The sequence below is a fragment of the Thalia democratica genome, chromosome 9, assembly GCF_965202585.1.
Source record: "Thalia democratica chromosome 9, ktThaDemo2.hap1.1, whole genome shotgun sequence".
In the NCBI taxonomy this organism is placed as follows: domain Eukaryota; kingdom Metazoa; phylum Chordata; class Thaliacea; order Salpida; family Salpidae; genus Thalia; species Thalia democratica.
The window spans coordinates 26,577,246-26,649,334 of NC_139173.1; the positions used below are offsets into that span (position 1 = coordinate 26,577,246).

The following is a 72,089-nucleotide window of genomic DNA, read 5'->3' on the forward strand; positions in this document are numbered from 1 at the left end:
CTATAAACTTTGTGAAAAACTACTTAGCCTTAGTTATAATTGTATTTTTCTTAACTCATATCTATACTAGCCTATTGCCTAATAAATATGATACATTTTAAGAGTTGAGTTAAACTTTGTTAGATTAACACTTGTGTTGAACAAAAAAGTGCTCAATTTACTGAGTAAAATGCTAATATAAATAACAATAAAAGTGCGAATTTATAATACTGTTTATTACCAGGTTTCAGAGGTAAAAAATTTCGACGTTTTCATATATTAATAAAATAGTGCACTTTACAAAGTTACTATATAATCTATACAAACAACATTGAAAAGTGCAGTTAACTGTTTTATTAATATTTGACAAGGTCAAAATTTTTCCTATTGAAATGTGGTAACAAATAGAATAGTTTATTCGCACTTTTATTATTAGTTAAACTTATTATCAAGTTAATTATTTCATATTTGTTTATGTAAATCAGTAATTTTAAAAGGTTTAACAAACAATTGTAAAAAAGCTTAGGCCTTGAATTTTTTACACATTTGTTTAATGAGTAAGATGTAGTCCTAAGATACATTATCGAAACTAATATTTACAAAACTAAACATAAACTTACTTTTGATACTGTTTCAAATAAAAAAAAAAGTCAGCAAGCATTTTATTTAGGTATACTTATAAAAAAATTATCAACACAGCTACAATAACACTTTAACTAACCCACCAGTTTTTTTTATAATTATTATGTTACTGTTTTTTATTTAAGAAAGACTAAACTTTAAATTTGACAACATTTAAATTTTTGAATCAAATTTAAATACAAAATATTAACAATATATCTAAAATTTTGAAACGAAAAACTTATAATTATCTTACTATTAAGTTCATGTAGTTCAGTTGGAATGGCTGTTCTTCTTTGGTTTGGTTTCTTTTCCATTTTAGAATTTATTTTACAACAAACTAGTAAATAAATTGAATAACTATTTATTTTTTGGAGAAATTTTTATTTGACTTGAAATGAAAAAATTAAAGAACGTTTATAAAAGATTAATAATTTTAATCAAACCGAAAATTACAAACTTTTAGTTGTTTAGATTTTAACAAAATAAAAATAACTTATACTTGGATAAACTTTTAAAATACTTTTGATGAGTTCATATACATTTAATAAAAGGTGTTTATATTTACATCTTAACTTTTAAGTAGAAAAGTAGTAAATTTAAAGTAATATAAACTTTTGTAAGCTTCAAAGTTTTATTTAGCTTTGTTAATATTTAAAAAAAAATCGTATTCAAATTTTTTTTTTTAATAAATGAGTAAATAAAAAAATAAAAAGTTTTAAAAGCGTAAACAAAACTTTAAAATTTTTATTTCTACAGATTTTTAAATTTTTAATAGCTGATTCATACAAAAGTCGGGCACAAATGCATTTTATTACCATAAATGAGTAAAAAATAGCTTTTATCTATTGCACTCTTTAAGCAGCTATAAAAGTAAGTTATTAAAACTAGAGTTTTTACTATCTTTCTATTAAATTACTTACACTTTCTTACCTAGTTTGAAGTCAAATTTATGTTTGTCATTGGACAAATAAAAGTTATAAGTGTAAGTACGATAAAAGAAGATAAATAGTAATTTGTTTTGAAAATACTGAAATAGTATTGTCTTCTTTGATATTATTAAATCTATTAATAATTTATATAATAACTGTACTTTAAAAAATAAAACAATACCTAATTTTCTAGATACCAACATGTTACTTTTATAACATCTTAACTAATAAAAAAAAATTATAACCTTTACTTTAAAGCAATTAAAACTTTGTGATATATGGTAAAAAAATTACAATTTTGTTTTTAAGATGCTAGTTCATCATCTTAAATTGTAGTTTATGTTATGTTTTAAATTAAAAGTTTGTAGTACTAAGTTTTATTCATAACATATATGAAATAGTTTTAAAAAGATGTAAACAAAATTTAAAACAAAAGGTGTATATATACTATTAATAAAAGTTATTTACATTCTTTACTTTTAAACCTTTTTGTAAAAGACTGATAAATATTAAATTGAGAAAGCTTCTTAGTTTAATAAATTTAATTAATTTTATGTATACACAAAAGCACACTTTTTAGTAAAAAAATATCCAAGTAACTTTAATCATATTAGCGTCTAAACAAATCCTAGTACATATTAAATTAAAAACTATTTGACCCAAATAGATTTCTTTAAAATTCTACTAAAAAGTATTATGTCATATAAGTTTTGGTTAATTAAAAAACCACTTTTGTGTATTACTAAATCTGTGTATAAAAAAACTTCAGTTATTTTCAAAATAAAAAAATTACACTTTGTTATGAAATATATAATTTGGTCTATGTCAGGGGTCGGCAAACTGCGGCCCGCGGGCCAACTGCGACCTTCGAAGTATAAATCTGCGGCCCGCGAGCATGTTTTTATTTCATTGGAATGCGGCCCGCAAAAGAAAAAGCTCCGGCCCGCGAGCATGTAAATTTGGCTCGCTAAACAAAAGTATATTTTAAATTGACTTTTTGGAAAAAAATAAGTATTTTTATTAGTTTTGTTTTTTAGTTACTGGATATCATTTAGGAACGATTTATTATCTTCACTGCTTAAGCTTAAATAAGAGTTCTAGCAGTTTTTCTTTTATGTTTAGATTTAGCTTTTCCTTTCCAACAACAACATCTTGGAGTGTATACAAAAGCTTACGTACATGGATTGGAGTGTTTCTTAGATTCAGTAAGTTGACAATGCAATAAGTAATTTTCTTTAGTATAAAGATTATAATGTGTACAAACACTGTGCAAACATTACAGTGTTTTACTAGCATGTCAATTTTTTATAATTTGGGTCTCTGGTTTGACATGTAATTATAAAAATGCTTCTTTTACAATTGTTTTATCACTATACTAAAATTTGCAAACAAACATTTAAAAGAAATCAAAAACTATTTACTAAAACTAAAATACTTTTATAATTTGTAAATTATTTTGTTTAAACGGCAAAGTTTTTCAATCTTGGGTTTTTTACATTTTTAACTTTTAAAAACACTGACTCGTTTGATGTAACTGACTGTAACTTGTTGTTTTAAAAAGTTGCAACCAAGAAAACTTTAAATAGACTATTAAAATATTTAATGGTTTTAAAGAAAAACTTGCGCTGTTTAAAATAAAAACAATAACATATGTTGTGTTTACATATTTAGTTAACTAAAAAAAATATTTAAAACTTTAAATATGTGCTGTGCAATGTATTGAATATATAAAGATTATTTTTACCACTTAAAAGAAAATAATAACTTAATAAATAGAAGTTTATTATATAAAAAGTATACGAAGTGATCTACTTCTGTTTTTTGAGCTTAGTATTTTACAGGTGTCAGTGAGAGTTGCTTGTAAATGACTACGTGAAATAACTATCTACAAAATGCAAAAGACTTAAAGAAAGAGAAAAGAAAGCTTTATGAAACCGAACTAAAAGAGGAAATTGATATTAAACTTTATTAATTGTTTTATTGCATCACTTTGTATGTAGTTGATCTTTTATTGTTGTGTATCGTGTAAATTTTTTTTAAACATAAAACGTCTGATAGATTGCTTATTTCATTGTAAGATTTAGGTAGTAATAAAAGGAACAAAATTATTATTTTATTCAGATAAATTTGTAAATAATGATAGAAATAATATTAGGACATAAGTATTTTATTAAATATTAGTTTTAGACTCTAATCTAAACTAAAAAGACATTTCAAATTGGCCAGGCCAGACCCCTATAAGTAGCTAAATGTGATTAAAACAGAATATAAAACAATGACTAAAACTGCGGCCCGCAGAAAATTTTGAAACTTGAAATTTGGCCCGAGAGAACCAATTGCCTGCCGAGCCCTGGTCTATGTAATTATAAATCACTAAACAAAACTAAAACTTTATTACATTAATTTAAAAAAAGCTTCATACATCTCAATATTTATCGTACATAACTGTTCTACATAACTATCAACACCGAAAGCTTAGTAAAAATTCTAAACATGATACTTTGTTTTAGTCTTCAGCAAAAAGTTTTAGTTTTTTTAACTTGTTTTCCAACTGAAAAAATTGTTAACTAAACAAAAAAAAATCCTACTTGTTGAAGCATTTAAAACTTTTTAAGTAAGTCAACTCCAATTAGCTTAAGAAATGAAATTCACTGACTTTCCCAATATGCTTAATAAAACGAATATTAAAATTTTGATACCTAACTATATAAAAAGTTTTAGTTTAAATTAACTCATCATATTTTTTATATAGTTTAAGTCAGATAAAACTAAAGCTTGTTTAATCTTATCTATGAAAAAAACCTTAACTTGTCAGAACTATACAGTTTATACTTTACTTGTAAACTTTTAGTTTCTACTTTGCTTAAAAACTCTGTAGCTAACAACTAACAAATAACTTATTAAAAAAAAAGTCGTTAACCAAAAATAAAACCATTAGAGTGATTGTGCATTGTTTTACCAAACATTAATAGATTAAATAAAATGAATTGAAAAGTTTATTTTGGTCGTCATGGCTATAATGTTTGTTTAATTGTTGTAAATATTTGTTTTGATGACAATTCAACGGAGACTATAACGAACTTTACATAGTATTACTTATTTAAGAAGAGTTTACAAATTACTTTTTTACTTTGCCTTACGACAACAGAAATATGTTTGAAATAGTTAAACTCGATTTTATAAAGAATATATTATAGTAAACTTTATGTAAAACTCTCTTTTTATAAGAATTTTAGTCTAACAAATACATTAGGACAGTTTTTCTTTACAGTTTAATATTTAAACTTTTTACTAAATTTAAAATTTAAATTAAAACTGGTTTTCTTATGTTTATAATTTTGTTAAACTCAACATAAAATTTCAGAATTTATCCATAAACACTTTTTGGAAATAACTAATTTCATGTATTTAGTTAAAATAATCGTTGCATAATTCACATTTACAACAAGTATTTTTTTATCGTCGATGTACAGTTTCATAAGTTCCTTCAGGTTTACAGGGGTCATGCCAATCGTATTATTTTTATGAAGAAAATAACTTTCATTGAAAGTTGTAAAATATGTAGCTGTGTAGCGAAAATTATAACTCCTTGCTAAGCGAGTAGTGTTGTTTATTATATCACGATTCACAACTATAATGAATTAATTCAATCTCAAGACTACCATAGTTACCATATTTACAGTACCAGATTTTAAGCTGCTATAATTCACATGTATTTTACATACATGTGTCCAAACAAATTTAAAAGCCTAGTAACTTTTTATGCTACTGTAGTAGCATTCGTAGCGTTGAATCAAATTGTTATGTTTAAAGAACAAATAGAAAAATAGATATAAGAAAGTTTTTTGTGCTTAATAAACTCAACAAGTATTTGAAAATAAAATAGTATATAATATCTGGAGAAAGCAAATAAATAATATCGTAAGTAAAACATTAAATAATAATAAACCTGTTCAAATTCTAAACTTAGTACAAATTTCCAATTACTACTAAAACGTTTATAAATTTTTGAAAACTGAGGCTTAAACTAAGCATTTAAACAAAGTTACTAACTTATTAAGAAAAAAATAACATTTAAATTTTCTATGAATTACAATATAAAACTTTCTTAGCTGTTATTTTCTTTGTTAACTGAATATCAAGTAGCTATGAGCAGATTCATTTAAAAAAAGCCTATTTTCAGCTAAACCAAATGTCTTCATCATAAAAAAGCGGACTGTTTTGGTTCATAAAGATGCTAATATCGACTGAAATTACCGTGCACTGGATATAAACTTGTTGAGATTATAGTATAAGAAATCAAAACATATTTTTGTTCATAGTTAAACCAATGCTTTTCCAATGGGAAACAAACCATTTAAATATCTTTGTCTGAAATTTGTTTTTTAAATGAATGCTACAGCGTGAGTAGTTACATTGTATTCTAGAGATTAAAAAAAGAACAAGTGGTAATTGTAGTTAATTTTATACTGGTGACAAACAGAAGAAACAAAAGCTTACCGGTCGAAAACGTTAAGAAAAGATGGGTGATAACGAAGCATTGAATAAAAATTCTACTTTTGGAATTAAATATGAAGTTTCGGGGTAGCTGTCTAAATTGCGCGAGCGTACAAAATTGCACGAGGGGACAAAATTGCACGAAAACACAAAATTGCACGAAGATATTTTTGCACGAAGACTAATTTGCACGAGAGCACAAAATTGCACGAAGATAAAATTGCACTTAGACAAAACTGCACGAAGACACTTTTGCACGAGGGTATATTTTTGCTCGAGCAGACAATTTTGCACGCAGACACTTTTGCACGAAGTGTCATTTTTGCACAAGTGACAATTTAGCACGGAGAGTCAATTTTGCACGGGTTTAGTTTCCTTCCCAGGGACTGGTCAAAATTGCGCGTAAACATTTTTGCACGAGAAGACTCTTTTGCACGAAAAGTTTTATATAACATTTAAAAAAATAAAAATATCAAAATTAAAAAATTTAATAACTAAATAATATAAAAGTACGAAAAAAAAATTATATAATATTTGAAAAAATAAAAAATCTGAATTGTAAAATTTAATAACTAAATAGTAAAAAAAAAAAAAATAAAAAGTAAAAAATTTTAAGTAAAATATAACAAATTATTTAAAAATTAAAAAATAATAAATAAATATTAAGTATAATGTGACAAATAAATTAATAGTAAAAAAATAATAATTACCATATAAATTAAAAATATTCAACTATTTTTAAGTAAAAAAAAAGTTATTTCAAGCAAAAAAATATTAAATAGATTAAAATAGTAAATAAAAAAAGTCAGAATTTAAAAAATCAAATAAATAATAAATAAATTTCAAAAAAATCAAAAGAAAAATAAGACTTATAAAATTAATCTTAATAAATTAAATAATAACTACATTAAAAAAAGTCCAAAACAAAAGTTAATAAAGTTGATAAAAAAAGTCAAAATAAATGAAATAAATAATTAAATAAATTTAAAAGAAATAATGATAATTAAAAAAGTCAAAATGAACAAATTAAATAATAATCAAAAATTAATCAAAAGAAATTCATATAAATAAAATAAAAACTAGATTATAAAATTAGATTCTAACCGTTATTAAAATATAATTAGCAAAAAGAGTTTTGTTTATATTAATATTTTTTTGTTTGCTAAAAATAGAAATTAACTAATTGTAGCTGTTGTATTAATTTGTTTGTTGTATTTTAGTCAAAAACTTGTATCTCCTTTTTCTTTTATTAAAGTAAGAAGAAAATTGCTTCTGATAGTGCTTTCTCGCCAGTCTGGGTTAAATAAAGAGAAAAAAACAGAGCAGGAGAAACTTAAGAGCTAATTTGAGTAAAACGCGTGCAAATAGTGATGCAACTAAGATAAGATAGAGTTTAGACAAATAGAAAATAAGGATATACAAATTATGTTTAAAACTTTTTAATACAACAAAAATAAAATTAAGTATAATTTATGGAAGTACACAGCCATAACAGAACTTTCTGTACAATAAACAATAAAATTTTATCAGACGGATTTTCTCCTATCTAAATTTATTTAATTGTCTCACTATTTTGCATACTCGTTTTTTTCTGTGCGAAAGTATCATCGTGCAATTTTGTCCCCTCGTGCAATTTTGTACGCTCGTGCCATTTTAACACCTACCCATGTAAATTTTATTTATTTATTTTTATTTGTAATTTTGTTTTATTTCATATTGAAGTTTAGTATAATTTTAATTAAATTTAAGTTTACATCTCTACATATTTTTTTCTTGAATAAGGGATATTTTTATTAAAATAAAATTCTAGTTTAATTATTATTAAAAACTTTTTAAATTTGTTTTAGTTTTTAAACACAATAATTTAGTTTCAATTAAAAAAAGCTAAATAAATTTAACAAAAATAATAAATAAAATTATCATAAACCTAATTAAATTAAAATTATGTACACTAATACATGCTTATTATTTTTTTATATAAAATACAAAGATTTTAATATATTGTTTATTTAGTTATTTTAAGTTATTTTTTTTTTGTGCAAAATTGACCCTCCGTGCAAAACTGTCTGTCGTGCAAAATTGACCTTCCATGCAAAATAGTCTTCGTGTAATTTTCTCCCCTCGTGTAATTTTGAGCCCGCGTGCAAACTAGTCTTCGTGCAAAAGTATCTTCGTGCAATTTTGTCTTCTCGCAATTTAGACCCGTTCCCGAAGTTTCGAGGGTTAGTGTTTTGAATTAACAAAACTCAAAGCTATTAAAAAATACTCAAACAAATAAACTTGGTTGAGCTTTGTTGTATTTTAAGATAATTTTTATTTATAAGATTTACTGCGTTTGTTAAAGATTTTAGTTAATATATTGGTTAGAGGTAAATTCCGTTTTAATTTTATGAGAAAAACAGACTAGTTCTTGGAATTTTAAGTTAAACAAATGTAGTTTTTAAAGAAATCAGAATTAAACTAACCATGGATATCAGGGTTGATGACAGACATGTTAAAAAGCTCTGCTTTGTTTACTCGAGCGTGAAATTACTAACTTGAAAACAAACCAAAGTTTATACGCTTCATTGCTGAATTACCATAGTAACTATTAGCATTTTACCAACTCTGGTTGATGAGAACTTACAAAAAAAAACATTAATGAGTATCTATTTTAGTTGGATCATAAGTGAACTTTGAACGTGTTAATTATAAAAAACACAAAGTTAGTACAAATGTGTAGTTAACCTAGGTATAATTGATATAGGAATACAAGTAGAAGGTAAAAACAATAATTCATTTTATAATCTCCTTAATGTATATGCATGAAGATCCGTCAATGTTAATAGAATACTAATGAGTTTGCAAAGTTAAAAATGTTGTATAGCAGGGTTTTCCAACCAGGGATGCGAGGCAGTGTTCTAGGGAGTGCGAGATAAACACAACAAGTTATGGACTTCATAAAGGGTCTTTATATATATCTATTGTTTCTTTTGCAAAATAAAATATTTAAAAATGCGTTTGTGCAAAAACAAAAAATTAGCTTGTAGATAATGATAAGACATACATACTTGTTTTTTATATATACTTTATATTTTGAATTGTGGTCCTTATATTAAAATTGTCTGAAAATGAACAGTCGTGCACCCATAAGCATTTTACGTCTAAAATTAAACTTTAAAACATTAAAAAATTACTCTTTTAATCTAAGTTAACCTTTAATATGCAGTTGTATAAATATTTAATAGTTTTATTTGAAAATTTGCTGACAAATAATTCTATAACTTATCTTAAATAAGTTCAAGGTACATATGTAAATTCGCTTTTGAATACAAAATTATATTTTTTAGTTAAGTTTATAATCTATTACTTTTAATTAAATTTTTATTTATAATATTAAACCAAACTTTATAGTTCATTGGAAAGTAAATGTTCGGTTATAAACGTTTTATAAAGTTATGTACTCCAAGGTATTAATTTGTTATATTCCTAAATGCAAATAGTACATTTTTAAAAACCTATACTAACAAGTAAAAAAGTTCAAGTAACAATAAACAACACCAAAAATTCCTACGCTTTATTCATTAGTATAAATTAAAAATTTCTAAACGAAATGAACTAGAGTAAAGAAAAATTAAAAAGGCAACCTCAAAAACTAAAATAAGTCAAATATCTAGAATGTGTCTAATTATATTAACTCTAACTTCACGAATTTTACCTCTAAAATATTTAAATAAATGTTATTTGAATTTTAAAAAGTACATGAATAAAAAGTTTATAAAACTCGTTCCAAACTTGAACTCACAATCGACTGAAATTTTCAGTTATAATAAATCATTATATATATAAATATTTAGTTAGTAATTACAGAATCGTCAATTTCTTCACATTGTTGTGAATTGGCTGCCACCTTCTTGAGTTTTGATTGGTACAAATCTTGTAAGGCGCTACTTTCTTTTCCCTCGTATTCATCCGCGTATTCCTTTCGTTTACAAAAAATTTATTACTCATGTGAGTTACTAGTAAGGTTTTTTTGTTTAAAAAATCAACTTTAAAAAAATAATTTTAACTTTAAACAAACAATTTTTTTATTATTATGAAGTTAACCATGAAAGTTTTTGTTATAAACTATTAAAAAAAAAGCCATCAATTTTCATAAATAATAAAAACAACTTGATCTAATTTCATTTTTCCGATTTTTTTAAATTAAAAAATGTTAACATATTATGTTTCTTTTTAATGTTAACGAATGAATAAAGTTTTAAATATAAATATGTAATTTACTTTGAACACTGATAACTGTTGTGTGTGCATTGAAAACATGGTGACAATTGCTGTTTCGCAGGAACTTCTCAACATAATGTTCCTCTCACGACTCATTGGAAGCAGGTCGCTTAATAAATCCTTCATCAGTGAAAATGGAATCTCTGTTTTTTATTATTTGTTATATAGTTTTAGTTGGTATTTGTGAAACGGAAAAAGTTTAATGTATGTAAAATTTAGGCTTACAAAAAAATAAAAGTTAACAAAAGTAGGTTTATGTACTATAAAAAATAAAACTAAACCAAGTTTGGCAAAACTAAAATCAATGTTAAAAATAACACAACTTGAGTAAGATAATTCAAAAATAAAAAGTAACTAACAAAGTAAATATAACACATACTTTTATTTAAGCTATAAATTTGATGTGACATCCACGCTATCGCACGGCAACATTCAATTTTGACATCTCCTAACGCGTGTTGAAGTCCCTTTTATTATTTAACAAAATTAATTAATAATACACAAGCTAAAGTTATATACTTAATCAAATATATCATAAAATAAACTTTACTTAACACAATTTGTTTAGAAATTTTATGAGAAAGTTTATTATGAAATCTTCACTCGTGAATTACTATTTTAACTGTTAACATAAAGCTAAATAAATAAATCTTTATTTTTTTTAATAAAATCTTCTATTATTTATATTAAAATAAATATATTAACAAAAAAATTATCACAACAAATGAGTAATATTTTTGATTAATTAGCAGTAGTATCAATAAAATAAATTGCAAACCTTTTTAAGACAATCTACGAGCTGGTTATTTACAATTTGTTCGTCATCATTCGTTAATTGATGAAGGATCATGTAAACTGCAGCGCGAATTCCATTATTCACTATTTGCACCTGTTTTTAATTATTTACTATTAATTACTATAAATTGCACTCGGGGAAGAAAAAAACATAAAACTTGGAAAAATATAAAATGTTAAATAGCTTACTCTTAAAGAAACTTGGATTAAAATACGTTAAACTTTAATCTGAAAATAAATTTCAAAACGTACGCGATCAACAGAAGTGAGTTGTTGAATTATTTGAACAATTTCGTTTTGGTGGTTGAGACAAACTTGAGAGTAAGACTCCTTCATTGCAACTGCTACCAATGTGCTTCTCATCTGCAATACTTCCCACGACGCGTCGCTACAGTTCGCATCTGTAAAGTTTTATAATTATGTATAAGCATTCTTAATAAATAAAAACTAAATATTTTATCAGGAGGTAACATGTTACATACTTGGAAGCTTTATAAACCTTCTACAAACCATTTAATTTTAGTAATCAAATTATTTTAAACCTTAATTTTTAGAAAGTTATCTAACAATTATTAATTATTTTCTCATAAATAGAGTTATATACCAGCAAACAAAAAACAAAAAAATTATTTTAAATAAGCACAGTGAATGAAACTAATAGAACGAACTTTGCATGTGGTTTTGGAAGACTTGTTCCGACTGATCTTGTTCAACGTACTTCAGCAGAGACGCGAGGCATCCGGCGCTCAATGTCGCTATGACGTCACAATCGCTTGTCACGTGATCTTCGAGCATGTCGAGAAGCTGGTGAAATTATTTAACATAAAAAATAAATACTTATGTTTTTTAACTTAATTGAGTTATTTTACATTTACAAACACTAATAGTTTAATCAACAAGAAATTAATAATTAAATATCTCACTTCAGATTTAACGTTTGCCTTCATTTTTTTCCCGCCACTTTGTAAACACAATCGAAGTGCCAGCAAGTAAGTTTCTCTGTTGTTATCATTTATTATTTATATTTCAATGAAAATTATTTTATTATTCAAATAATAAATTTTATACTAATATTACCATCCTACATGTTTGTCTGTAATAGCTAAAAACTTTTTTAAAGCTTAATTTTTGTTTGTATTCTTAAGACATAAAAGAGCTAAATAAGTATTTAGATATAATATAATTAAACTTATTTCGTAAGTAGTTTTATAATTCTCTAAAGCATACCAAACCAGACAAAATCTTCAACCAAATAATTACCAAACAACCGACCTGTAGCTGTCGTCTTCGACTTGTCCGATGTTGTTTTTGAGATCGGTGAAAATGGAGTCGACTTTCGAGTGGACTTTGAGGAGGTTTTGGAGGGCGCGGGCCGCGTGCACCCGCACCTTCCTGTCCTGGTCGTTCGTCAGAGCTTTCACGAAAGAAGTGGACAGCTGCGGCAGGAACGGTTTCAGGTACAATCCCACCTTTTATATCAGTTTTTATTTAAATGTTTTGTAAACGTTTTCAATTAACTTGCATAATTTCTAGTTTATTGAAACTATATCTTACGAGAAAATACAAAAGTTCTTTGTTTTTGATTTAACTTATACAAATGTTGTTTGTAATAAATTAGAAAGTTTAAGACAAAAACGTACATCAAATATGATTATAATAAATCTATAAGTTTCAGACGAAAAACACTAAGTTAAAATAATTTTGAAAAGTTATCAACAGATTAATTTTTTATCCACAAGTTGTTAAGTTAAAACAAACTTTTTCAAGCAGCAATGCTAGGCAATCGAGGACGGCAATTCTCACTGAGTTTCCAAACCGATCTCCCATTATTCTGATCAGCGGACCTGTGATCAAACAACACTTGAGAACACATTCAAAAGTTTTCACAACAAACAAACGAACCGCTGATGGAAACGACGGAGTGCTTGAGCGCGATCGGAGTGAGCAGCTTCACGCCTTCGATCATCGTTCTTGCCGCCAGTTCTTTCATCTCACCGCTTCCGTTCAACAACCCCTCACGCAATATCGGTATCACTGGCGTCAACCCCTGGCATATTTAAATTTACCTTTAAATAAAATCTACAAAATTTTGTATATACTCTATATCAAAATCAAATTTTAGAGATTTAATAAATTTCAATATATTTCATAAGTAGTCAAGATGCCAAGTATAACTCTATCAAGTACATTTTAACTACTTAACATAGATTTTATAAGGCAATAAACTAATAAATAATAAATCAAAGCCCCGAAGATTCATTTTTTAATTTTAAAGTAAATATTATACATGTACAAACAAAATCCGAACATTAATATAATCAATCTAAAAATACATTTCAACAAGAATATAAATTCTGAATATAAACTGACGAGTTTGGGCAAGCACAAGCCTGGAACGTGGCCTCCGTTCCTCACGGTTTCCTTTTCGTTTTTGACCGAGTTGAAGGCGTTTTGAACGGAGCTGATGAACTGCATCATGTCGCTCGCCTCCATCGACTTGACGACCTGGTTGAGCGCCTGCCAGCTCGACCTCTGTATTTTCTCCTGCTTGTCGGCCAACAGCCTGACGAACTCGTGGATGAACACCGAGTAGTAATCGCTCAAGTTCGAAACTGATCCGTTCTGTTTCAATATTTGATAAGTTCGCAATTGTCATCAAGTAATACAAACTTGTATTTTGAATATACTATTTTTGTGACCAAGAGTTTATATTTACAAGAGAATTTAGTTTTCCAAATAATTTATTTGTAAAGTAGAAGTTAAAATCTATAAATAAAATTTAAAACATCTTTTTATCAATTCATATAATAATAATATATTTTAGTCTAATAAATATAGTCGAGTTCGAAAAGCAAACAATATTTTTACCTCAATCAAAGCGTGCAATAGCTGAACGGCAGCAAATTTGCACTCATCGTGTTGACTTTTAACGTTGTGAATGAGGTCTTGCATCAACATCTGCTGTCCGTGGTCATCTTCGACACTCAACACTACCATCGTTGAATCCTTCAGTACCTGTTGATGAATTCATAAACATTTATGAAAAAAATTAAGTGTCGAAAGATGTTATCAAGTTAATTAAATAATTAAAAAATTTAAATTTAAATGTTTAATATAAATTTTGCCAACTGAAAATATTACACATTGAACAAAACGTTTTTGGTACAATGCTAAATGCCTACCAATAAGAACAAACAATTATTTTTACACATACTAATAAATCAATTTATAAAGTGAGACTATTTCAATTATTCAACTCGAGAAACTTTTAAACTGATTTACACAAGGTGAATTTTAAAACAATTTACAAACGTAGGAACCTGATTGTAAGTTTCAGTTGATTCGCATTTTGATAAAGTGTTGATGAGAGCGTTGAGTATTGAGGCGAGATACCTGTTAAGTGATTCACCTGCAACTGAAGACAACAATGCCAGCATCTCCGTGTTCACTGGCTCCTCTATCAACTGTTTGTTTGTTTTTTATTTGTACTTAGCTAGTAAATACCAAATATTTTTATATGGAAAGACAACAAGTCCTTTGAATGTATCTTGTATGTATAAAAAATTATAATTAGAATAAAAATTCACTTATAAGATATCATTGATTACAACTTCTAAAATTTTATAACAAAACTTATATATATATATATATATTTTTACTAACCTTAGGAACGATCTGGGGTAACACGTGACGACCCTTTACAGCAATAATTTGCTTCAAACCATCCACAGCTAATTCTTGCTCTCTACCCTCAGTACTCGCTGTAAATAAACAATTAAATGTTTATATAAAACATTATTAACATAGTACAATTCAAACATTTTTTTTGATAGAGGTATCTTAAAGTATTGGCTGAAGAATAATATTAAATACTGTAAAACAAATTTTTCAAAATGACTTAGTTTTTTTCTAACCTTGCTGTAAAGAAAAGCTAAAATTACAAAAAAGTTTTTGTGAAATAATCTTAATTTAATTAAGCTTTTTTAAAACGACAAAAGTATTTTAAGAACAGTGGCAGAAGTACAGTTTAAATGTTTCTTTTTCATCAATAGAACAGACCAAGTTTTTTGAGCATCGGCGGAAGGACGCCTTCAATGGCGGTGATGCCAATCGTGTCGTGCAAATTTTCGAAAGTCGTCGCGGCAGCCTCCCTCACGTCATCTAATTCGTCGCACAACGCCTTCCTGATGGCCGGCACCAAACTGTCGGTGAATGAGGAAATCTGTTAATTTGTTTGTATTTATTAAGAGAGCTTGAAGTTATTTATGCAATTAAAACTATTTATTGAAATTTCTTTAAAGTTTTCTGCTTTTATGTTTCTTTCAAGTTTTATTAAATTGAGTTGATAGGTAAAAAAAACAAATTAAAAAAAAAAATCTAAATTTAACAAAAAAAAAAAAAATTAATTTACAACACTGAAAGTTAAAAAGACTTGTAGGTAAAGTATCAACAAAACACAAACTGACGGCATCTCTACTGCAGGCCTTGATAATTTCACTCAACCCGATGCAGACGCCCTGCCTGTGCGACGGTTCGGCAGTGGACAAATTTCTCTCCAAGATCGGAATCAGATCTGGCAGAGTTCGCTCGCCCAACTTTCTCACCACATCTCCCAACGTTTTCGCAGCCGTCTGTTAAATTTAATCAACAATTTTGAATGGGTAAAACGTTATCATTTAATTATATTATCATCAAATTGTTGCGTAAAAGTTTACAAACTTGTTTTTACAAAATCTGAATGACTTAAAGATCTTAAAAAGTAAGTTTTATGTTTCAGTTAATCAAACATAAGAAATTTTTTTTTAAGACGGAATTTATTAACATTCATTAGTTATTAATGAAAACAAAAAATATTAACTTTTCGTTTGTCGGCGTTTTTCGAGGCGAGGTTGTTGATGAGCGAGGCGAGAAGGGTGGGAAGGATTTCTCTGAGCAGGCGGGGAGTGTTGGGAACGACGATCTTCCAAATGTGCATGGAGTTCTGCCTGACTTCCAGCGCGACATCGCTCCTGCAGATGTACAAACCCGCCAACACTTTGTCGCGTCTCTCCTGGCCCAACGTGGCTGCAATCGCCTGTAATTAATTTGTTACAACTCAATTACTGACTTGAGGATATTTTTGAGATAAACTTCATGAACTTTGTTTTAGTTAAACATCAGATAATAGCAAAGTTAATACTTAAAACATTTTAGCAATAAGTTTTATTTACAAATACTTATATTTACCAGTTTAGTCTAACTAAGTATAAAGTTATCTTAAACATTAAAAAACTTGTCAACAGTAAATTGAAGGTATTAAAACTTCGCATTTGTACCAAGTCAAGTCGAAACCTACTTAAAAAAGAAATATATATATATATATCTATTGAGATAAAAACTCAGAATTCAACCTTGAATCCTTCGTTGGTGCCGAAGTTTTCATCCTCGCCGCCGGTGGCCGACATCTTACCGGTGACGCCGGACAGATGGAAGAGAAGATCGCCGAGAAGCCTGACGCTCGAGTGCCTGATGCGCCACCTGTCGGCGAATATTCCAGTTGACAGCTGTGGCAGCAGGACCTCGATGGCGGTCGAGGCGAAATTTTTGATGATCTGCTGGCCGGCGGTGTAGGCCGTGTCGCGCAAGAACTCGTTTTCATCCGCCAACGCCTTGAATGTTATTGATACTTATTATAAAGTGAATAATATTTTTAATGAGAACATTTTGAAGCTGTTTTTACAAAACATAGCTTTATATCGAATAAAAATAAATTAACCATTTTGAACACGTCAGTAGTTTTAAATGTATGTCATTTAATGGTAATTAAGTTCAAAAAGCAGAATATAAGATGACAGATTCAAAATTAATGAAATATGGTTAATTTGAAATATACTTAATTTTATGACAATATCTACTATCTGATCAATTGTATTGAAAAAACTGAATTAAAAGCACAATACCTTAATGATGGGCATGATGGCGGAACTGATGTGGGGAACGAAATCTTGTTTGAAGGTAGTGGGCAGGTAGACGAAGAGCATGATGTAACCGTCCCTGACGTGAGGAGCGATCTGCTCGTCTTGCGCCGTCTCCACCACTTGGTCCATGAGCGAGTTCAGCTTGTCCACTCCCAACACCGCTAACGTCTCACTCAACCCCTGTGCTGCTCCAGATCTGATTATTTGAATGCATATAAAAGTCAATTTCATTAAATAAGGGTGTTTGATTTGTATAGATAGTTATAATCATTGTTTTAACTAAAAATAATAATCATTAACAACAGAAAACATTTATTTTATACAAAATATGTACAGCCAAATACAATTGGTAATTGCATTAGAAGTCTTATTCAGTTTGTTTTAGATAACACCGAATAAAAAAAAATATTTTAACAAAAAAACTTTAATCCAATACAGTTGGTGAAAATAAAATCAGATTTTTTATCACCAAATACAATCATAATAAATAAATAACCTGTCGATGGGGCTCTGTTCAGAGGTCAAAGTTTCCATGAGCCAGTTCAAAAGTCCTTCCACCGTCTTCTCGTTTGCTCCCTTCACCATGGCTCCCAACGCTTTTGCCGCGTGGCTCCTCACAACAGGCGTCGGATCCAACAAGGTGTTCTTCAACCCTGGTATGATCTCATCCAAGTACGGCTCCAAATCCTAATACAACACTGTTTATTACTCAAGAACGTAAAGTTCTTTATCTAATACTAGTCACATACATACACTGTTTTGTTTCATAAATATGCAGTATCTACATTTAAAACTAGTCAAAAGGTTTGCATTTAATTAAAAGATTTTTCATTTAAAATTCGACAGTGGAAAAACTTATTAAATTTAGATATAAATGTGCTATATGTAAAAAGTAGAGTTTTAAAATACTTCGTGAACTCTTACTAACTTTTTCAGTAGAATTTTAATGTTTAGCAACTTTACTAACAATATAAAGAAAACATAAAGATTTCAAATAACGAAATCATTCAAAAGGTAAAGAAAACTTCTTTTTAACGCAAACAAACTTTTTGTTCAGTCAGCGAGTACATGTTACCCATGATTTGAGCGGCAGTTTTCCTTGAAGTTGAAGCTCTCGAGTTGAATGCTCGAATTATCACTGGTAAAATGAGAGCTAAAGATGGTGCATCTATCTTGTGCACAAACCTATTTGAATCGTTTATTTAGTTATCTATCATATATTTAATAGTTTAATGCTTAAATTTATATACATATAAGATTTTTTAAAGAGTAATTTATCTAAACAAGTACATTTTTAACGCTATTGTAAAGGAAAATAATATAGTTTCGAACTTTGGACTTAAAGCTAGTTTAAAGTTTGTAAAATAATAAAACATCATGGGTAACATGATAAACATGAGATATTCAGAAGTTGTCATATCAAAATAAAAAACTTACTTGGTGTTAAGAAGGAGGTTGAGACACTTTTCATTGTGTTTTACTGGATCGACAAGCGCGTTTTGTAGCAGTTGCGACATTTCTTGTACTTCAGGATTTCTTATAACACTTCCAATTTGTGAGAGAGCCTGACGTCCTATGAAAATAAACATTTGTCAGTAAAATAAATTCAAGAAGCTATCGTTACAATTTTGTCTAAAATTATAAATAACAGGGCCCTTTATCACCTTTAATTGACTTTTCTCCTTAAGTTTTTACACTGTTTGAACCAAAAAAGAACCTGACGTCCTATGTAAATAAGTATTTGTCAACAATAAAATTAATTAAAATTAAATAAATAAAAAATATATATGATAGTACTATAGAATAAATATTATTTATTACAAAAATAAAGTTCATTTTTGACCACAATAATCAAAACACGAATACTCTCACCGTTGGTTATTGATTTTTTGAAACTAAAAGTAAGATAAATTTAGCAAAATAAAAAAAATAACAAAGCATTAACCTATGTTAAATAAATAAAGCCTGTAATCCAGACTGAAAACTAGTAATGTCATACAGAAAACTCACCAGCACCGCGCACTTTTGCGTGTGAGTCTGTGAGCACGTGACACAGTTTTGGCACGATGCTGGGAAGGCACCCTGAAAGCTGTCTCGGGGCGCACCACGCCATGGCTCCCAGCAGCTCCGCCGATCCGGTCTTGGTCCTCCAACTCTCGTCGTCGTTGATGGCTTTGAGGAGGGAGGGGAGGACGAGCTTGACTCCGAACGAAGACAACTTCTCCATGATCGCCTTCGCCGTGTTGTTTGCTGCCTGAAGTGATTTTAGAAACTTTCGCTTTAAAAGTTTATAACTTTTATAAATAAAACATCTAATTAGATCTTAAAACTCTAGATATAAATGTAGATGATATTAAACCAAAGATTACTACTTGTTAGTTACATATCCAAGTTATTATTGTTGGCTGTTAATTTAACTTCTTAACATTTGGATTTAGTTATTAATAAACCCCAAAACAACTTGATAAAATTTAGCTATAAATAATTTCAACAACTGACCGCTCTGACGAACTGGTTGCTATCACCATAGCAGAAGAGAAGATGTGGAATAACTTGTTTGAGGTAAGGTTCCAATAATCTCCCCAGCATCTTTGAAAGCATCTCGAACGCCATCAACGCTCCTTCGCGTTTCCTGTGAGGTTTTATTGTTTGAGCTACGGAAACTATGATATTTTATTCTGAAATGTTGTTTATTTAATGGATACTTTTTATAAATATAGCAGTGAAGTAAAAATCTACTGGATCCAAGACCCGGCTTTTTTTTTGTTAAGATACGGATCCGAATCGTGATTTGTGGATTTGGTAGATCATTAAAAGTAACAATAGTTTTAATTGAATGTTAGAAGTAATATTAAATTGTAGGTATCTCTAAACTGAAAATTATAAGATGTATTCTTTCATTGTATGTACTTCTGAAATAATTTATAATTTAAATAGCAACCAACTTGAAGTCTTTTTTGTCCTGAATTGCTTCAACAAGTCTGTCAATGACACTGTACTGTTTAAAAGATCCAATTCCAAGTCCTTTTACCATACCAGCAAGTCCGTATGCAGCTCCTATTATTTTACAAAGGAAAGTTAGTTATTATTTTTATTTGTTTACTTTATTATGAGATTAGTGTCTAATTGATCAACAAGTGAAATTTTTAATCTACAAGATGTAAAAGTATCAATTATAAAATTTAAGCTACTGAGAGTACTTTTTTTTTTTAATTCTGTTAAAAAATAAGAAAATATCGTTTTACAACGTTTAATTCTAACCTTTTCTCTCGCCATAGCTTTCAGATTCAAGCAAAATGCTGATGATTTTGTTGATAAGGACGGCAGCTTCACTTTTTATTGATACAATGAGAGCCGGTAAACAGTTAGCTACTGCTTCTTGAACCTATAAATATACATAAATTAATTTTTTTTAAGTAACATATAAAAAACAACTATTTTTTTATAATTGACAACCTTTTTCAATCAGAGATTGAACACAAGTCTTATAAAATATAAAAATCTTAAACTGATAGATGTAGACTTCACAAAATATTAAAGAACTGGTAAAATGAAGCATCATAATCATATCTTATTTTATTAAACACAATATAAATCAAACTAACAGCTTGGGCGGGAGTTGACAGGGTTTGCACGAGTTTCACCACTATGGGGCGCACTTTCGCGTCGCCCTTGTCCAGATGTTGGGCCAAAGTGCCCAACAAAATGACCACGTGTTGCCTCACTATGTCGAACTTCGCGGAGTTCGGTGCCTGCATAAACAGAAAGTAATGATTAATTGAAAAAAAACTATTAAAACTGTAGTTAAGACATCTGAATGTGTAGAAAATATGGTTTTACAATACCAAAATTAATATAAAACACGGCTAACAGTTTAGATACTTTATTAATTAAACTGACGTTTTGCAGAAAATCATCGAGAATGTCGAACAGTTGGTTGACACAGGATTTTCCGTGGTGGTCGATGCAACTTGTGGCAGCTTGCATCATTTTTTGACGAACCTTGAATTAATTATAAATATGAAAAATTCTTTAAACACAACTGTACAACCACTTAATAATTTATAGAAATAAAAACAGGAGATTAAACAAAGATATAACCTTAAGTAACAGCAAAAAATACTAATTACATCAATATTTGACAGTGCTTTACAATGAAAGCATCTTTATAACTTATAACTAAGTTTAAAAAACAGCAATACGTAATTAGTTCTTTTTAAAAGTTGTATACATTAAAATAATTAAACCACATAGTTTACTACCTCTTCGTTTACATTATAACTGTATTAGTAATCAGTTATATATACAAAACAATATTGATTGTATAAATAATGCTAAAATATAAACTTACTTCTTCATTAACGTCACTCAAAGCTTTTGGGACGAAAAACTTAAATAATGTGGGGATGGTGTCTTCGGAAAGATTGGATGCCAGCTCAGTGATTGTCATGGCAACCCCGATCCTCGTCTGGTAGTTGTCAGGGGTCGTGTCTTTGATTATTCTCCCCAAGTGGTCTGTTTTCACCGGTGGTTTCTGTGAAACAAACTAATAAAAAACATGCCTGTTTGAATTTTATTATAATATTAAAATTTGATGAATTTATTTTAAAGTTCAAAATTTAAATCAATATTCAAGACTTTAAAATTTAATTAAGTAGTTCCTTTAATATAACTTATAATCATTATATCCTTTTTCTAACATCTTTCTCAAACATAAAATGATATATCTAACTTCCAGTGTTTTTTCGAATACTTGCACGAGATACTGAACGATATTTTCACAGATGTCAGGATTTCTGGTTGACGCTGACGCGATTGCTTTCGCGCAACCTTCCTGCACCATCGGTTCGTGATGCTCCACATCAACCTAAATTAATTAAGTTAGTTTAATGTTGTACCTAAATAATTAAAATTAAACTATTTTAATATTGTACCAAACGTTGTTACTATTAAACAATAGCTGCATAGTAGTAATTTGTCACTGTAAAAGTTTAAGTTACTCACGTCTTATGATGCTCCACATCAGTTTATACATGTTATTTTAATTATTAAGTTATTTTAATATTATACAAAATGTTGCTTTGCAGTATATGAACGTAATTATAATTACCAACAAAAGCTAACCCCTAGTAGTTTGTAAAATAATCTTTTTGTAACAGTCATTCAAACTTTCGATCATTGTATTTTATATTAAGCTTACTAGTTTCTATGTTTATAAATAAAAACAAGTAGGCGAGCATGTTTTAAACCTATAAATTCAAAGTGTTTTGTTTAAACTTCTAACTTAAAGTCGATTTTGACAATTTTTAAACATACTAGTTCAAGTTCGAAAAAAAAGTATATATTACTAAAAGTTTCTTTTTCACTAGTTTTACAAAGCTAAACTGAACTATCAAAAAAGTATTTTTTTAAAGTTATAATTTTTACAAAAACTTTTAAACAATCAAGAAGTTTCGAATATTTTTGATGAGTTTTCAAATTTTATTTTAAACTTTTTCAAGAACTTTATCTATAACTAAAAATTATTGAAATTCAATTTAATATTTTATTTTTTGGTAGAAAAGGTCGCAATCTCATGCCACCGAAACCGGTCGTGAATAAAATATATAATTTGCATAAATCTATTGAAATTCAGTTGTTGAAACAAACAAGTAGTTTGGAGCAGAGGTCGTCTTCCACTTCAAACTCGAGCTCGTCCCACAGCTCAGTTGAAATGTCATCAAGGCCGGGAGCAGTGTCGTGTATGGCGATGTACAGTCTTCTCTGCACGTTGTCGTACAACGAATCGCAACTTGATATCTGCGCCTTCACTGCTGATACCATCTCTGATAGTGCCTGTTATGATAATGTATAAAACTTATACGTTCGTTTAGTTAGTTTGCGTTTGATCTGTTTGAGATAAATCTTAGCTGTATAAAAATATCAGAACACCAATGGCTATGTGTTTTTACCACAGATTACTAGTTATATTTGAGCCGCATAAGGTAATGATAATTCAAACCTTTCGGTGTCAATGCACCAAAAAGTTATTTGATTTCAGATGAAACCAATCTTTTATCGCTGCCCAAAACAAAAAAAGCTGGTTAAATAAATACTTTTGTGGTGTGATTTAAAAAATTATAGCCGTTTTTTAATCATCATAAAACCAATTAAATAAAGATGTGCAAGTTAAATATTTTATTTACAACCATTGGTTTAATTTACTGATTTGCAATCATTTTATTTGCCAATAATTGTTTACAACAATTGGTTGTAAATCAAATATTTAATTTGCACATCTTTATTTAAATAAGCTCTTTATATTTCAGTTAATTGAGCAATCTTTTAGTTAAGAAAATAACTATATAATCTTAAAACCAATTAACAATCATAATAATTACTTGAACAGCAGTTAGTCTCATACAATCAACAGGTGATTGCAGACCTTCCAATGACACTTCCAATTCTTTTATACTTGCCAGTTTAAATCTGTTTTTATAAATAGTAAGGAATTTTTAGATAAAATATTGACATTTTAAAATCAACAAAACACATTTTAAAACAAAATAAAGTTTGATTAAAACCTTTTTTGAGTTTAAAATTTCTAACTGATAAAGAAATCAAAATTTTACTTAAATAAATAGTGAAAACAGTTGTACATTTTTCAACTTAGTAAATATAACAGTTTACTAAAAAAAGCTAAACAAAAGCTCAACCAACCAAAAAACAAATTTAATGTAAAAAATTGAGTACAAACTTTTCGTGGTCGCCACTTGAGATGTGCGCCGCCCTCAGGAACGTCTCCGCCGCTTTCTCTTGCAGGGGGCTTCCCCGCGGCTGCGTGGTGACCAGCTTCATCATCGTCTCGAACAGCAGCATCCTCGGTATGACGTCACAGTCGAACAGCTCGGACTCGACCGCGTCGTCGGTGATGAACGACTGGCAGAAGTGGATGAGGTCGGAGAGGACTTGGCGGTCGAGGTCGACGGAGGTGCAGGTCAGCGCGCTCTGGACGAAGTAGAAGCAGAAAGCGAAGAACCCGCTGCTCGCATCTCCCACCGCTGTTCGTGTTCGAATGTGAGTTAGTTTAAATTGAAAATACTTGGGAAAAAAATTGGTTAAATCCAGCATTACTGCCAACTTGCAATATTTTGTAGTTATAGAAAAATTACCTTAAGCATTTAAAACATTTACAAAAATATTATTATTTTTCTCAAAATTAAAAAAAAATTACTTTTTAGTGTTAGGTGAGACTTTAAAGTTGCAAAATAAAACAAACTTGTTGTTTCTATGAGTTTATCTGTGGTCCTTGTTATCAAACTGCCGAGACTCTCAGCACACCATTCGGGATTGACTCTGTGCGACGGATTTTTCATCCTCAAGGTAGCATAGACGAGCTGTACAACTGAAAAAAAAAATGTTTTGTTTCCAGTTAATAAAGCATCTAAAACGGGTGGAGTGGTATGAAATTAGATCTTAGTTATTTAAAGCAGTGATTCTTTAGATTTGAGATACTTTGAAACAAGTAATGGACCTCTGCCCAATTAGACAAAATCAACTGTACAAAATTCTCACGTAATTTCTGTTTATCATCATCTCCTTCCGCGTACAACTTGGTCATTTTCAGGAGAACCTCTTGTATTTTCTCGGATGCCAGTGGCTGGTGCAGCAGATCGTACATGGGTTGCAGCAGCGGGACGAAGAGGTGGCTGAACTTGCGGTTCAGAACGTCGGCGGCGTCGCACAGTGATGAAAGCTGCCTGTACAGCCTACACATGCTGGTGTGGTGCTGTTGAAATAATTAGTTGTCAGCATGAAGGGTACAATAATTTTTTAAATATTTGTTAATAACTATTATAATGTACATTTTAACAAAAATAAAAAAAATATTAAAAAATAAGTATGCTTTAAAAAGATCGAAAGGAGCTTGTAACAACAGTTATTGAAAATAGCGTTAAAACTTTCAGAATTAAAATATACTAATTTAATTTAATATATCGAAGCTTATGTAATGCTGTCAAAATAATAGTAAAAATTGATGTATAAATATACTTCAACTTATTGCGATATACGTTTTAATGCTAGAAAAAAACTGACTTAGCACTAAATAAGTTATTAAGTTGGATTTTTAAAATTACAAGTTGATTTACCTAACTAAAGAAAAGTATTGTTTTTCCTTAACATTTAATCAATGAATGTTAAGGAAAATTAGAGTACTTAGTGTCAAAAATTAAGCAAAAATTATTGCACCAAATTTAATTCTCTCGCTACTACATTCAAATTTTAACCCTATAAAATACTTAACAGAGAAGAATAATCATTAGACTGATAAATATACTACAGTATTATAAACAAACCTTTAAAGTTGTGAGACGGATTTTAGACTCTTTTTCCAACTCAAAGTCGACGAATTCTTTTTGCTTTTTGGTCAAATTGTCAGGCAAACCGTTGTTGTTGCTTTCTGGTTTCTTATTCTTCTGTTTCTGCTTCTTAGCGTACTCTGCAGCCATTTTCTGGTCTTCATAGGAATACGCTTTGCTTTCTTTCTTCACATTCTTGTTTTCAGCAACAGTCGGTGCCCTTTGGAAAATTTATTTTTAACAAAAAAAAACACTTAAATCTACAACTATACATATTAAGTTATCCTAGAAATTAATTACCTAAAACAATAAGTTTGAAACAAACGAACTAAAAACCTATTAACTAGCTTAAAAATACCTAATTCGGTAATTGCGCTTATAGAAGAAATAAGTTCAATAGATAGTTTTATAATTTAAATGAATAAAAGTCTACTGCTAGTTTTAGAAAAAAAATCAAAAACTTCAACTACTTATGTTATTTCAGCAAGAAACCTCCGTATTATTGATATATAAAAAAACTTACTTTTTAATGACATCCACATTCCACAGTTGTCCTTCTGGCGTGTTCATTATTTTGATGTCGTCATCACTGACGCAAGCCTCCCTGACAACCTTCATCTTAGCAACCAGGTCCTCTGCCACTGTTGGCATGACAACGGAACCTCCCCTGCTCACGACTGCGGTGAGTGCAGCCAGTGATGACTGAAAATATTATTAAATTTTGAAACGGTTTAAGTAAATTTGGGAATAATTTTTATTTAAAAGTGATTGTGTGTACGCTGTTTGGTACTAATTACAAAAAGAGTAAAAATAGCTGTTTCAAGTTTAATATATTTACCTATTAAAAGCATATTTTAATCTAATTTTAAACAAATATTGAAACCAATAGAGCTTTAAAACGTACGATAATAGATTATAAATTTATTAACAAATTTAGCTGATAAAAGTTGCAGTGTGCTGAAAGACATTAATCTATGTGATAAAAACTAACTAGAGTAAACTTTTAACTAAAAACTGGGTCTTTAGTATATTGTTGTGATTTGTTTATAAACGTAAAAACAACTTTAAAATTGTTAAAATACTTCTTATAAAAAACATTTTAAAAGTTAATAAACTTGAATAACAATATCAGACAAACAAACCTGAGTGATTTCACCGGTGTTTAGCAGCATGTTAACAACGGTGTGGCGATTTTCCTCAATGAACTGCGGCACGTTGTGACCGCACTTTCTCACAAATCCGTCCCAACAGCTCCCGTTTGAATCGACTGTTTTATAAATCATCGTAAAATAAAACTTAAATCTTTAAACACTTTTTAAAAGTTGAGCACTTTCTTATCAGGAATTTTAAAACAACTTCTTCTCAAAACGAGATTTAAGTTTAAAAACTTTTAAATAATATGAAGTGTTAATACTTTTAACTAAATGCAAAAATAATGAAAAAAAGAACACAAAATAAAATTTAATAAAAAACATACCAAGCAGGTTGTGAAAGGCGTGTGGCAGCAGCTGGACGATCAAATTCTTCGAAACTTGGTCTTCCAACGAAGCATCTGCGACGCTCAGCATCGATTGCAGCACCTTGCAGAGTTTCCCGCGCTGAGATGCAGCATCGTCTTCGTCGCACTCGCAAGATTGCAGGTAGGCGAAAAACTCGGACAAAAACATCGGTGCCAAGTCGTGACCGTCTGTTTGAAGTTTACATAATAAAATATATTGAATTTGCACTCAAATTATAAGTAGTTAAATTGTTTTTTACCTCTCTTGGGCGACATGAGATTTTTAAGCATTTTTTCAACGTTGCCTCTCAACTCGTAGGATCTATTCATTGCGATGTAAATCAACCCTTGAATGAAAGGTCTGAAAAAATAAAACTGATAAACTTAAAAGTTAGAGTAGGTAACAAATTTGTTTATATACTTCAAAACACATAAAAATAATGTTTTTAAAGAAAACTATGTATATATTTATATATCAGTTTATAGTAATAAGCATGTTAAGAAAGTGCTGAATTTGTTTTTAGAAAAAAAATTCAGATAGTAAAGAAACAATTGTTAGAAACAGAATTACTGTATAATTAACCAATGGTCATAATGATAAAAGAAGATATTTTAAAATTGGATAGAAATTGTGCGGGTGGGAATTGAACGCAGACGGTAATTAGTTAGAAACAGAATTGTTTGCATAGACAACCAACGGTTTTAGAAAGACAAACAAAACAGTTACCTGCTGACGTTTTGCCCCATATTCGATTTGTAGTTTGTGAACAAATTAGTGCACAGTCTGACGAATATGTGCATTGCCTCATCACTGGCCGAAGTCAGGAACTTCTCAGATGTGAAAACTTTCTTCTCGTGATCCAAAACAACGTTCAAAAAGTTCTCACCTTCCTTCTCTTCTGTGGTTTGAAGTTATTATTTTAAAATTAAATAAAAACATAAGCACTTACAAACTTAAACAATTTTATATACAATGAAAACTGTCTACTTTATTCATAAACACTTATCTAAAAATATCATATGCAAAGATAATCAGATAGTAAACATAACTGCGTCATTTAAACCGAATATAAGCAAAAATTAAATAACGTAAGCAAACCAGTTTTCAATTGAGTAAGCATGCAAGCGCTGTATAGTCCTTCAGTAACGGGTAGAGTTTGTAGAGACTGCTGTGAGGCTTTTGTCACATTCTTTGTTAGATACAGAACTAGTTTCTTTGCCTGCAATTAATTTGTAGTGCTGTTAACCAATGCTTTAAGGTCCATTGTATATAATCTCTCTTCCTACTATCTCTTTTTAAATAAAAAACTGTTTACAAAAAAAAACATGATACAAACTATGGTGATTGTCGGGAGGCAAATCAAGCAAATACCATAAGTTATTCACATATTTGATAATTAACTTCCAATATTCCTATATGAGAAAACTTTTGCGTGTATCATTGTACACACAAAAACATAAAAACTTACTATTCATAAATACATTATATTTTACAACTATAAACACACTTTTACTACCAGTACAACTAATAAGATGCATTTATTTGAGCAAACGTGTTTCTTATATTAGTTAAATACTTTTTTAAAATCCTGTAAAATAGATACAAAACTTTGTACAAAACAACATTTTATTAATTAACTTTGACATGTATCATTGTATAAATGATAATTAAAGGGTTGTCAAGTTTCTTACCTTAAACAAGAATTTCAAAATTTCCTCCAGGTTTTTAAAAGTACATATTTTTGGGTCTATTTCTAGTTTACTGTTGAGTTGAAGGTAAGAAACTGTGTTAAATAGTATAAAAGTGTTGAAAAGGTACTTTTAAGCTACATTATATGTTTTTTTTTTTAATAATTGATGATGACAAGAAAGTTTAACTATAAGATAGATTTTTTGTTTCAAATCGAAATTTTATTAATCAACATGTTACAATTGTTCAAAATTCCAGGTTTTTCCAGGTTTTTATTCAAAATTTCTCAAATTCCAGGTTTTTTGTAATTAACCCTGTAATTAGCAATGTCCATATATAGTCAACTTAAGAATTTATAATAGTTAATTATTCACATCATACAACTATGAATACACATTTACTTTAATTTTTGTATAAATTATAAATAATATAAACTAAAGTGATTGTCGCGAGGCAAAACAAATTAAAAAACAAAACTGTGTCTCATATTAGTTAATTAGTTTTCAACATTCATATAACATAGTTTCACAACTTTGTAAAAAAAAGCATTTCATTAAGAAAAATTTTGCGTGTATCATTGTAAAAATGAACTATTAAGAATTAGTAAGTTTTAGGTTTCAAATTTTAAAACTATGAATACGCATTTACTGTTAAAGTAGAACATGTAAAAGCATATTCGAACAAACCTGTTTCAGAGAGTCCTGCTTGAAGGTGAGCAGGACGCACTGCAGGTAAGCCACCCTGACGTTGGGGTTGTGCGTTTTCGTCGTGGGGACTTTCCCGAACCACTCGACCATGAACTGCGGCACGTGGTGGCGGAAGGGGTTCTGGTGGAGGCACCAGAAGGCGAAGGACTTGTAGCCCTGCACCAGGGCCTGCTCCTGGGTTTCCTGTGAAAAATATTAATTAAAATACTGAAAATATTCACCTTTTAAATGGAGTAGATGAAGATTGCGGTTCGAAAATTTGTGGTTTAAAAATAATAAATGACATACGTTATTACACAAAGTAAATTTAAAACAAAAACTTGATGTGAACGTAACTAAAAATCATTCGCAATAATTTTTAAGTGTCTACATTAATAATTTTTCTGAGTATAATTATACTTAAACTCTTGTATATTTACAAAATATAGTGGAATTAAAATTTAGATAAAAGATTATTCTCTTTTAACTACAGTTTTTTAAATAGCTCATTTTTATGTACACATTTGTTTTACTAATGCAAAAAGAAATACAAAACAATTACATTGAACAACAAACTTGTTGGAAATATTTCACGTAATGTTCCGCAACATTTTCCACCATTTCACCTGACCTTCTACCGCTGGGCACTGGACTCAATGAAAATTTACCGATTGACTGAAGAACGGCTGTTTTCTGCTGAGCCAAGCCGAGCTTGCCTTCGCTACCTATGATTATTGTGGAGTTTGTCGATGAGTTATATGAAATTTAAAAGGTTTTTTTTAAAGAAAAAACTGTTTTTTTCAATGCAAAGTGCAAGATAGTATTATTTTTCTACAATTTTATCGCTTTTTTATAACTTCCAACTTTTTTTTAAACATACTTGTGGTATTTTATTTTGTTTATAGTTTAAACATCTATGTGATAACCAACTTGATTTTCTTAATAAAAAAAAGCAAATTAAACTAATAAACAATTATGTATTTTTACACTTACTCTACCGACTAGCACACACTCACCTTTGAGCACTTCGAACAGGTAGCCGACGGCGCTTTCAACCGTCTCGGCGCTGCTGCACTGCGTGGACAAGAGGGAGAGGCAGGCGACGGCTTGCTGCGAGTTGAGCTCGTTCTTGCTGATGAGTTGAGGAGCGAGCATCTTGAGCAGCTGCTGCACGTGCCTGCTCATGTCTATGCTCAGCTCCTCGAACAAACTTGCCAGCACTGTTTCGAATAGAAAAGTTAGTAAGTTTTTAGTGAGGTTCAAGTAATTTTTAATTTATTAATAGCAGTTTAGAACATTGTTCATTAAAAACCGAAAAATATATATATCCAGGTATTGGTTGTAAGTTGCTTGATTTCATTTTCATAACTTCAGTACCATTTGTAGAGCTTCAATAAAAAATGTTTTAAAGTAAAACTTTTACTTCTTAAATGGTTTACATTAGAAAAATATAAAGTACTGTTTTGAATTATATTTAAAAATTATCATGATTGTTTCTAGAGCTGATTAAATACAAACATGTAAGCACCAAAAAGAGCAATGTGTTTGTATTTAATCAGCTGTAACAACTAGTATTTCAATTAGTTTTGTGCAGTTAACTTTGTATGTGATCAATATTTGTTTGTGATGATTGCTTCTGTTTTTATATAAGATTGTTTTCACAATATAAACTCACTTGAGTTTGTAAGGCTGAAAAAGTGTAGGAAGCTTATAATTAGTAAGTAAAGCTTAAGTAGCTTTTTAAATGTTTTAAACAGTTAAGAACTTTGTTCATTAGAAACAAAAAAAAAATTATATTCAGGTGTTGGTTGTAAGCTCCTTGATTTCATTTTTAAACTTCAGTATCATTTGCAGAGTTTAAAAAAAAACTTTTGAATGGATGGAAAAACTTTAAGTTTCTAAAATGGTTAAAGTCAAAAAATATCGAGTAAAATTTAAATTTGTTGGAAACAACACTGTTTAAATGATGTATTTTTTCAAATAACCAACCTGGCAAGCAGTTTTCAGGGCTTCTTAAAAGAGCTTTCTGAATAGCCGGCATAAGATCATTGGCAAACGAATCATGCTTTATTTGGCTTATCAATGGTTTTAGTGATACCTGTGGTTTGTATATCAGTTTGAAAATGTTTTAGTTTTTTCATATTTTTGTTAACTCTGTGTACTTTAATATAACTGTAATCTCTATAAAAATAAGAGAATTTTTATTAGCTATTTAAAGCTCATTAATTATTTAATTAAAATTAAAATTAAATAAGCGCAACACTTGTCAAACTAAATGAAGTATGTAAACAAAATAAATTATTCAATAATAATTTAATAAAAAAAACAAAGAAGCTGACGTTGCTTTTGAAAAGTACAGAAATCTTTAATCAAAAAATTTTTAGGAGCCTATTGAGGAGTCAGTTTTAAACAATAAAAATCAACAAACAGGTTACAAATTTAATTGACGGAAATTATACTTCAAACAAGCAAAACTTTCCTAAAACAAAAATATGTTGTAGTTTTAAGATTAAACTTTAGTTTATTTTAAACAGAAACTCAGAAGACTAAAACACAATACTATGTTAAATAAAAGAAAAAAACTAAGATAACAAATAAGAATACCTAGCATAAATTGTACATAGTTTGTAACTTCGAAACAAAAATAAACTAATAAAAACTTAAAATAAGTTTTATTACATCAAACAATATCTAAGTAATTTAATAAAAAAATTAACCATGATTGAAGTTGATACTTTAGTTCTAGTCATAAGAACAGATTTAATGAAAACTTGATGAATTTTCGTTGAGTTTTCTGCATATATCTGAGCGTCAACATTTAAAAGAGCAGAAAACAAAACACAAGAATCTATCTTGTCGCTTGCTGTTAAAATTTGAACTACCTTTTCAGTGAGGTCAGTTTGCTGTTATTAAGTTGTTTAAGAATTAATTCAAATTTCATACAACAATGTACTAATATTTAGCAAATAAAAAACAAAAAATAAATAATGCTAATAACTGTAGATATTTAAACAAGTTTAGATTAGATCATATTTTTTTCTAATTCATACAAAACAAAATAAGATACCTTTTTGAACAAATTAGCCAGCTTTTTCGTTCCGCTTTTTACTATTGGCTTGTAATTAAAAGAATTGATTCCGTAGAAGATTCCTGACAAAACGCCAACCCATCTTTTGAAAGACAAATCAAACTTAGCATCCGCAGCTAAGTATTTGTTCTCGAATACAGCAACTACCCAATCTAAAGCAGCTAAACATTTCCCAGATTCCAACCGGCTGTTTTATTGGTATAGAGTTAGTTCTGTGAATTTTTAAAGTTAAATTTAATTGACTTACCAAACAGATTTTTCCAGAACCTGATGCTTGGCAAGGCTTTCGAGAAAGTTGAGCAGGCAAGTCTCAGTGACTGCAGGATTTGTCTTAAGCAGGTGCTTGACCAAACTGAGATTGTTCTTTCTCGACTTGAGATCAATGTACAAGTCCAGTGTCTTGACTAACGCTTTTGTGATGACTATCTTTACAACTTCATCTTTGATACCTGTAAATTTTTTGTTCTTTGATTTCATAAAATCACTTTGTCTTGAACTTTAAGGGCTTATGGGGAGTAAATCACTTTTATTACAATTTGATCTTATTTGGTTGAGTTTTAACTAAGGTACAAGTTTCTCTTTACAGATTTTAAAAATTCAAAATAATTTGGAGATATAGCCGGTAACAGTCGGAGAGTACAATGTCAACAATAGGTTCCTTATGGAAGGCGCAAACTATTTCTTTACCAATTTTTTTTAAGTTTTTACATTTTACTCTTAACTAGTTATTTTTAGTACAAGAAGAACATTTTATATGTTTAAAAAAGTTTTTTTTTTTAATTAGAGATTTTTTGTAAGTTATAGACCCATTTTTCTTCATTTAAGCATTTCTTAATGGTGCAAAAATTAGTTACTTTGGAGTGTTTAACTTAAAATAGAAAATTATACAAAACCAAGGTTTCCCAAAAATGACCATTTCAGAAATTTAGGAGGTTGTAAGCTGCAAGGGGGCCAAGGGACCGTGAGTAGTAAAGGGGTCAGAGGGGAGCCATAAGGCCATAATTTGAAAGTTACACTAGATATTCTGAAGTTCAAAGTAAAAAGCAAAAAACAGTTTTAGGCGTCTTTAAGGGTAGTTTTAAAACTTATACTATGTATTCTAGAGTTGGAGGTGAAGAACAGAAAAGTCTTTGGAGTATCTAAAAGTAGTTTTGAAACTTATACTAGACCAGGGCTTCCCAAATAGGCCATTTAAAAAATTTAGGAGGCCATAAGCTACAAAAGAGGGGGGGCCATAAGGCCACAGTTTGAAATTGATGGAGTTGATGGTTAAGAGCAAAAAAAGTATTAGGCATATTTCAGATTAGCATGGTTGCCACTGATCAAGCTGAGAAAAATTTCCTGACTTTTCCTGACTTTTTACCAAAATTCTGTCAGATGGAACTTTTAAAAATTTTAAAAATAAAAATTTCATATAAAAAATAAACAAAAAAAACAGTTTTTTTTTGTTTTCTTTGTAATAAAATTTTTATTTTTTAATTTTTTAAAAATTGCTTCTGACAGAATTCTCTAAATATATCGAGGAACATTTCCTGAAAACTTGAGGTAGTTATCTCAAAAAACGTAGGAGAAGATAGATTTTTAGTGAAATGGTCTATTTTTGCTGTTTTAGTTTGCGCCTCCCATAAGGAACCTATTGTTGCCTCCGACTTTGATCGGCTATATCTCAAAAATTATTTTTAATTTTTTTAATCTGTAAAAAGCATCTTGTAGCTTAGTAAAAACTATATAAAATAAGATTAAAAATTAAAAAAGGGTGTTTACCCCCCTATGCCCTTAATATTGTTTATATCAAAAACTTTTAACAGAGAAGACTAACAAAAACTTACAATAATTTAAATTTAATCTTTAATAAAAAATCACTTATAGTTTGTAGGTTTTTCTTAATACAATAAAAGTAAACCTCACACACTAATTTCATATTGTGTAAATTAAAACTTGGTTTACAACAAAAATAAATATTTTTATACTATTGAAACTAATAATACAAGAGTATCATGTATAAAAGTTAATTAAATTTATTATTTTCTAAATAACATAACTTCATTAATAAACTTCAATAAAACAGTAAAGATGGTATCGTAATTTATAAAAAAAAACTTACTGTTTTGTTCTTCCAAAAAAGCAAACATATCATTATACAAGTTTGTTCTGACATTGGTGCTTGATGTGGAAAAATTCAATATAAAATTTTTCAGTGATTCCTATAGCAAAAAAGTAAAGTTTTTATCTTATTTAAAACAATATATAATTTTCAGAATTAGTCATGAATACATTGCTGGACATAAAGTACTAGTCTAGTTTATTTATTAAAAACACAGTAAATTATATCAGTTAATAAACAATAACAGTTAAAAAATGTTTTATTTCAAATATAAAAATGCATTTCAAATAAATAAAGGTATACAAGTAATGTAAAAAACTTAGAAATAAGAAGAATATTTACTACAGTAATGTATTTAAAACTTACCATTATTTCATATATCTTGATTTCAAATTAAAAATTTAAAGATAATTCTGTAAAAAAAATATACTCAGATGTTAATTGTTGTTTGTAAGTAAATAATATAGTAAAAAAGTAATACTGTTTCCATAAAAAAAAATGGAAGAAAGATGTTAAAAACAGTATTAAAGAAAAGTTTTTTTAATGGCTACTGTTTAGTGATAGACTGGATTAAAAATCACAACAAGTAATATTGAAAATAAAAATTACAATGTAAAAAAAAGTTAATAAAGAATAAAAAAATTGTAGATAAGATTTCAGTTACAAAATTTACCATAATTGAACAACTAATCTTAAGTATCTTATTAAAAATCTAATTATATATAAATTGACATGTACTTAAATTTACCATTGCTTTAAAATTTAAACTGCTTAAAACTAATAAAAAATGTTGAAAATATATTTCAAAAACCATAGTAGTATTGATTCAACATAGATGATTTATTTAATTTTAAAAAAGAGATTGTAAAAACTTCTATAAAAGAGTAATGCCACCAAGTAACATTGTTAAAGTGTAACTTAACAACTACTCATGGAATTTATACAGAGCTTAGAAAATTGTAAAATTATCAAAATCTGTATCAACATATTTTAAAGCATGTTTACCTTCTTTAAAAGCTGTAGTTTTATCCTTACATTTGTTTAAAAACTGTTTTATAAACATTACAAACTGTTCTTATTTCGCATACTTGGGTGACTTTTAAATTCTTATGATTATTTAGGATACTTAAGTGCAAGTTTTTCTAGGTTTGCTAGTGTTAATTTAACACTAAAAAAGTATTTAGAAGTTATACTATTTTAAATATCCACAAAGATTATTTTTTACATTCTTTACATTTCTTTACATTTTTTAATTTGTGACGGCAAGTACAAGATAATCCATTAGTAAAATTGAAGGTACAACTTTCTTGGAATAACTTTATACTTAGTGTGTACTTTTTTAATAAAACATCATTCTAAAAAATGCAAAACTTATATATCAACAACTTGGTTGATTTTAACTTTGCTAAAATATGAAAGATAACTGAGTAAGACTTGAAAAATAAGCAGAACTTCATAAAATTAATAGCCATACTGTTACAATTTAAAATAATCAAATTTAATTAATTTTTTTGTGTTATATAAAGTAACGCTATATTTAACTATTTTGTTTGTTATTCAATATATTTCAAGGTTTATAATGTTTTAAAAAGCTAAATGTGTTAGCTTTTTAAATGATATTTATTGTAGATTTTACACTCACTAGAACCTTATATGCCAGCTATTAAATGAATAAAGGTGAACCCTAGTAATTTTAAAGACTTCTTCCAGGTTTTCTGTTTTTTCTTTTAAGTTTAAAAAATTCCAATTTTTTATTGTTCTTTTAGTGAAAATCGAACAAAAGGAAAAAAATGGTACTTGTAGTTTAAAATTAGTATATACATTATAGACAATGTTTTGCTCATTTAAATGCCATTTATTCAATTGCAAGCTGTGTGTTATTTTATTGTTTTTTGAAGATTTTTAATAAAACTATTTTTAATTCTTACCTACCAATAAAACATCAATATTCTAGTTACAAATTAAGGGCATAGGGGGTTAAACTTTTTTTCTTGAAATTTGATCTTATTTTATATATTTTTACTAAGCTACAAGATGCTTTTTACAAATTATAAAAGTTCAAAATAATTTTTGAGATATAGCCGGTCAAAGTTGGAGCCAACAATAGGTTCTTAATGAAAGGCGCAAAATAAAACAGCAAAAATAGACTATTTCACTAAAAATCTATCTTCTCCTACAATTTTTGATATAACTACCTCAAAATTTTAGGAAGTGTTCCTTGATATATTTAGAAAAACTTATTTTAATATATTATAAAAATACTTTATAAAAGTATTTTAAAATATATTAGGAAAAAGTTTTTTTGTTTTCTTTTGTTATAACATTTTTATTTTTAATTTTGTAAAATTTTGTAACAACAGAACTTTCTAAATATTGCAAGGAACATATCCTGAAATTTTGAGGTAGTTATCTCAAAAAACGTAGGAGAAGATAGATTTTTAGTGAAATGGTCTATTTTTGCAGTTTTAGTTTGCGCCTTCCATTAAGAACCTATTGTTGCCTCCGACTTTGACCGGCTATATCTCAAAAATTATTTTGAATTTTTATTATTTTTTAAAACCATCTTGTAGCTTAGTAAATACTATATAAAATACGATCAAATTTTGAAATAAGTGTTTTACCCCACCCCCTATGCCCTTAAACTTAGTTTTAAAGACTTAGTTAGATTTTTATACCTTACCAAATGTTTTTTTCAAAATAAATTTTTCATAAAAAGTTTCAAGTTATTTGTTGAAAATTAAAGTTATATTTTAAAACTGACAATAAAAAATAAAGATGATTATATACTTTAAAAATAAAAAACAAGTAATTAAAACTAAATCAGCTGATTTTTCACTAATATTTAATAATCTAGGCCAGGGGTTGGCAAACTGACGCCCGTGGGCCCTATGCGGCTATAAAAGCCAAAATCTGCAACCCACAAGGTACTTTTTAGTTAAAATATACATTATCAAAAACATAAAAATATAAAGTTTTGGAATGAATGCCTACAATTAAGCTCTTGATTTAATAAATACTTTTTACTAGTGCTATTTTACTGTTTATTTTGTTATATTTTTGGTTTAAAATTGTATTTTTCTAATAATTACTTAAATTATTTAAAAAAAACTGCGGACCTTGAAGACTTTTTTACAAATAGTGCGACCCACAAGCAATTTTTTCTGAGAAACTTAACCTGTGAGTTACAAAAGGCTGCAGAACCCTGGTCTAAGCCATAGCTTTACTAGTCTATTTAGCACTTCTTATATTTCTTGAAGTAAAACACTTTAATTCTATAAACAACTCTTAAATTTATGTTTTCAACTTTTGTAAGTTATTTTGTAAGTTATTACAGTATAATTTTTAAAAAGCTCTAAACAACTTTTAACCAACATATGTAATAACTTCTAAATTAAAATCCCTTTTTTATTTCATTAAATCAAGACTTTTTCATTATATGATTTTTTCAAAAATTTTCTTAGAGAAATATTTTTCATATTGTAAAAAACATTCTCAAAAATTTTGTTTAAAAAAACAAGTGGAGTAATTTTTATTAGTAATTTTTTTCAAAAATAGCCATGACTTCCACTCATTTGTATCAAAATATTAAATATGTCTCAAAAATGTTTTGACTTTTTTTTGTTCTATTCAAACTTTCAAATGAGAGTCATAAATAGTTTTTGAACCCCCTCCCTATATAAACTTAAATATGTTTAAAAAACAAAAAATGCTCAAAAATTTTTGGTCCAAGGACCTGGGTACTCAAAAAAACCCCTTGGTCATCGAGTTGCATACCCAGCTTTAGTTAAAATTATAATAAGCTAAAAACTGAAAAAAAAATAAACTTATGTCAAAATTCAAACTCTAAAACAAAAAACTTTTTGAAAAATGAGTCTGTTAAACTTTACAGCACTAAATATTTTCATAAACATAAATATCCAAAAAAAAAATATATATATAATAGTATCTAACATTAAAAAGTTATATAACTGTATATATTGAACTCTACGTTAAAAGGTAGAAAATAATTCTCAAATGTTTTTATATTAAAAATTTATAAATGATTTTAGCAAATAATTTGATCTTTAATAAGTTTTATATGATTTGAAAACAGTTTTCAAAAGTATATTTAAGTATTTGAATTCTACCATCAAATTGTTTTAAGGCCATAGGGGGGTTAGGCATGTTTTTCAAAAGTTTATCAAGTTACTTTTTACCGTTTTAAGAAATTCAAACTACTTTTTGAATTATGGCCGGTCAAATTCCGGCCACATAGTAGGTTCTTTATGGAAAGGGAAAACTAAAATAGCAAAAAAAGAAACTTCATTTAAAATCTATCTCCTCCTACATTTTCAAGCAATCTTCTTTAAACTTTCAGTCTAATCTAACAATAACAAAAAAATGTTACTTTGGACTTTTAAAAATTTTAACTAAAAATACTTTTTTTTTCAAAGAGTTTTTTTTTAACTATTTCATTAAACTTTTATTTTTTTAAATTATTAATATTCACAAGTAACATTTTCTTCTTATAATTTAAGGAACATTTCCTGAAAACTTAAAGAAGATTGATTGATAAATGAAGGAGGAGATAGATTTTTAGTTAATTTTTGAATTTCTGAGAAAATTGATTCTAAAAAAATTGTGGTCCAAAGGTGTATCAGATACTTTTTACAAAAAATAAAACATGTCAAAAGTTAAATGATATTTTTGAATTCTATAAAAACTGGCTTGTAGTTTGTACTAAAAGCTTTAATATAAAAGCCAAAGTTAATTCTTGTAAAAAAAAATGTTTAGCCCCCTATGGCCTTAGCTTATAATAAATAAGTAATAAAAAAAAATATATATAACACTTAAGAAAATATAAAATAAAACAAAGCTGTAAAATTAATTAAGAAAAAATAGTAAGATAAAGTTGTACCACCAAAAAAAACTATGCTTAAACTAAATAAAAAGAATAAAATAAATACACCCTTTAATATAGAAATATCAGTTTTTACAAATTAGAATAAATATCTAATAAAAGAGTTTAACCAAACCAAAAGAATAATGTAAAAAAGCACAAAAAACACTTTAAATAGTAATTTTTTTTTCTCTAAAAAAAAAACTTTAATAATCATAAAATAAGTCAACCTATTACCAATTTAAAATTTGAAATAGTAATTTCAACTTATGATATAAATATTTAACTTTTTTTTGAAACAAATAAATATACAGAGATTAATAAGTTTATTTACACAGATAAAATGTAGACTATTTAATGAAAGTGTTTACTAATACACTAACGAACTAAAAAAATACATAAAACTAACTTCTACAAACTAGACTGGACCAATGCTATTGAAACCCAATTACTCAGAAATACATAAACAGTTACTCAGATGAAAAATAAATACTTATTTACTTTTTTTAAATATAAAATATATATACCCCAGTTCATCTTATGTAAACTCTATTTATTTGGTTGATCATTTAACACATTATCCTTCAATTCAACCTAGAACTTTCAAAGGTGGCTTTGGTCTTTATAATTAATAGGTGAGTCTTTCCAAAGCTTATTACCTTGATGAGCTAGTGATTTATGACCATCACTGTTTTAGAATCTTGGTAAGGAAAGTTTGTTTTTGAGGACCTTGTTGAATGGCTATGTACTTAAGTTCGTTTTTAAAGTAAAACTTAAAATTTACTGGTAAAAACTATTTATAAATTTGAACATAAAAGCTCCCGACTTGTATTTGAATAAATTTACCCCATTCAATACTTTTTTGTTAATTTTTAATTACTTACACTCTCATTGTACTTTGTATAGTGAATGCATCTGAGTGCTTTATTTACGAGAACATTGATTTCATCAACTATTGTTTTATTAGTTCTGCCCCAGCATAACAAACCATACCTTATATGGCTCATAAAAAATATATCTTCTTCTGTGCTTTTTGATAAGACTACCTCAAAATTTCATAAGTGCTCCTTGATATATTTAGAAAATTCTGTCAGAACAAAGTTTGAAAAAAATAAAAAATAAAAATTTTATATAAAAAACAGTTTTTTTTTTTGTTTTTTTGTTTTAATCTTATTTTTTTACTTTTTTTTATTTTGTTCAGACAGAATTTTCTATATATTGCAAGGAACACTTCCTAAAAATTTGAGGTAGTTATCTCAAAAAAAAGTAGGAGAAGATGGATTTTTAGTGAGTTCTATTTATTTATTGTGTTAATATACTTCTACAAGCACTTTTCAAAAGAATGTCAAAACTTTTTATTTTTTCATTAAATTCTAAAAATAAAATAATCCTGGGGAAAAGTAAGTGTGTTTCATCATGTTAAATTTTACCTAGTGTCCATGTGTAAATTACCATATGGTCCTAATCTAAAAATTGAACAATATAATATCAAAACACTGATACAATTAAATTATGTTAACCAAGTACATGATCGATTTTTGTTAAATAAAGAATTTAAATAAACATAGTCTAAATCCCTTTAAGTATTTGAGTTCTAAGTTTTGAGATACAGTGCATGAGAAATATTCAAAACTGAAAAAAGTTATGAATTTTAAAATATCAATTAATATACTTTTAACTAAAATAAAAACCATTACTAAAAACTGAGCTTATTGTCTTAAAAGTTAGTTTTTAAAAGTTTTGAGCTTAAAAGATTTTATCCATGAAGCTTAAGATTTTGTTTTCATTTCAAAAGCTGTATTCTTTAATACACACATTTTTGGAAATGAACTATTTTGGTTTTTAAGCTGAGCAATTTGGATAAAACTAAGGCTTTTTCAACTTTTTTTGTGTGTAGACAAATTTAAAAATTATAATGTTGCATTTATACTTTTACAACGTTTTATATATTTCAGTATAGTTGGACCTTTAAATATAATTATTTACTAAAATAAGTTCTTTCTACTTTCACTAGGATCATTATCCAGAGTTGCCCGAGCTCTAAAAAAACAGTTTTGAATACTGAACATACGTTTGAATGTTTTATCTTAAAATTTAAAACTCGAACTAACAACTTTAAAATAATTCAAAATGTTAATTATACAGTCTCAAAATATAAACTTGTAATTACAAAAGTAAAAAAAAATTTTTTTTTTTTGCGAATTTCGTAAATTGAAATTTTCAGTCTTTATTTAAAACTATTGTATTTTTTAACTATAAAATAACGGTGCAGGCAGAACTGGCAATTTCAAGAAGAACTCAGTAAATTTTTAGAAAGCTAGCATTTACGTACTTACTAAGAAATTTGTTTAACCTCATTTATTTTATTTTTGATTTTAAATGACATTATAAAGTTATTGTATAAAACTAAAAATCAAGATGATAACTTTTGTTAAAACGAGCATTTAAAAATAAATGTCTTATGGTTAAATTAAAAGGAAAGGTGAGTTAAAGGAAAGTAATAATACAGCAGAATATTAATTGCATCTAAACCCTTTTCTCATACAATTTTGCCCTAAATTTTAGTGTATACCCTTTTCCCTAACCCACTTACTAATTTGAAAAAAAATGTTCTATCTATTAACACTTAAAAGAAACAGCAAAAATGTTTTAGCTAATCAGAAACCCTAGAAAATGCTGCTTAAAATTTATCCTAAAAACTATCAATTTTAACAAAAAAAAAAGAACACTAACCGATTGAGTTTATTCACTCAAGAATATTTTTAAAAACATTAAGTATTTTTCTATACTGCTAAAAAAATATTTAGCCAAAATGTTTTACTTATTTCATGGGCTTTAGCAACAACCTAATGAACCCTAAGTTATAATGGTCTCAACTTATAATGAACATCAATTACTATTACTATACTATAAGGCTGCTAGTATACTTAAAGGTCATTCTGAGCTAAAAAGACAAATCTGAGTAAGTAAGCTTTTTTTTCTTTTTTTTTTATGTTTAAATATTAAAGTTTATTTATTAATGTTTTTGGGTAAAGTGGGTTAGGTATAAAGGTTTAAATTCAAAAAAAATAGTAAAATATGCTTTAAAACATTTTTCCGACTCAGCTTAATTTCAGCTTTTTTCATCTCATACTGACCTTTTAAGTAAACTTTTCCCATAAAGCTTTTTAATTCTTTGTACACTATTTTTTGATGATAAAAATATTAAAAATATTTACGTGTTTAAGTATCAAGGATAAAAAAAAACCCAAATTTAACTTTATTTTAGAATGATTGCTGTTTATAATTGAACTTTTTTTTACTTCCGTATTTAAGACGACTGTTATTTTAAAATGTGCTTTATTTAGTATATTTTTATAATACAAAAAATTTGTATTTTCAAAAGAGAATATTTAGTTGTATATTATTTAAAAATTTTTTTAAACTGCTGCTAATTAGCTTATATCTTTTAATTGTTATAGTATGTTTCTTAAACTAAAATATAAAAATTGAGATTAGTTAATAAAATATTGTAATGGACAGAAAAATAATTAATTTTTAAAATAAAATACTTTTAAAATTTCCTTTAAGAATGTTAATTTTTCTTAGTTTTTATTCTTAAAGTCTAAAATAATTTTTAAGTCATTATATATTTTTATTTTTAGAAAACAAGCAAAAAGATCTCAACTACTAGAGGAGAAGTAATATACTTATTCTTTAAAGGCTCTATTATGCAAACTAAGTTTCCGTAAAAAAACCTCGTCGATGCTTAAACAAAAAGCCTTATTCAGATAGGAATCTTATTCAAACTTTTTACATATTAGGTTTACACCGTAGTCAACTAGTCTTGCACTCAAATACTTAATACAATCTAAAAAAATTAGAAGTATACTGTTATTAATTTTAGTCGAAAAATGTTACGTTGTAGATAATTACACTTAAAATTATGATAAATCTGATTATATAGATCGAAAAAACTATTCAAAAATAATGTATTTTCTAAGAAAAAAACAAGACACTTAAGCTGCAGGTGCAAGAGGTAACATTTTTTTATTTTGGATCATATCATTTAAATATGATCATTAACATTTTATAAGTAATTTAAAAAAAATTTCAATAATTATGTAAAAAAATGTTTACATCTACCTTAGAATTATTTCATCACACTGTTAAGCAATGAAATTATTGATCACAATATTTTAGTTACGTTAAAGTGTTTAAAACTTAAAACAAAATATTTGACGTATGAAATACAGAACAGACTTAAGCTTATATTTTCGTTAATTTTTAACTTAAATATTTATAGTTATTTGCCTTAACTAAAAATGAATGCTCAATTTACTGGGATGTAAAGAGCTTATTTAAATAGATTTATGCAAATTGTATATTTTATTCGCGACCGGTTTCGGTGGCAAGAGATTGCGACCTTTTCAAGCAAAAAATAAAATATGAAACTGCATATAACTATGTTAGCTAATTATACTATTTTATATTTGACTCATTATATTAATATTAATTCGATCCGTTTTTTTTAAAACTGGTACCAATTTTACCTAAATTTACTCTGATATGCTTTAATTTTCGAATATGCAACATTTTTGTTTTTGTTTATATTCTTTACGCATGAATAAGTTTTTAAACAATAGTATAATTAACTAACATCATTATATCCAGTTTCATATTTTATTTTTTGCTTTAAAAGGTCGCAATCTCTCGCACCGAAACCGGTCGCGAATAAAATATACAATTTGCATAAATCTATTTATTTAAGTTAAATATTTTAAAAAACATTTTACAAAACATTTTCTTTAACTTTATAAGCTGATGATGATAACTTGTGTTCTCTTTTTTTTTTTGTGTTAAACAGTAACAAAGTCTACAAATATTGGAAGTTATATTATTTTTCTTATCAGTAAATGGAAATCTTTAAGTTTAACCTTAGTTTTATTATTAAAATTTCAACATAAATGTAATTTTTAAATTATAAGATTTATTTACAGCTTTAATTGGTTTTCTACAAAATAATAGACCATTGACCATAGACCATACATTGAAAACCCTTTAATTTACAGTAACCTCTCGCATCTTTACGTACTCGTTACGTTACGCACTCTCGTTTAGTTACGCATTTTAGAGTTCTAAAAATTCAAATAATCTAAATTTTTATTTTTAATATTGCCCAAGTTAGATTTATTGTATATTTTTAATTAAAAATATGTTTTTAAATGCTAATTCACCTCTATATCTTTAGGCTTTATAAACTTATGTTCCTCGACTAATTGATAATCATTTAGTTATACCTTAGTATATCAGAAATTTTGTTAACAATAAGAGATTGAATTAAAATTCTGAAAGAAATATAACTGTGTTAAATAAGTATAGTATAATGAAATAATGAGAGTTTAAAACACAAATAAATAATACACCACTCTTGCCCTATATATGAATAAATATCTAAAAAAAATCTAATGAAACTTCCTAGAGAAAAGTAGCAGTGATACTTAATTAATATAGAGTTTACTCTTAGCACAGATCTCAATTGTTTTTTTTTTAGTAAACATATCACTAGATTTCATTCGACGTTTTTTAGTTTAAGTTCTGCTTCTGTAACACTAGTTAGTAAAACACAAGTAAAACTTCTCTACAAGTATTATTATTTAAATAAATTTAAATCTTTTTTTTTAATATATGTATAGTTTTATCTTTCGTTTTCATATTTATAAACAAAATGTTAAAAGTAAAAATCCTAAGTCTGCTATTAAGTAGAAGCAATATCAAAAAACAGCCATTTGAGTAAGTATATTTAGTACCTCTCGTATCTTTACGATCTCTCGTATCTTTACGCATTTTTTCTGTGGACACAATGTGCGTAAATAGGCGAGAGGTTTATGTACTTTAAAGTTTTGTACGTACTTTAAATAGAAACTTGTTAAGTTTTAAATTTTAAAGATTATCCTACAGACCTCACCATTTAAAATTTTAAGTTTTTATTTCAGTTAAATTGCATACGATAATGCATTTAATTCATCATTACAACCATAACTAAATAAAGTAATTATTTATGTACATGTTGTTTTATTATAGAATCTTAAGTAGTGCTTGACAAAAATCTGGAGGTATATAACTAGTTTAGATTAAATTCTAAAAGTTTCATAATAAACAACTTTTGTTATAGGTCTGGATTATCATTTTTATATATAAAATATTGTTTGAAAGGTTTACTATCATTTCTAAATCGCTATCATTTCTAACCCAATCATTTCTAACCCGATAATTTCTAACCCGATCACTTCTAACCCGATCATTTCTAACCCGATCACTTCTAACCCGATCAGTTCTAACCCGATCATTTCTAACCCGATCACTTCTAACCCGATCACTTCTAACCCGATCACTTCTAACCCGATCATTTCTAACCCGATCATTTCTAACCCGATCATTTCTAACCCGATCACTTCTAACCCGATCACTTCTAACCTGATTTAACCCGATCATTTCTAACCCGATCATATCTAACCCGATCACTTCTAACCCGATAATTTCTAACTCGTTCATTTCTAACCTGACAATTATTAATTTGATCTGTATTAATATTTTTATTTATTATTGTATTAAAGTAAGGATTTGTTTTAAAAAGAAAATAATCTCAACAAAGTTGTTTTTTCATCGAAATTTAGTTTATTTTGTTTAAAGTAAAAGTAAATAGTTTTATAAAATTTAACTTTTGATGTTTATTGCTATTCGAAGTTTTTTTTTCTACGCTAGACCTACACATAAAAATCTGAACCGCTTAAACTAAATAGCACATAACGAAGAGACAAACATTTATATACCTTAAAATCAAAAACTACAGTTTTATCTAATTTTATAGATTAACAGGATAAAAAATCAACACTTAGCATTAGACTTATTTATGATTCGAATATTTATTATATTTTAACAAACTTAGTTTTAATTTTATAATAAGCAACTTAAATATCAACTCTTTCAACGATCAGTGAGTTCCAATAAAACAAAACACAGCTGCACAATCTTTCATTTTAGAATTTACTTCCAACTTCTTTTCGACAAACAACCTTCTCTGCAAAATTCAGCAATACATACTGACACAATTTAGTAAATTTTTTCTATGATTTTAGTTCAGCAATCAGCAAAATAGTCTGAGTTACGCACTTTTACATAAAGTAAGGTTCAGGATTACTTTTATAAAATTAATTTAGAATATACTATAATGTCAGAATTAAAACAGCCTAGAAAAATTTATGAATAAAACTTCTTCTTGTTTATATATCTACCGGATATACACATCCTAACTTTTAGAGTTAGGTTTTGCACATTTGTGCAACCGTTTGGTATTTCATTGTTTTTTTTAATTATTTTTTTTGTAGCTTTGCCAAAGCATAATCGATAAATTAAAATAAAGATTATTAGAATTTAAGTTCAGACAATTGAAAAAAAATTCAAAAATTTAAATGCATTGACTAACCACTAAGTTTAAAACCTTAAGTCTTAATGACATTTATAATACAGGTCAAACAAACATTTATCGGAAACATTGAAAAATGGTTTATTATTTACATAGGAAAACCAATTCTAATAAAATCAAATCATAGAATGAACAAAATCATACATATTAAATCAATGGTTCATAAGTTTAAATTTTGTTAAATTACTGATAGTTTCTAATATAAAGTATTTTATTTTAATCAAGTAAGATTTAATCAAATTTGTTCAACTTTATACAAAGATTAGTTTTGTTTAAAAGCTAACTCCACTTTTAAACTGAAAAGTACTTATGACTGCATGAATTTTTCGATTTATATTCGTGGTAATTAATTATTTTATTAGGATTCAAAAAATGATTATAAATTAACTGTAGTTTTTAGTTTTAAAAGTATTAGGAAAAGAATAAGTATTCTGTATTATAAAGATTAAATATTAAGTTTTGATAGTCGTCAATGTAAGAAATATAATGAGCATTGCAACGGTTAAAGACTATTCTTAACTTTTTCTTGAAGAGATTTTATATGGTTAGTATAAATTTTAAGTATGGAAACCAGATTGGCAAGTTGCATTCAAATTTAGGGAACATTTATACGAAATACCATTCGTTAAGAGTATATATGAAACTTATATTAATACAGTTAATAAAATTTAGTAATCGTAATTAGTATGGCAGTTTCAATTAAAAATATCATCATTAAATTTTAAGTTCCTAAAAGGAAAGAGTATATTGTTTAATACAAAGTAAAAAGTAGAGGTAAACGTTAATTTTTTGTTATAAAAAGACCCTGTCATTGACTAGAACTTAAACTAGATTTTCTTTCTTTTAGCCAATGGTAATTTATATCTAAAGATTAAATAAGAAATATCATATAATAAACTTTAAAATAAAAGTTAAGTGTCCGAAACTTATTATTTATATTTTTTTCATATTTCCTTAAAATATGTTGTATATAAAGCAAAATAAATTTACATTTTTAATAAAAATGTAAAAGTTTAAAAAATTTAAAATTGCAGAAATAATTTTACACAATTAATAGAAAAAACTACTTTAATATTTTTCATGATATCTTTTAAAAGTTATAATTTCACAGATTTCCAAAAACACAAAAACTTAAGATTATTTTGCAATCATTATATATTAGTTATAAGTATAAGTTATTAGATGTTTATACAGCTCAAAAAATGAGGTAAAAAATGTAAATTAATATTACGTTAAGTTAATACTAAAATAAAAAAATATACAAAAAATATTTTTTTACGTAACACATTAAATCATTATGTTTATAAAAAATTGAAAATTAAACTTTTTTTAATTACTTGAATTATTTTGTTAAGAATTGTTTGTTTTTGCATAAAAACCTGAAAAGAATATAAACGTAAATTAACAAGTTAAATAGGTTAGAAACGTTCGGGCTAATATCGATCAGGCTAGAAACGATCAGGTTAGAAGTGATCGGGTTAGAAATGATCGGGTTAGAAATGATCTTGTTAGAAATGATCGGGTTAGAAGTGATCGGGTTAGAAGTGATTGGGTTAGAAATGATCGGGTTAGAAGTGATCTGGTTAGAAGTGATCGGGTTAGAAATGATAGCGGGTTAGAAATGATCGGCTCCCGTTTGAAGTTTTGTATGATTAATTCTACGCCTGTTCTGATTGGTCAGTTCAACTCAAATTAAAATTTTAAAAATTCTATGTCAATCACAAAAGCTAAGCAGTTTAACAATCACACAGCAACTTTGTAAGTAGTGAGTTTCATTTTTTCATTTGGTATATTGTAAGTACTTTCTTGAAAACATCATTTTCTATTATAGTCTTATATAGATGGAATAAATTACTCTTAGTGTCTTTTGTTTTTAAAGTGAAATTTCGAATGTGTACTTGACTAATTAAAGTTGTATTAAAAAAATAAAATTATTACTATTGTTACAGTATTATTGCGCAATTTTGTTTTAATAAAAATATTGGTTGCTTGTTAGTCAATAAAAATACTATATAAAAGTTTTATGTTAACAAATGTAATTGATAGTCTGTTCAATTTATTGTAAATTCATAGAATTAGTTTAGTTTATCAAATTTATAATAAAACATCAGAGCTTTTTTCAATATTTATTGTTTTTGTTTTGTCAACCATGAGCATTCATTTTTGTAATATTCAACACAGAGAATTTTAAGAAACAGTCATTAGGACCCCTATGTCATAAGGCAATTAATTATCAATAGAATTAAAACTACTAGTAAATTTAAAAACTCCACACTACTAAAAATATTACTTTTATACACATTTTAAGAGCAACTGCTTCTAAATTTTTTAGCTATATAGCTCAAATGCTTAAAATGTGCCATTAAAATTTTTAAGTTTTAATACTTTTATTTTACTTTTCATTAGTTTTTATAACTATATTTTAGTAAAAGATTTAATTTTATGTTAAAAAATATTTTTGTATTTGTTTGCAATTTGAGCAATAATTTATTCAATTAAAAAGTTAATAAACAAATTTCTATAAAATGAAAAAATTAAGAGTAAAGTTATTTACCTTATGTCTATTTGTATTAGTACAATCATATATAAGTTTTAACGTATTTGTAAATTTATGGGTTAAAATCAAATACTCTTCAATTACAGTTGTGTTTTATTGAAGATAATTATAACATTTTATTTTTCAACAATAACATTTATAAAATAATATTACTATATAAATATAAAATTATTCTACTCATTTTTTTCACATGATTTTCCTTGAATAGTTTACTTTTTAGTATTTTCAAGTTTTTTCAATAATTTATTAAATACAAGTTGATCTTTGATCCAAATGTATTATATTTCAATAATAAAGTATTTTAAACAAAAATGTTCATCTTAAACTGTTAACCCTTGGTTTAATTTCTTAATTGTTACTCATGTTTTATTAATGTAAAGAGAAAATTATCTTTTAAAAAAGATGAGCTTAAGCTTGTTTAAAAAACTCTGTTTAAGATTTATTCTTGCCAACCGTTTAAACAATTACTGTTTGAATTTTAGTTATAAATCATTAGCTAATAATTTCACAGTGTTTTAGTATTTGTTTTCTTTATTAACTTTTTAATATTAAATTTAAAGAATCACTTGTTTGCAAAGTTTAACATGATAAGCTATATATCCTTGTGAATATAGTGAAAGATCAAATCGAAACAAAATCAAAATTACTTGGTTAAATACTTAATGATTAAACCTATGTTCAATAATAATAGTAATTAACCCTGCAATGGCATGTTGTACATCTATTTTAATTAATATTTAATATAATATAACATTTTTGTTGTTTTTTTTTCTTTATTACATAATTAGTTAAGGTGTACAAGTTCTTAACCTGGTAAATGAAAGAAATACTTCACTTGTTTAATATAATTATTGTTACAAAGTACACAAACATAGTAATTAAAAATTCTGCATAGTTTATTTCCTTATAGTTGTAAGAATTCTATAAAAAGTATTTTAAATTTAAGTAAACATTATAGATAGAATTTAGTTAGTGGATATTTTATAATCTATTTTAAAAAAATATATTGTAGGAAATAAATGTTTTATAAATGAAGCTTTGCTACAGAAAAAAATAAATTTGTATTATCATATTTTCAATGAATACGAAAAAGTACTCAATAATATTACATAACTCATACAATTGTTTTTGAACTAAATTGTAGTCTTATTCTGTTTTTCATACATAAGAATGTCATGTGTAACTCAAGAATTTATATTAAGATATGTTTTAGTTGTCCATGTTTAAATTGATTTATGTTTAGCAGGTTTAGTTTTGATTGGACCCAAAACACTAAGCTTTCCTGAATTATTCCATATTGCCTATAATATAATCAGTTTGTATAAAGCTTAAAACTCTGGCCTATATCTCTAAACATAAGTTTGGAAAAACTAGAAACTGTTTTTTTTTACGTTAAATTTTTATGAGTTAAAGACTTGAAAATAGTTATTGGTTTTGTAGTATCTTATTTTGTTTTGTTTATCTATTCATAAGAAGGCTTACCCAATTAAAATATTATTTAACCAAAAAATACAAAACATTTTAATGTTGTTTTCAATTTCAATAATAAATTTTTATGAACAGTTTGTGAAAATCTATCTAGTACAAAGAAATCTGTTCAGTTAAATTATCTTTTTTAACTACATTTAAACTATTTTCTAATATTTTTTACTTTATCTAAAGATTATTAAACGTTAATACAAAAAAAAAATTCTTTATTTTTTCCTACAGGTTTTTATTCAAGCTTATAAAATTCAAAAAGTCTGATCAAGTGAAATCAGAATGGAAACTCCAGGTGATATCTTATTTTTAAATGATTAACCACGACATTATTACACCTTTATATTATTTATAAAAACACTATAGTTTTTTATCAATTTTTACAAATAGCTAGTTTGAAGCTAGAAAAAAATGCCAACACCATGAAAATTATGTTTCTTTAAGTTCTAATTAATCTTCAGCTGAATCGAATCAAGCAAGTTTACTTTTGACAAACTTAAAAGACTATATTGAAAAATTACAAAATGAAAACAACTTCTACAAAACGAAAGTTAAGAATTTGACAGATGATGAGATATTTTTGAAAACAAAAGTTGAAAAGTTACAACAAGAAAACAAAAATTACTCAATTGAAATTGGACATTTAAAAGAAGCTTTGAAAACAAAAACATTTGAGTAGGTTTAATTTATTTAAATATGGAGTTACTCATACTTTTTTACAACAGCATGTACTTCTTATGTATCAATATTTTACCAACTTTATAAAAACTAGATATTGAAGTTTAACACATTGTAAAGTTTATTATGAATTTAGCAAAGGTTCTCAAAATGAAAGCAGTATCTCAGTTGAATTAGAACAAAATGAACTTCAATCTAATGATGAAGGATTTGTACAAAGTTCTGAAAATAAATTATCTGATTGTGAAAACAGTAAGAGTTTATATCTAAATCAGAGTAAAAAAACATGGAATGCTTAAAGTTATTAGATATTTTAAAGTTTCATAAAACTAAAATTTGAAAAGCTTTTAAAATTACTTTTTCTAATAGAGATATTATTTTATTTTAAAGTTTATAATTCTGATATATAAAATGAACTACCAGAATAAACAAATACATAAACATCTATGTAAAAATGTAAATAATAATTTTTAAAATTAAAAATAACTTTTAAAATATTCAATTCTATTTTTAGTTTAACTGCGATTTTTTAAGCAGGCTGAATAAAAGTATTATTTATATTGTAATTTCTTTTAAAACTATACCTTGTAATGATCTAGCTTTTAGTAAGACTACAAATAAAATGTTAAAATACAAAATCAATAAATCAGTAGCTATGCAGTAGTTTCAAACCATAAAAATAGTGTTTTGAGTTACTTATTTATGCCAAAAAAGAACAAGAAGACTTTTATCAAAAACTTTTTGAATAAAATCATAAAACATGGAGTAAATTTTTCAAACCTTGAACAAAATCATTTTCTTATTCTTGTGGCTTATTCTAAAACCTATTTGGCTAAGTTTATTTAGTTACAAAAAATAAAGTTGCATATATATGTTTATTGTTTTACATACTTTTTTAATAACTTTGTATTGATATTTTAATTAAGTTTTTCAAAAAATGTTTTTTTCACTAATTAAGAAGTTAACAATAAACTAAAAAATAAAATAAAATTGAACTAATACTTTTATTAAATTGAAAATTACTTAAGTAAATTTTTTTTTTAATTGATATAGAAAACTTATTTAGTACAGAATTTTATTTTTTTTAAACTAAAAAATGTTTTGTATACTAGATTCAATTTCAACTGCAACTGAAAAAACTGTTCATCTACGTAGGAAACTAAAAAGAGTCAAAATTGAAGATAATGCTATACATAAAATGAAAAGACCTCAAAACAATGGTGTTTATAAAACTGTAAAAGGTAGTTATTTTTTTTACATAAATGTCGTTAATAGTTATTAATCCTTTTATCTACAGAATCATCTACCAAAAATTTAGCTACAGATAAAAATGTGCATAATTTTATTGACCAAGTTTGTGACTCTTTAAAACAAAACAGTTAGTGTCTCAGTTTGATTATAAAGTAACAATATTGTGTATAGCCCTATAACATTATATTAGATAAATATATTTTAATCATGTAAAGCAATGCATTTTAATCAATTCTTGTTAACTAGAATAAAACTCTAGATATCTACATGTTAAATTAATTTTAAAATTAAGTAATTACAAGCTACTTATGACATATTAAAAGGATCTATGAGATTACGGAACTTTATTTATATTTAAATCTCTTATTAATTTCATAATATTTTACAGTTAAGTGGTTTTTACTCAAACAACTAATCCTATAGAACAGCGCTTTGAGTGTCAAGTTTGTCACAGAAGTTACGCAAACCATTATACTCTAAATAAGCACATGACAATCCATGAAGATTCAAGATTGTTCGAATGTGACGTTTGCTGGAAGAAGTTCATATTTTATTCTCAACTTAAGGATCATTATAGAACTCACACAGGAGAAAAACCTTTTGCTTGTGAAACTTGCAGTAAAATATTTGCTTACAAAAGTCATTTGGTTCAACATCAAGCAACTCACAGCGATGTTAGGAACTTCAAATGTTCCGTTTGTCCGGAAGGTAGATTTTTCAAAACAAAATATCAGTTGAACAATCACATGATGTATCATTATGAACGAAAATTTTCTTGTAAGTTCTGTGAGCACAAAGCTCACACGAAAAGTGACATGAAGCGACATGAGAAATCTCATGCTAAAAACAAAAACTCTTTTGAAAAATAAGTTTATTTTAGTTTTACAAAATATTAAAGCAATAATTGAAACAAAAAGTAGTCTGTTTTTCGTTTAAGTTTTGCAGCTAGGTAGCTTATGAATTTCGTTTACGTAAATTTCAAATAGATAATTTTAAAATGAATTTTTAAATGCTATTCAAAGTTTTATTATTAGTAGAAGTCTCAGTAGTTTTGTTAAGTATAGTTTTTACTTGGTTACTTTAATTGGTTGTAGTTAATACTGTATTGGTTCAACCTTAATCATTTTAAGTTTTTTAAAGTAATAATAATTTTATTAAAAAAAACCTAAACACTTTAATGTTTCTTGCATGCTTAACATTTAAATTTTCAAATGTTTTTAAAATTGATTTTGTTATTTTTAACATAATTTGTTCCCTTTTCATTTTGCTAACAAGTTAGTTTTAAGTTAGCAAACTTTGAATGTGAACCAAAGTAAAGTGGTTATTACTACCAAAATAAACATCTTAATTTTATTTAGCAGCAGTTAAGTAATTCAGTACCAAATTATAGCTAGATGACTTAAAAAAAATTGCAGTTTTTTGTTCGAATTTTGTTACAAAACAAGTGTTTAATTAACATTTTATTGTTGTTTTTTAGCTGTGATTGAAGAAGTGTTTTCTTCTAGTCAAAGTATGTTGTATAATTATATGAATACTAACATTTTTATACATAAAATTTTGAATTCTCTTTTCCATTTCAAGTACTTGCTTTTTTCATTTAAACTGTTTTTAATTCTTATTTGTTTGCAAAATTTTTATTTTTTTGCAAAACTTACTGAACATGCATTTCAGTTTTCTTTAAACAATTTCTTTTAAACTGCGGTTTTTATATGTTTTTAAATTTATTGCATTGTAATTGTTTTATGTATATAAATACAAATAAATGTTTTTTTTTTTCAGAATATAATTACTAACTGCTAAGTTTAAAAATCAGTACAAATGGAAACTATAGGTGAGAATTATTTTGTTAACTTTTTATCTATTATGTTTTTCACAATATATTTTCTATTTGATTATCTGTTTTATTTTGTTAACTAATTAAGCTAGTTAAAAGTTTATTTACTGACGCTAAAATACTTGAAACTTAATTGTGCTTTTTTGCTAAAATCATCGATATTGTTTTAAACTTTAATTTATTTTAAATGTAGTATTTATTGCGATTAGTTTCTTTTTAATGTTTTAAGTAATTTTAATTTTACATCTTAAATTATTATTATGTTTAATGTGAAAGAAAAATGTTTGAAATTTTCAGGCTTCATTTAAACATTTATTATAAGTATTCAAGAAAAGTGTAATATACCTTTTCTTTCAATTAAACAAAAACATTAAGACTAAAACAGAATTATATTCATAAATAACTTGCCTTGATAGTAAAAAAAAAACTATCATGCCGAACTTTTATCAAAAATATTTATCAAACAAATAATTTTTTAGAAAATTCATCGTCTCAAGTAGAAGGTATAGAACTTCAAAAATTCACTAAAAATGTTAGAAGCTCATCCAAATTAAATAGTAAGTATTTTAGTATAAGATTCTTAGAAAATGCTGTTTTATATGTGAGACTTGTTTTTACAAAAACTTAAGTACTACTTGAAATGTTTCTTAAATCTAGCAACTTGAGCAAAATAAGCTTTGGAGTAAAATGTATTTTTACATGAATATATATTCTTTATCTGTTAAAGTCACACATTGATTTTGTTTGTAACAAGTAAAAGTATTTTTTAAGGTTATTATAGCTTAAGCTATTTATTTTTTATTTAACAAGAAATTTAATCTAAATACTCTTTTTATTTAGTAATCCAAGTTGTATAATCAAACCCAATAGTATGTTTTTGTTATAAAGCGTTTTATACCATCTATATTTATATTACTTTAAAAAAAATTTATACCTATAATCATGTCATTCACTTTTTTTTGCTTAAATTTTCGGAATTTTGAAAAAAAAACTGACCAGATTTTTCTCCATAAAGTTTTTAAGTTTTCTAAAAAACTCGTTTTATAATATATAAGTTGCTTATAAATCAGTTCAAGAATATTTAGCAATTTTAATACTGTTAATAATTTCAAATACTTTGTTGTTGTTAGCACCGTTTTTGTGCGAGTCTTTGTATGCATTCTTTTAAGTGTTTTAGTGCTCCATATACTGTAAGATACCATAGTTTTTCATAACATATCAGTATAAAGTTTTTAACAATATTAAAACGTTTTAAAACTTTAATCAATCTTAGATTGTACCAAGTCTCTGGGTCGTAAAAAAACACTGCAAACAATTAATAGCGAAGTTGGCGACTCTTCTACACCTAGCGGTTAGTTTTTTGGTATTATTGTTGTTGAACAAGTAAGTTATGATATTTGTGTTTTTAGTTAGTCGTTGCTTAGCCTATATTTGATTAGTTTAGAAGAAATATAAACGAATAAGAAAAATAATTAACCAAATAACTTGAAAAAATATTTAGTGATTATCATTGTTTATATTTTTTTGCTCTAAAACTTTTACACAACTTAAAAATTTATTTTTTCTAAGTAAACTATATGGGCCGGGTCAAATATGCACGAAGAGTAAGTTTTGCACGAAGACTTTTTTCAAGAAGGGACAATTTTGCACAAGAATAAAAAAATAATAACAAATAAAAAAATTACCAACCAAGGGTATGGGTTAGTGGTAACAGTGATAGTAAATAAAAAAAAAAGTAACTTAATAAAAGAAAAGTTTCAACCCGTGCAAAAGTGTCTTCGTGTAAAAGTGACCCTTAATGCAAAAGTGATCCTTTGTGCAAAGGTTTCTTTGTGCATTTTTGTTTTTTTAAGTAATTTGGCTCTATATTGTTATGTTTAATAAAACATACATTTTAAATATAATCTACAAATTTAGTTACAACTCCGTTTTGTAGAAGAAATAACTTAAACTTAGATTTATTCAAATTTGTTAGTGATTAAGAAAGACAAGTTTTTTTTTTATAAATGCTTGATGCTTTTATAATAACTTTAATATTAGTTTACAACTTCAATTCTTAAACTCGACAGAAAAGAAATTCAAATGTCAAGTTTGCCACAAGAGCTATGCGACCAAGCAAAGTCTGAACCTCCACACGAACGTTCACGACGAGTCAAAAGCGTTCAAGTGTGAAGTCTGCTGGAAGGTTTTCGACAGAAAATCAAAACTCACATCGCACCGCAGAACGCACACGGGAGAAAAACCTCACGCTTGTCGGGTTTGCAACAGGAGATTCGCGCAAAAGTCGAACTTGGTCCAACACGAAACGACTCACAGCGACGCCAAGGCTTTCAAGTGCGGCGTTTGCCCGGAAGGTAGGTATTTCAAAACCAAGTGTCAGCTGAGCCACCACATGGTGTATCATCGCGATCCTGAGTTCTCATGCAGCCATTGCGGCCACAAAAGCCACACTAGAAGGGATTTGAAAAGACACGAAAACGTTCATTTTAAAGCGTAAGCTTGGTTGGAGGCTTTTGTTTCAATTGTAAATACAAGTGTTTTTGATAATTATGCATGTTCAACTAAATCAGAAGTTCACAAGAAGTAGTTTAAGTTATAAAGTTAATATTTTTTTTGTTTTGGGTTCAAAATTTTTAATTTTTAAATGATAAAAGTATGCTTCTATATCTCCATGTTTTTTATATTTTTAAAAGACTTAGTTGTGTATCAAATAAATAAAAGAAATACTATGAAAAATTGTAAAAGGTATGAAATAATGTTTTAGTATTTTATACTTTATAAAATTCAAAATTTATGATTTTTGTGCATTTTAATAAAGATATGCTTAGAACTGTTATTAGAAAATAACCAAAAAAACTCTTTTTTTTATTGTGATTTGTTTTTTAATTATTAGATTTAGAAGTTGATTTATATTCAAAAAAACAAACGATTTTGTTTTAGATGTTTGCAAAACATTTTTTTTTATGTGTTCTTTAAAAAGTTAAAACTTTTAGTTCTTATAACTTTTAAACAGTACAAAATAAAGTTGCTAAACTGTTATATATCAAAATACTGATAATTGAAACCTTAAAATAAATACTTCAAAAAGTAAAGAACTGAATAAACCTTAAATATAAAATTTTTTAATAAGTTAAATATAAAAAAAAATATATTATTTTTAAAAAACTCGTTTAATTTATTTTCAGAGATTATTGATTTATAATGTTAAAATTGCACTATTTAATATTTTAATTAAAGTTCTTCGAAAATTGTTGCATCATTTATCATGTTTTCAATTAATGTTAAATAAAAACTTTGTAATAGAAAATTGTCTACTGTTTTCTTTTGTTTCTTTCCAAATGTTGTTTTCTTTTAGCTCGTTTAAATAAAAATTTATTCAAAATTTTCTTTCAAAAAATTTTTAGTAGTTTTTTTGTAATATACCCATAATTTTTTTTATTACAACTTAGTTTATTAAAATTAAATTAATTTTAATTATTACTTTGCTTTTTTTTCGATGCAATATAAATAGTGTTTTACAAAAACAAAGATGATATAGTTTTATATTTTTATAAAGTTAAATGACAATTCTAGTTTCGACAATTCATATTCTTTAAAATATGTTTAGAGGGCCACAATGCAATAAGTATGTAACGTATATTTCAAAAGAAATACAAAGCGTATGTAGGTCTAACTAATCAATACATACAAACACGTTTTTTTTGGGATTACTATATTGTTGTGTTATACTTTGCTAAAAGTGTCAAAGTTAGTATATGTCTTTATAAACTAGTACACATATTTTTACACTTCACTCAAAATAATGTAACTATTTTCAGCAATATAATTCAAAATCTTTATACAGAGTTAGTTTAAAAAATTTGAAGACCTGACCCTTTGTTTTAGGCCACATAATGGTCTTCGGCAAAAGTGGAACATTTTTCAAGTATAACTTTGTAGTTGTCTTACTTCTTACTAGTCATTACAACTAAACAAGTCTTAGTAGAGAACCTATATAAAATGCGATTTGTGTTTTTAATTATAATTTGTTTTGTAAATAACTTTATAAATATTAAACCAGTGTTAAAAGTAAAGCCTCCTAAACGACTAAAAGTAAACTGAAAGTACGTACTGTTCTATTCTTACACTAATCCACTTATGTTTAACATCTAGGGCCTTGTTAAAGTAAAGATGGAATGTTAACTTAACTTTTTTTAACATTAATTAGTAAATTCCGATTTAAATTAGTTCTCAACTAAAGTATGTACTTACAAAGTATTTATATTTTTTCGTTTATGTATTGTTCTTTATAATATAAAATTCATTAATTATATGCTGTGCTTAGTTTATAAAGTAGCCTTATGTACCAATTACTTATAGTCAGGTTAAAAAATAAACTAAAGCCATTAATGAGGATATAAACTCCGTTAAGCCCAATCAATAAAATTAAGTAATTTTATGCTCTTCTAGGGTTATATAGTACTTTATATATGTACTACTTATATAGTGTTTTGATTTAGTTATAACATTTTTCAATTAAGAGTATTTTAAAAACTATTCCTGGGTGTCTCTTTTTTTAAACATATAAAGATTTGTTTTGACATCTTAAATAGTTACATCTGTTTTATATTCCTTTCTACTTACTTTTTGAAGTTTTTAAATTCATCTAGCTTTTATATTTTAAAACAACTTAATTAATCCTAAGTAAGTAAATTTGCAATTTAAATACAAAAATTTACATAAACAAAGTTCAAAATTTAGATGCTTTATCATTCCTTAACTTTTTCAAGCATTACAAGTTTAAAGCTATGAGTAAACCTAGTTTGAAAATTGAAAAATACTTCCATGTCCACAACAACCAAAGTAGAAATATTTCAAAAAAGAAACTTGGAAACACCAACGAAATCAGTTGTGATGTGCACTTTCCAATTACAAAAATAATAGTTTTGTCTTTTTAAATAAAAGGACAGCTCTTAATGATGAAAATGTATTGCAAATGTATAATAATTTGTTTTATATAATTGTAATATAAAATATAATTATAATATAAAATGTATAATTGTTAGTTTTACAAACAATTAAAAGTAAAAAAATTAAACAACTATGATATAACTAGTAAATTAATTAGTTGTATGATTTCGCTATACATTTTTAAGTAGTGTAGTTAGGCACTATGATAAATAATGGTCAGGTTATAAGACAGTAAAAAATTATTTTATAAATTTTTTTGTGGTTAACAGATCTTCTAAACATTGAAACTCGAAATTTATTGGATTTCTAAACAAGGTGTGAAAATACATTAGTTTAACATCTACTAAAATAAAATTCGTCTACTTATATTATTTTTTATTTTACATATTTTATATTTCTAACCAATTGGACACAAAACTACTCAAATGCATATTTAATTAATAAAAAATGTTAAATTAAAACTGACAAACGCTTATTAAGTTTTCAATATTCAATTTTTTTTTCTTACACCTGTTGTATCTATTTATGCTTCAATTCGATAAAAAGTTAAACAAACTACGATTAATGAACTTCAAAATCATGTATAACTATCTTTTTTATACTGACAATACTCACAGATAAAAAATTTAACAATAAGTTGGTAATACTTATAAACTCTTTATATAAAAATAACTGTCAAATTCAAAACTTATTGACCATTTAATTACTCCAAATATAACTGTGCATATACTTAACATTTTGTTACCTTAAAACTTCAGCAAACTATAACAAAGTTTTTATTTAAGGAAACATAAAACCCTATAAAAAATAACTTCATTACTTTCTTAAAAGTCAACAAAACTTTGATTGGTCAAGATCAAAAACCAAAACAGTTGAAGAATTTTCGAAAAATTGAGAATGAACTCAATGTTCAAAATGTAGCTACGTTTTACCAAATAGCATGTTGTTTTAGCTTTAATGAGCTTGCTAGGCTAGCTTTATGCCACATTCAATGTTTTTTTGTAATGTTAAGGTAAACTACTAACTTTTTAGAGTTGTATTTAAAACTTATTTTAAAAACTATTTTAGTTTTAAAATTAACATTTGTTTTAAATTAGAAATACCTTCTGTAATTGATAGTTGAATATATTAAAAAAAAAGAAACACGTTTGACCTTTTTACTAAAAATTTGTTTTAGTTTGTTGTCAAATCATGCTGTAAACAGTATTGTAAATGATAACTTAGCTTTTATTTTATACTATGATTTTGGGAGATGTTATACAAGACAGAAATTTATACCAAAACAACTCAAGAATCTCTCATAAAAATAGATACTGTAGTAATAGTATGTTTAAAAAACTGGTTAATGGAGGTTATAATGTCTACTTACAAGTAACGCTTAATAATATTCAACAAGTAAATGGAAGCAACTTTAACAATACAAAATATCTTGCTACAATGAAGCTTCCTAGTCAATGATTAAAAACAATTTATTATAGATGAGCAGTTTATGTTTTTGGAGGTAATAATAACAATCTTGTTGAGAAATACTCCTTAAGAACTCAAACTTGGGAAACTCATCCGTTTGAATATTTATTATGGTTTTCTGCCTTTGCATTTATGGATTCGGTTTATATCTTTGGAGGATATAAAGAAAATAATGTACGTGTAAGTCTTAGATTTTTGTAGGCAAAAAATGTTAAAGTTAGTGCTTTATGTTCAAAATCTACAGTTTCATTTCTTAATAATATACAATGTACTTTTTTTTAAAGCTTTTCTTATAAATTATATTTAATTATTAAAACTCAATAGTGCACTGTAACTTACTTGCTTAGTTTGATTTTTTTCATGGTTAGTGATTAAGTAGGAAATTTTAGTTTGGTGAAACGCATAAAAACAACAAACTGATAAAGTTTTAAAAAAAATTTAATTATTTGAAAGTTTAATTTTTTATATAAAGATGACATATTTAAAAAATATTCTTAGTTTAAAACTATCATTTTATTTTTATATGTACTGTACATATATTTAACTAAAGTGTTATTTTTATTAAATTTGCACTAATAAAAATCTAAATTTTGTTAATAAATAAAAGTATACATTCATATAAATTGGTAAACTTGTTAATTAAAAAAGATCTAAATTGTTCTGCAGTCAAAGGTAATTTAATCATTACTACGTTAAGATTTAATTAATGCTTTACTAAATAATCCAAAAAAAACAATACTAACATATGATAATCTTCAAATAATCTTAATTAACAACAAATTCAGTTAAATCTCCTATAAATTAAACTTACATTTTTTACATATTTTAACAGAAATTCTATGACCGGATCTCTAACAAAGTATTTAAACTAGATATATATATATATCAAGTAGTGCAAGATATACTCGAGGCGGACAAGTTTCTTTTTTTTTACTCAGGTAGCGCATATTTTACTTTTTTTTAAGAAGTTAAGCTTTATAGTTGATTTAAATAGAACACTTTATAAAATCGAACACCAGTCTTTTGAAAAGAAAGAGCAATGTCTTGCTATAATATGAATATAAGTTTTTTTTATCATCAACTATATATATGTGCTTCACCTCTAAAAGCTATCAAAGAATACTTTTAAGTAAATTCGTAACTTTCAGCAATATTTAAATAATTATACTAAAAATTTAATTAAAATTTCGTTCAATAAAACGAACAGTTTCTTTTTTTTGAAAGGCTTTCATAAATGTACTTATCATGACATCACTAAGAATATTTATAATTTGTTACAGCTAATTGGAACGTACTCCTAGCACTATAATGATAGCGATTTAAAATTTAATATTAAATTTGTTAAACTCAATAACTTATTAAAACAATTATTAACTTAAATAAATACTTTTCATATCTTTAATAGGTCATCTTACATAATAGTAGAATTGCTATGATTACTGAACTTACAAGTAAATGGTAGACAACTAAAAAACCCTAGTTTTTTAATTGTATCATATTTACTTAACACCATTTTGCATTTTAAGAGAAAAGTAGGTCTATAAAAAATTTAAATTTTACTTTTATAAAATATTTAATAAATAAATGAATAGTTTTATATATTCATGTTTCTTAGAAAAAAAAGTAAAATGCTTAGGTCCATAATTTATTTTTATTTAAAATAAAAATATTTTATTTCGGTTAAATACAACTACTAAAACATTTTAAATTTAACTTTAATTTAATAACGGGGTTTTCGGAAGATTTATGAAAATTTGATAAGTTAAGTGTTGCACAAAAACTAAAAATACTATTCAGGCATTTCACTAAAAAAAATATTATGTTTATAACAATCAAAATATACAATACTTAATTTATTATGTAGTATTAAGATTATATGTAAAATATTTTTTTCTTATTAATAGTACCTGTTATAAAAAGTTACAAAATTCTTTAATGATCAACATGATAAAAAAACTAATAGCTATGTACTTCTTAATATAATAATAATAAAATACTTAAATAATAGCGAATGTTTGAACCATAGTTAATGCTGAAAAAAACTTGTTACAGACATCTATAGTTGGATACTATCATATATATTTATGTATATAAAAATCTTTACAAACCATTTTGTTCATAACAGCACATAATTTATTTATAGACGAATTATATGATTAAAGTAACATTTAAATACAAATTTTTTGAGCAAAAATTAATTGAATTTTGAAAAATATATTTATTTATACTAGTGCATTCTCTATATAAATAAAAATTAAAATTGTATACAACAAAATTCAAAACAACTTTCTACACAATTAAAAAACTCATTAGAAACTACAAAGCTTTTTTGTTTTTACGCGTTGAAACAATGTACTTGTCATACGCTTCAATGTCGCCCGTATTTTCGTAATACTCCTTCACATTGTCCAGGTATTCTTGTATGTAGTCGTCTATTCTGAACTTGGGCAGTCCGTTCTCTAGTATAGCGTCCTTACAACTGAAAAGTTATAATTTCAAAGATGAATGTCATATATGCATATTACACATGCATTAAATTCGAAATAAATTTTTATGTAAACTCGATCATGTATGTTAGAGGTTTAACATAAAAATAGTATGTTGTAAATGTATCAGTCTTGTTTAAAAAACCACTTAGTTGAATTTAAACTATTATTTAGTGGTGAATATTTTAATAGTAAAATGTGATACAACCACAAATAAAGTTATATCAAGTAAGCTTTAAATATAATTGGTAATAAAAACAAAAAAAAAATTTTAAATCTTAAGCTAGTTTTCAGTGTTAATAGCAACGTTAAATTAGATGAAAGACACATTACCTTATGAAACAAACTACAGTCTATATTTTAAAATACTATTTATTTCTAAAGTATTTGAGATAGTAAAAAAAACATTTCAGACAGCTTTCAGTTAATGGTTGTCAAATTGTATATAATTTTACTAATTTACACAAACAAAAAAAAATTCAAAATTCTGATTTACTGCAAAGCTTACTCTTTCACAAAATAGGAATTTCGATTTAAAAAAGTAATTAAAGAAACTAGTTTTTTTTAATGTTTTACATCTAATTTTTTTTCTAATGCTCTTTAACAACATTAAAATATGAAATGCTTAATTGAAAAATTTTAGACTTTAAAGGATTTAAACAAGCAAACTCAAGAATGTCTTTAAAAAAGCAGTCATTAATTCACCGAATAACAAATATTATTTGTTTAATCAAAAACTATATTTTTCTAAAGGCAACATGTACTTCTTTAAATTAAATAACTTTTGTTTTGTCACAAACGCAGCAATTCAATAAAATTATCTCTTTTTGTAACTTATTTTAATGTTAACAATTATTCGCTTAAATTCTGTTGACTACAGGTAAACATCACATGTACTTCTTTAAATATGTTAACTTTGGCAGACAAAAGTATAATAATATAATAAAAAATATTGTGTGTTCATTATTTATTACATTACTTATATACTAACTCTTTTCTGTTATCTGCAGCCATTCCAGTTGTTTTTTTCAAAAATTTTTCATCCAAATATTTCTCCTTACATTTCCAATAATAATCTGGATCTATGAACCTGATGAAATGTATGAGATTTATTTATTTATTTTAATACAAAAAAATAATTACAAACATATATTCAACTGCTGTTGTTTTTATTTTAATCACTTGGTGGCAAGTAACAAATAAGTGTTTAGTTTGTTACTGATACAAAGTATACCAAACAGCTGACAAATTTGAAAATTTCAGCAAACATATTTCACGAATAAAAATACTTTCATTCCTGCTTGAAATAACCTACTTACAACTGAGTGTACCTCAATAAAACAACTTGATACAACTTTGTAAAAGACGGTGTGTTGTTTTGTTTTAAACTCAGCTTATAGTAATCTAAACTTTATAGGTAAAGTTTAGCATAGTATGTATATATAATAAAAAATAAATAAACAGTATGTATTTATGATAATCAATAATCAAAAAGTAAGTATATGTCATTAACAATAAAAACAGTATGTACTTATAATAATCCATAATTTAAATAGTATTTATACATAATAAAAAATAACTAAATAGTATGTATAACAAAATTAACAAACTTTTCGTTCATGCAGTTCATTTTAGCCTCGTTTTCGGCTTTGCACTCCTTGAAAACCATCAGCGAGTACTTGTGGGAATTTTCAGCGAACTTCTTGCAGCAATCCGCGAACGCCTCCACCTTTTCCCTGCGTTATTTATATTAATATTATCCGCTAGTTGGCGCTATAACCCAGCAAAAAAACTTGTATTTAATTGTGAAAATCGTTAACAAACATCTCATTTTTTCTCAGCGCTCTGTGCGTTGCTTCTTTTTGTTATTCGTATACAGTAACTTCTCGCTTATTTACGCACATTGTGTCCACAGAAAAAGTGCGTAAAGATATGAGAGATCGTAAAGATACGAGAGGTACCAAATACACATACTATAATGGCTATTTTTTGATATTGCTTCTAGTTAAAAGCAGACTTTCCCACTTTTAACAATTTGTTTACTTTATTTACAAAAATAAAAACAAAAGATAAAACTATACATAAATTAAAATAAAAAGAACTGAAATTTATATAAATAATAATACTGGCAGAAAAATTTTACTAATTTTGATAATAAGTAGCTTTTATCTTTATCTTTAATTGTATGTGACTTATTAATCAATTTATAATTAAGCATTTGTTTAAAATTTAAAAATGGTGTATTTTTGCTGGCAAGTTTCATTAGATTTCATTTTAGATGTTTATTCATATATAGGGCAAGAGTGCTGTATTGTTTATTTGTGTTTTAAACTCTCATTACTTCGTTATACTTTCATTTTTTGAAGCAGTTATATTTCTTTTAGAGTTTTAATTTAGTCTCTTATTGTTAATAAAGTTTCTGATATACTGAGGCATAACTAAATGTTTATCAATAAGTCAAAGAACACAAGTTTACAAAGTCTAAAGATATAGAGAGGTGAGTTAGCATTTAAAAACTGATTTTAAATTTAAAAATATACAATAAACCTAATTTGTGCAATATTTAAAAAAAATTAAATTTATTATTTTTTGAATTATTCGAATTCTAAAATGCGTAACTAAACGAGAGTGCGTAACGTCACGAGTGCGTAAAGATGCGAGAGGTTACTGTATTTTAAAATTATAGTTTTTGTTTATTTTATATGTTTGCAAAACTTTTGAATTTTGTTTTAATTTGTTGTAAAATATTGATTGAGTAAGCTTAAATAAATATTACTATTACCAACCATAGGAATAACGCTTTTAGTGGATCTATTACAGGTTTCCTAAACTTATTTTCAAAAGGCCCCCTTTAGAGAAATTTATAAAAACTATGACCTGTCAAACATGACTTCTCAAAAAACTACCATTAAAACTGCCTAAGATTTTTTTTTGTTCTTTATCATCAACTCAAGAATATCTAGTGAAAGTTTAAAATTATGGCCTCATGGCCCCCCTGTGGCCTCTTTACTGCGTATGGCCCCAAGGGGGCTACTTGGTCCAGTTTGGTAAACCCTGATCTAGTAGCATGACACTAGCTGAATGTTTCGATATATTTCATATATAACTTAAATACCAAGTAGAAAGTTAAGGAAATCTATATATATATTAAATAAAAATTTCAATAAGCCATGTATTCATGTGTATGATAGAACTTTGTCGTAAACTATTTATATATATTGCCACAATACTCACCTGCAGTCCTCCATCTCGGCGGTCTTCCTCATCAACGACGGGATCAAGATGTCTTTCTCCTGCTTCCTCAGCGAAGGATCGGGATCAAGCTCCACGAAACCTTAAAAAGATAAAAAATGTATTGAAAAAAAAGCTGAAAAATTTGAATTAAAACAACAGTTTCTAAGGTAGTGAATAAGATAAGCGTTTGATAAATGATTGATCAAAATAGTAATCTTCATTGTTTTAACAAAAGATTTGGAACGTGTTCAACCAAAACTTTTGTGAACTATTTAACAATAATAATACGAGTTTAAATTTTTACATATCATTTTGTGTTGAACAATTTTAACAACTTACTAACTGTTCTGATGGGCTCTTCTTTCGCCGTCTTTGATAATCAGGTATGAGCAGCCGCCGACGGCCGATATCAAAGCTGCTCCTTTCACTATGTTCATTATCAAGCTTCAAGTAAAAACTGTTTTTTTAATTGTCTAAGTAAACAACGTAAATCATAGTTCACGTAAAAGTTCAAAATAAAAGAAAAAAAAGTTATCGTTAGCTTTCATAGAATTTATTTACCTATAAAATAAATTACAAATAGATATATTCTCAATTCCTCTATTCAGTAAATATTGAATTTTTAAAATGTAAACAAGTGTTGTAAAATTTTCTAAAATATCTGTAACACTAAAAGAATTAAAAGCGTTAAAAAGAAAAACAACAATAAATTTTATTGAAAATATTCTTCTACTTTATTACCTAATGAAAATGGAATAAAACTGCGAAAAATCAAATTAATAATAATTAATAATCTTCACGTAAGCATTAAATAAAATGTATAGGTAATTTAAACTGCTAAAATAAGCAATAAAAAGTCTTCCAAATACTAATAAAATCCTAATAACATTAGTCTAAAAACAAATTCTACAATGTACTCAGAGTTCACTCATGACGCTTCATCCTTTACTTTCTTGCCACTCGGTTCGCTCTGCGACACCTTCTTGCCCCTGTCACGGTGCCTGGGCTTCTTCTTCTTTTTGAACTGATTTTTCTTCGCCGGCTCACTCACACTTTCTTCTTTCGCGTTCGGGTCCTTGTATATTTTGGAAGCGTCCAAGATGACGGTCCCGTTTTTTTCTCCCCCGCAAACCAGGACGCTGCCCACATCCGGGTTGAAGCTCATGCAGTGGATCATTCCCATGTTGGGGTTTCTTTCGCCGACCAAAACGGCTTTTCCGCATTCGACCTTCCACGCCTTGATCGTGCCGTCGCTGGAAGAGCTGTACAGGAGGTCTTTCCCGCTGAAGCTCAGAGCTGGCGCAGCCTGGCTGTGAGCGCTCCACGTGAATAGGGGCTGGCCCGCGTTTCTCACGTCAAAGTAGGACACCGTTCCTTTGTCGGTGCTGGCCGCGAAATGGTTCTTGTCGAAGGGGTTCCAGCAGAGGCGCTCCACCTGCCCGTCCACCTTCCAGCTCGGCATCTCCTTCTGGCTGGACTCTTTCTTGCGGACGTCGAACAAGTAGATGGAGCCGTTGAAGGCCCCGGACAGCAGGTTGTGGGCCGACTCGGGCTCGTAGGTTATCGTTTGCACCTTGTCCCCGTGCATCTTGTACCTCCTCAGGATGGCCGCCCTCTCCACGTCCCAGATGGCGACCGTTTCATCGGCGCTCGCGCTCGCCAGGTTCTTGTTCCTCAGCTCGTTCCAGCTCAGGTCCAGCACGGCGTCCTTGTGGGCGTCCTTCAGCCATCCGCCGCCGCCGAACGAGCCCGGCTTCCTCGCCTTCCCGAACACCACGTCCGGCTCCACGGCGTTGACGGTGGTCAGGTCCCATATCTGGATGGTGGACTCCATGGTGCCCACGGCGATGAAGCTGCCCGGCTTCACGCTGCCCTGCTCGTCGTGCGGAACGTCGAAGGTCATCCACTCGAGGCAGATGGGGGTGCAGTTGTCCACGTCCACCTAGTGGTGAAAAGATTGTTAAAAAAAATTTACAAAATTATATAAAAACAAATTATACAGTAATCTTCCTTTATTCTACCAACATATGTTTCTGTGTGTCAACGAATCAACACACTTCAACTGGGTTGTTAATAGGAAAGATAACTCAGTTTGAACAGTTTACAAAATTATATTCATATGAGTTTAATACGCTTTCAAATTCGAAATACTTCTTAAATAAACTTTCAACAAACTGTTAGAACTATAACACATTTTTGCAGCCAAATTAATAACAGTGAAAAAATATAGATATCGAAAAAACTAATGGTTTGTGGTAATTCAAAAATGTGAAGAAATATCAATTTGCAAAAAAAGGTACCTGGTGGTGCACGTAAAAGTCCTTGGTGCGGTGGTTGTACACTTTGACCAGCAAGCGGCTGTAGTCCTTGGCGTAGTTGGAGCACACCAGCAGGTTGTCGTCCTCCACCAGCTTCAGCGCCTCCTCCTCGTAGTCCGACTCCTCCTCCGCAGCCACGTACTTCTTCTCCTCCGCACTCCCAGGCAGGTACAGGCTCTGGAAGCTGGCAAAGTTCTCCGCCTTTTCCTCTTCATCAGAGTAGTCGTCCATGGAGAACTCCTCCAGGCCCTCGAAGTCGTCGTGTTTGGGCTTGCTGGGTTCGGTTTTCGTGTCCGACTCATTGTCTTCAACTGGACTGTCGTCGTCTTCTTTGGCGAGTGTTTGCTCCAGCTGCTCACTCGAGATTTGAACCTAAGATGTTGTGATGTTTTAAGAGTAAAGTGTTGTGAAAGAGTGAAAAATACAAAATGGTGGGGAAGTATGATAATTTTATCGTTTTTGTTGAGTTAGTAGCATATTGCGTAATTAAAATAGGTGTTTAAGAAATTGTTTAAACTTGACTTTTTCATGTTTTAAAAAGTTTTCTTTAAAAAATTATAAAAACATTTACAAATATGTAAATATAAAACATTTACATATAATTATATAAAATTTAAAAGTTCAGTAGTTTTAATAACATTTTAAACTACAAAAACTTGAAATCGACAACTTGTTTTTGTAGAACCTTAAAATTTTTTTTTGTTTGATTGTAATTGATGATTTTACTAAAAAAAAATAATTATGTAAAAACTCAAACTATTGTAAACCAATATAAAACAAACAACTGATCAAAAATATAGATTTAATCGTTTGCTAACAAAAGGTCCTAGTGAAAAAAGTTCACTGGAATATAAATAAAAACAAATTATACAGTAATCTTCCTTTATTCTACCAACATATGTTTCTGTGTGTCAACGAATCAACACACTTCAACTGGGTTCTGTAAAAAAATAACTACTGTAATGTAAGAATAAAAGCAACACTTGGATTTAACATTAAGTATTTTGCCCATTACTAACTATTAACCTGTAAAAGTCTGTAGAAATTATTTTGTTTTAATGAAAACATGTATACACCTACTTTATTATATGATTCTATTCTTACATTACAGTAATTATTTTTTTACAGAACCCAGTTGAAGTGTGTTGATCTGTTAACACACAGAAACATATGTTGGTAGAATAAAGGAAGATTACTGTATAATTTGTTTTTATAAAAAGAACAATCTTTTCTTCTTTATTTTTTATACAATATCAATGTGCAGATTGAACTTTAAATAAACTAGTGCTTCATACTTTCAACATACCAACACATATAATATGATTGTAGTTTATATTTAATTGTTAGCAATATAAAAATGGAATTAAAATAAAAACAATAGTTAAATAATACATAATTATTTTAACTAGAAATAAATTCTTTTTTACTTTCATGACTTAGTTTCTTTAAATATACGTAATTAAAAGTTGTCAAAATATAAAAATTACTTAAATTCATGTAGCTATCTATCAACGTTTAAAGAGAAAAAAATCAATGTAAAGCTAGAAGGTTTACTTGCATTCCTAGTTCTTATTACTTCTACATCTACATACACATGACATCATATGCATAATAAAAAACAACCAACTACATATTTGTGTGCAAGACTGACAATTGCAAAAATTAACAAATTTTAAAGTTTAACAAACCTAAAAAGCTCATAAAACTGGGGTCTTTAAAGATTGTTGTGGGTTTTTGAGTAGCATCTTTTATTTGTAATAAGAACACTACATGTGCATTAATTTTTAACAAACTATTTTGTTAAAAACTAGTTTTACATACAATGTAGTATTATTTAAACGCTCAACTTACAAATAGTGTTCAATATTTTTATATTGACAAAAAATAATAACTAATTTATATTTTTATGGAGAATTAAAGTCATTAAGATTTATAAATAAATTGCCCAAAGTTTTACCAAAACTTTAATCTAATAGAATAAACCTGTTCTAGCAACAACTTTATATCACTATAATTTAAGCCAAAGGAGATTAATTTTTTATTTAGCTTTATTAATGACAGTTATATATAAGCAATCAGTTACTCTTTAATTTGACTTTTAAATTCAAAATAACTGACAGTATATGCAAGGTTCAAACAAAAACTAAAAATCTCAGTAAAAGAAAAAATTCAAATGTTAATTTTTGATATGATTAGTATGAAGAAGCTGTAAAATACTGGGTCAAATAACAAATTAAAGTTTCAAATATTTTAGAGAGTTTGTACCTGATTATATATTTTCAATAAATTTTCTAAACAAATGAATAATATAGTATTCATAATAACATATTTCACATAGACAGTTTATTTAAAATCTCTAGAAATCTTAAAAAAAAGAACATTTTTGACATAAACTTTATTTGCTAGCAGGTTTTTATAATATACCTTGTACCTGAACTTATTGTAATAACTTTTTCTTGGTAGTTTATAAAACTCACAGTACAGTAGTTTAGTAAAAAAGCTTAAAAAAAACAGTAATAAGCGATTACACTATTCAACGAGCGGAGTAATTAAAATTACTTAAATGGTATAGTTTTATTTTCATCAATAATATAAGTGTATGTTAAAACTACAATTAAACCTATTTTATTTAGTTAATCGAAATAACTGCATTTATGGTTATTTTTTATGTTTTTAAAATTAAATAACTTTTTGAGATACAAAGAATTTTACTTTAAATTTCATAGTATTAAGAATTTATAGTGTTATTCATAGAAATCAAAAAGAAAAATGACTAAAAAAAGATAATTTTACTGAAATATGTTTTCTTCTAAAGTTTTCTTGTAGTTATTGTTAAACTTTTTTAGCATAATTTTTATAAAATTTGAAGAATTTTTATATTAAAACTAAATTTATGTTAATTTTCAGTTGAACAATTTTTTTTTTTGTTGAATTTTTGTTAAGTTTGTTGGGATAATTTGCTGTAAATATTGTAAGAAACAGTTCCAAAAATTAGGTAAATTGCTTAAAAAACATAACAGATAAAGTTTTAGTGGATTTCTT

General features: G+C 27.0%; 3 protein-coding genes across 3 annotated transcripts in view; all 3 read right to left on the reverse strand.

The window, feature by feature from the left end:
- Positions 1-9,583: 9,583 nt before the first annotated feature.
- LOC145844072 (stalled ribosome sensor GCN1-like) lies at positions 9,584-34,864 on the reverse strand. Its single transcript, XM_082951411.1, has 51 exons — positions 34,816-34,864; positions 34,450-34,549; positions 32,593-32,794; positions 32,325-32,532; positions 31,975-32,160; positions 31,247-31,355; positions 30,274-30,477; positions 29,834-29,982; positions 29,258-29,461; positions 27,981-28,101; positions 27,609-27,780; positions 27,142-27,242; positions 26,861-27,070; positions 26,526-26,650; positions 25,907-26,085; positions 25,381-25,603; positions 24,599-24,812; positions 24,303-24,428; positions 23,781-24,084; positions 23,425-23,512; positions 22,694-22,879; positions 21,777-21,911; positions 21,396-21,578; positions 20,945-21,046; positions 20,650-20,796; positions 20,306-20,429; positions 19,990-20,101; positions 19,544-19,676; positions 19,055-19,298; positions 18,482-18,617; positions 18,091-18,229; positions 17,541-17,731; positions 17,027-17,240; positions 16,478-16,735; positions 15,946-16,161; positions 15,554-15,718; positions 15,147-15,309; positions 14,751-14,848; positions 14,408-14,551; positions 13,956-14,102; positions 13,458-13,709; positions 12,990-13,134; positions 12,846-12,931; positions 12,360-12,556; positions 12,011-12,086; positions 11,756-11,891; positions 11,340-11,488; positions 11,071-11,181; positions 10,672-10,759; positions 10,293-10,435; positions 9,584-9,990 (listed from the first exon to the last, which is right to left on the reverse strand). Exons 1-51 carry the CDS (start codon positions 34,816-34,818, stop codon positions 9,862-9,864), a joined length of 7,977 nt encoding a protein of 2,658 aa, XP_082807537.1. The 5' UTR covers positions 34,819-34,864; the 3' UTR covers positions 9,584-9,861.
- A 28,263-nt stretch (positions 34,865-63,127) lies between these two features.
- Positions 63,128-67,237, reverse strand: LOC145844428 (COX assembly mitochondrial protein homolog). The gene is made up of 5 exons (XM_082951827.1): positions 67,073-67,237; positions 66,730-66,829; positions 65,106-65,231; positions 64,487-64,585; positions 63,128-63,488 (listed from the first exon to the last, which is right to left on the reverse strand). Exons 1-5 carry the CDS (start codon positions 67,164-67,166, stop codon positions 63,326-63,328), a joined length of 582 nt encoding a protein of 193 aa, XP_082807953.1. The 5' UTR covers positions 67,167-67,237; the 3' UTR covers positions 63,128-63,325.
- Positions 67,238-67,644: 407 nt separating this feature from the next.
- LOC145844051 (periodic tryptophan protein 1 homolog) overlaps positions 67,645-72,089 on the reverse strand; it is a 5,625-nt gene continuing 1,180 nt past the window's right edge. The window contains exons 2-3 of the mRNA XM_082951386.1: positions 69,030-69,419; positions 67,645-68,671 (exon numbers count right to left, since the gene is read on the reverse strand). Coding sequence (XP_082807512.1) covers positions 67,658-68,671; positions 69,030-69,419 — 1,404 coding nt within the window. The 3' untranslated portion in view covers positions 67,645-67,657. The remainder of the gene's footprint in view (positions 68,672-69,029; positions 69,420-72,089) is intronic.

Bases quoted from the DNA above. Each gene is read 5' to 3' on its own strand.
- LOC145844072 (XM_082951411.1), bottom strand. The intron at 30,478-31,246 runs GTTGGTTATTTG...TATTCGAAACAG, and splicing joins CCCTGAAAACTGCTTGCCAG to TGCTGGCAAGTTTGTTCGAG. The intron at 24,085-24,302 runs GTTTGTTTTATT...GAACACGAACAG, and splicing joins TAAACTCATAGAAACAACAA to CGGTGGGAGATGCGAGCAGC.
- LOC145844428 (XM_082951827.1), bottom strand. From the start codon at position 67,166: ATGAACATAGTGAAAGGAGCAGCTTTGATATCGGCCGTCGGCGGCTGC. The intron at 66,830-67,072 runs GTTAGTAAGTTG...TATCTTTTTAAG, and splicing joins AAGAAGAGCCCATCAGAACA to GTTTCGTGGAGCTTGATCCC. The intron at 64,586-65,105 runs GTTTGTTAATTT...ACATTTCATCAG, and splicing joins ATGAACTGCATGAACGAAAA to GTTCATAGATCCAGATTATT.